The following is a 72,089-nucleotide window of genomic DNA, read 5'->3' as shown; positions in this document are numbered from 1 at the left end:
GGGACCCTCCCAATCAAGGGGTCCCCCCCAGGCTTCACCCGTCCAGGGCTGAAGCACGGGCCTGTCACCGGTGTCCCAGGGCATTGGACGCCGGCCTGATAAGGTAAAATCAGACATTCCTAACATTGCTTTATACAGGTAAACTACAAGTGCCAGCAGGCCTTCCCCGCATGTTGAGACTTGGAGAACCACAAGTCGCAGCATGCGGGGCATTAATGGGCCCACTGGGACTTGTAGTCCACCTGTAATAAGAATGTTAAAATAAAACACACACACACACACAGAAAAGTATAACTTTATTACACACAAGCACACACCTCACTTTTACACCAACATACTTACCAATCCAGGGTCCAGCGCTGGTCTCTCTGCTACAGAGCCAGCTCACCCCGCACTGAAAGCGGGGTGAGGCAGCTTTCTCCTGCACAGATAACAGCCTCTGTAGCGCTGTCCCAGCACTACAGAGGCTGCTAGCGTGGTTGGCCGATGTGTCTCCATGGAGATGCATAGCTCAGCAGCAAATTTCTCAGCAGCAAATTTCATATACATAGGCTTATGAGAACCAGCCCTAACATTTCTGTTAAGCACAACCCGTAAATATATAATTAGGTCTTGTAGACTGATGCTCGGTACACACCAGAATGATTTCAGCTCAATTCCCCAATTTCGCTGCAATTTTGACCAATTGTATGTAAAAAGAGCAGAACTGGGCATGTTTTTAATGCCATGCCGATCTGGTGCGAGTCCCCTCCGGTCATTTAGGAGCTTTGCAGATTTTACCTGCTGCACTAAAGATTTGTCATCTACATTGGATTGTATGTAGACTGTGTGCAGATCATGTGCTCCATGTGCACCAACTCATCCCTTTAATCCGGGACACATATTAATTACACAGGTTCTGTGGCTGGCTTTCACCTGGTTTTAAACTGCCACACCTCAAGACTCCATTTCACCTGGTTTTAATAACCTGTGTAATTAATATGTGTCCCGGATTAAAGGGATTAGTTGGTCACCCTAGCTCCAACAGATCATGCAACAATTGTACGATTGATTGAGGGTCATGGTCGCTCTGGTGTGTACCCTACATTCCTCTTATGTTTATCACAAACCAGATAAGCCTCCCACTCAGGCTTAGCCACATTACAAACCTTTATAGCTGCCAGGGCCAAACATTTCCATGCTAGACCCTATACAATATATCTGCCAGATAATCTGCCAGAAATGAGGACACATGAACCAATGCATCAGTGCAAAAAGGTGCTACATTTCTTAAAATAGGCTCAGCACAGCATATGGCCAGACGAATCTCAACATAAATTTTCCTATTAAACTTGAATTCTATGTTAATTATTCCAATTGTAAAGTGCAACGGAATATGCTGCACTATATAAGAAACTGTAAATAAATAAAATAAATAATAAGTATGGATTTGGCATGCATTAGATGAAGCCAGATGGCTGATCCAATATCCAGTTTTGATAATAATGCCCCATCACAAAAACTATGTATTTGTGCCAGTGTGTCTACAAAATACAGCGTTCACAGACTCCCAATAGGTATACCACAGGTCCTGTATCAGCCTGAACCTATCATGTACCTTCTTGGGCCTCAGGCCTACAGGAAGGATGTAGAAATCTAGCTGCAGTGCTGAAGGAAAAGGGCCACACAGATGCCTGATACTAGTTTCAGCTTCTACCTTGCTTTTAACAATTTAAGGTCATTCCCTAGCTGAATGTAAATCCCTGTGTGCTACCAAATGTAGCAGGCCAGAAATGGGCAAACAGCAACTGTACTTTAAACAATCAAACAGAATTTGAGCTTCATCCTGCATCGGGCACCAGCCCAACCATTTCCAATTTGATGGTGAAAAAAAATCATTATTGAAGCTCAACAGGAGTTTCTCCATTGTCTGATTGGTCTGTATTGGACCCTCTTACAATGTTTGACAGGGTCACCCTTAACACCTATGCTGCAGACGTGATGACACACCACCCCTCACAAAAGTGCGGTTATTAAAATAAGAGAATGTCTTTTTGCTAATGATGTTGTTCCTTTACAATGGTATGGTAGATTATATGCAAAATGACCAATGTTTTATCAGTGCGCATGCACATGTGCAGGCCTGCAGTGCGGGCACCTTCAGAGACTGGGTGCGGCCAGGAAAACGCTGGGGGTCCCCAGTGTCCCCCACACAGACCTGCCTTCTGAGGGTGGGTGGCTGACATCACTGAAAGTCAGCCGGTCGCCCAGTTCTCAGAGCAGGATGCCACAATTCGTCAGCAGAGACTGACTTAGATTTGCGAGCACTGTAGAAATCATTGTTGGTCAGCAACTATGGAATGCTTTTGCAGCCACACCCTAGCCTGCGAATGGAAGCATATGCAAACCATCCATTCTCAGTGCTGCGTGTATATTCGCTGGGCAGTGGGTGGCGTTACAAGGCTCGCTAAGCATCAAACTAATGCTGCTTAGTGAGCCAACTAGAATGACCTCCTGTGGGCGGTGCATCCAGCAGGGCCCACACAAACTGCACCTTTATTTAATGCTCACTTTTCCGGAGTCCCACGCTGAGCGCTGCATCCACAGCAAAAAATTGCAGCCAAAAGGGCCACCATGCATGCACAATAGTAAAAGGGCATGGTGACATGCTTCCGGAGACCGACGTACAATGGCAGAGTCGACTAAACCAAGGTTTCCCTTACTCTGTTAAAGTGTCACTGATGCTACTTTCAGACCGCAAAACTGGCTTTGACCAGGTATTTTCAAACATTTCTAAAAACGGGTCTGCCAGCTAAAACCCCTTTCACACCGCATGTCTTTAAACAGTATTTCAGTGCAGTTTTTGTCCTTAAACGTTATTTCAATGCAGTTTTCGTTCCTTCACAACACTGAACCCGTTTTAACCCATAGAAAAAAGTGGATGAAAAAAACAAGTCTGAAACGGGTAGGACCCTGCTTTATTACCGTTTAGAACCTGTAAATGCACTCTGCACCTTTCAAACTGCACAAATTACGGTTTTAAAACTGGAAAAAAACGGCAAAATAATGGGTAAAAAGTGCGGTCTGAAAGGGGTATTAGTAGAACCATTGGACCTTATAAACATTTTCATGCATTGATTTGATGATGAAAAATTTAAATGCTAATTTAAATTGATTATTTAATAACAATACTGTTACTAATAACAAATGGGCAAGGTCTGTAAAAGTAACTGATGCATTTCTTAAATACATACTCAATAAAAAGCACTTTCCTGATTAGGGCAATTCAATTTCACACTAGGGTAATTACAGTTCCTTTTAAATGCAGTCAGTCCCTGTATTAGGAATATTTGGCAGTCTTTGGTGGTGCTCCGTGCTTTTAAATGATATTATTGTTCACTTAATTTTGGGCATGTAAAGTCTCACCGCTGGAGGGATTCCTGGGGACCTCTGATGCTAACCAGTTGTCATAATAACTCGGAAGGGTAGCAATGCTGATAATGGATGTCCGTTGGAGGAAGATCGATGGACTGAAAATACACACCCATATGGTGTCCTCATTAGGGTGCGGTGGTTTTGGAGTGATACAGCCAAGTGAAGTCAGCAAAAAAAATGAAGCAACCAGTACAAAGGGGGATAATAGCATGTGGGGCAGCCTTGACAAGACCTTTTTACCTTCCATTCCTACTGTTTTTATTGTACTATCTGACTAAATCCATACCCAAGCAGCTGCTCTTAGAAAAGCATCTTCAAAGTTTGATGATGTGATGTTCTTCAGGGTGAATATTTATGAAAGAGCAGTAAACACTAACATACCCCTGATCCCATTGTAATTCTTAATTGCACCTTTTGTAATGCCTCCTGGTTTCTAGGTTTATCCAAACTCTTCTTCAACACATCAGTGAGAGAAAATATCAACATATTTCCCCATTTGAATTGTCCATACAGTAGCTCTCAGATCCAGTGTAACCGCAGTGTTCACATAATCAACAATGTCCGCGTGCACCTCTGCTTCCTCTAGAGTGGCTACTTACACCTTATTTGCTGATTTGTCTGCGCAATTAGTATATCTTCTGACCTGAATAACTGCTGCAGTTGATATGACATTAACAGACATAACAGAACTTTGCACATTTTTACCTACTCCAGAAAGCAACCAGAGTCACCATTACTGCTACTGTTGGCACTGAAATGTCCAATTGATCCTTGCTCCTATCCCAAAGAACAGCACCTAATTTCTGTAGAAGTGGGAGTTCAACTGGAATCTAAAACAATGGCAGACACGTTACAAAGAGGCTCTTAAGAAACAACAGATTGAGGGGTTAATAAGGGAATTGATAATTAGAAGGTGTAGGAGAAGTTAAATGCATTTACAATGTTAAAGAATGGGCAGAAACAGGACAGGTTGGCTCAAAGTATGTAAAAAAACAGAAGATAAGATGGAAAGAAGCAGACAAAGACATATCCAGAGGAGACCCATAACTAAACTCTAACTGCACCAGTTGCTCATTATGCTGCAATCACAGCACCAAAATAACAAGATGCTCCTAATGCCGTCATGCACACAGGAGCAAGCTGAGGGGATATTTAAGGTAAAGGAAAAAAAGGAGTGGAAATCACAGGATACACTACTGACACAGGGAAAACAGCAGGGCTCATAACTGTGTCCATGTGTCATGACTTAAAATGGATGACTCTCTTAATAAGGTGAGAGCTACCACTACTACCCCTGCCTACCTATTTATGTATAAAGGAGCTGCAGGATTATGTTGCTCTGTAGCCCCTGACTCACTGCTAATGTCTGCCATTTCCTGAACATTGTGACTGAATCAATGTTGGGGAAAGCAGAGTGGCCGGACTATCCAGAGAAGTTCCAGAAAGCATTGGCATCCTCTACCACTGGCCTGTGAGGTACCTACGGCAGGTTAAGTGAGAGGAAGTGTGATCCCGGAAAGGTGTTCGAAGGGGGGCAGGGTGCCATGCATGAGAAAGCAGGCAATATAATTAAAATAATGTAAAATAAAGGTTAGTAAATAATAGACAATACATATTGGGGCAGATGTATTAAGCCTTAACAAGAGATAAATTCAAGTGTGATAAGGAGAGATAAACATCCAGCCAATCAGCTCCTTACTGACTTTTTTCAAACATAGCCTGTAACATGGCAGTTAGCAGGTGATTGGCTGGACGTTTATCTCTCCTTATCACACTTGCATTTATCTCTTGTTAAGGCTTAATACATTTGCCCCACAATGAGGTGAATTCAGATTGATACAGATTGTACTTAACAGGAGGATATCCAAAAGGCTGGGAAAACTCAAACAAGGCTACTTATAAATTAAAATTAAAACACAAACTTTTAGGTTACAAAAATAACTGACACAGAATGAATAAAACATTATTAATTCTACATCATCACGGGGCTTTGGCCCTGATCTGGATTTGTAAGCAAACCATATGGTTTATGTACAATTCCAATGGTTGGGGAACTCTCATGAGCAGAACGATTCCTGCGTGATCACTGCCAGTCTTCCCTTAGCATGACTGACATGCAGCGACTGGTTGAGGGACCAGGTGGAGAGAGGGTAAGGCACTAAGGCAGCGATTTTCCACATTTTTCAATTTGCACTCTTAGAAACATTTTAAAATTGCCAAGGCACAAAATCAGTACCTCACTGAAAAAACAAACAGTTTCTCCGAACACTGTCCCCCATGGTAATTCTACACATTGTATTCCAACAAATTTAGTAATCACACTGCCCCCACATTAATGAAACAAGTCAGTAGTAAGTCAGCCCGACAGCAATCACACAAATAAAAAGAGCACTGGCCAGAAACCTGTGTAAATGAGTAAAAAGTTCCCCATAGTGGCGGGAGTACAGTGAGGCAGCAGCACAGACACTGAGCAGCATTGGGCAGGAAGGAGATGCAAAGCACGTAACCTATGAGTCATGACACGTTGAAGGTCACGGGCTAGGCCACAGAAGAGTACTGTTCTGCCCAAGCCTGACAGTGATGTTTGCAGCCAGGCAAGTGTCTCACAATCTCCTTGGTGGCGGCACATCTGGCTATTCGCAGCACACAACCACTGCACTAGGGGAAGGTTAGGTTTAGGGTTAGAGTTAAAATAACAAAAATAAACCATTTGCCAGTATTTTAATGTTGACTTTTGACAATGTCAACCCAAGTCTGTGTCAACCATTTAACTGTTGACATATTGACTTTCAACCATCAGGGGCATATGTAATAGGGTCCGACTTTGGCAGAGGAACGGGATGGCTGACATTTGCCATTTTCTTAAAACATCAGCCATTTACAAGGCAAAACAATTTGTCAAAGCAAGTAATCTCTTGGCTCACCAGATTTATTTGCTATTATTGATGTTATTGTAAACTGGTTTTATCCTCTGTTTAATTGCTTTCATAGCTGGGTGTAGTGATGGCAGAGTACAGTAGCCTGAGTACTGTAGTGCAAACATTAGATTTCCTCTCCTAGGTAAAAATTATGATGAAACATTATTAAAATAAGATAAAGGGGTAGAGAGGGTGTATTTTTGGGTGGATATTTCGATGCAAACCACTTCATGGCTATCTCCTCGAATTGTGTTTCAGCTATTAGCTTGCAGCTGTCAGTGGAAATTTACTAAGATTGAATGGATATGAATGCACCCATTCCTAGTTAAATAAGGCCTAGACCCGGTGCCTGGCAAATTTACATTCAGTCAAATTCGGCTGAATTGAAGTTTTTACGAATGGCAACTTCAGCCAAATTCGTCTGTAGGAATGAATACACCATCGATAGAATTAAGCCGTATATGGCCATAGAGTTCTATCTGATCGGCTAATTTACAATCATTCGTATTGTTGTCTATAAATTCAGCAGTAAAAATCACTGGAAAATAGACCTAATTTTGCAGGCATATTCGACCGAAGCCTGCATGGATCAGTCAGATCCATGCAGGCTTCTCTGAGTAAAAAGAAATAATAAAAAAACAATGTGGGGCATAACCATCCCAGGCTCCTTGAGCCAGTCCTGGTTGCAGAAATGCAGGTTATAAATTAAATGGGTATATGCACGTATGGGTTTTGGAGTCGGCAGATGTTTATTATGTTTTTTATTTTTATTTATTAGTATGTAAGTTTCCTTTTGTTCTAATTATTGTTGCTATTGTTGCCACTAAAAGTACTCATTGATTATCTCTTTGATCTTTATTATTATTCATAATTATTGTTTAGTGATGGTCTCATTGCGGTTCAATTATTCCCATCTATTTTACAATATTACATTTTCATGTGTGTTATTTCAATTTTTTACACTTACTCGTATTATTATCTGATTGCAGGAGTCGCTATGTTATTATTTCTTCACTTTTCTTTGTTCCTTTTACCTTTTCATTTCTTAATTAATGTTAGGATATATTGTTGGAAAATGTTAGAAAATGGTGGATTGTCCTCAACTGTATAGTTTTTTTCATTTCCTTAATTATCTTTGAAATAATCTGTGATTTATGATGTTCAGGATGAAAAAACCCAGTACCAGGCTCTTGGCCTGGTCTTGGTTCCTAAAATTTGGGGGACAAAAGTCTCCTGTATTTTAGAAACCAGCACCGGGCTCAAACAGCCAGCAATGTCATGCCACAGCCAGGGGAAACTTTTTATGTAAGGTCCTCCAGGCAAAACATGAGCAACGTGACTGGTCAGCCCTGGCCAGGTCCCTGGGGGTGTGGCAACCCCTCCAATAAAGGGGTGTCCCCCTCCAGGGAATATCTGGCCTTGGTTGAAGCCCTGGGCTTTCCCCTACACTTCTGGGCTGTGGGTGGCAGGCTGATTTTGAGAAAAGTGTAAAGATAAAATTATTGAAAATAGATATTGTGTTCTTTAGTAGACCAGCAACACACACACCCACATTCTGGGACTTGGAGAACAACAAATAGAGAAAGGATGGGGGGCATTAATGGGCCCACTGGAACTTGTAGTCCTGCAACATAACCAATAACACACACACCTGTAAAAATAAAACTTTAATACATACTACATACTTTCTTACAAACTTACCTATAGGGTTCAACAAAGGCCTGTCCTCTTGTCCAGTAGAATCCACATTGGTGAAGATCATGTCCTCTTCGGTCTAAGTAGTATCCAGGGATCAAAAAAACAAACTGAATACTGTATTCAGCAGACTGAGGGAGCTGCGAGTGTGTTTACACACTTGTGCCTCAAGACCAACCAGTCTCAGAGGTCTACAGACAAATCCTTCGACTCCATGCTTGGTTTGTGCTCTGACATGCACTGTCAAGTGTGGGACCTTATATAGACAGGTTTATGTCTTTCCAAATAATTTCCAATCAACTGAATTTATCACAGTTGGACTCAATTTTAGCTGTAGGAACATCTCAAGGATGACCAGTGGAAGCAGGATGCACCTGAGCTCAATTTAGAACTTCATGGCAAAGGCTGTGAATACTTTTGTACATGTGATTTCTAAAGCTGGGCACACACCTAAAGATGTCCAATCTGTCTGGTGTAAACAAAAATCTGGTAATGTGTGGGAGCAAATGACAATCAACCATTCTCTCCCAAATGCTGGAAAATAGACAAAAATTATTAAAACAAATAGATTTAAACAATATGTCTGACCGACCATTGTCTGTTTTCCAACATTTGGAAGCAAATTTTTGATTCTCATTTGCTCCCCTACATCTCCAGGTTTTTGTTCCCACCATGTAAATAAATCTGTAGTGTGTGGAGATTTAGTCTTTTATTTTGAATAAATTTGCAAAAATCTCCCAAAAACTTTTTCAAGTTGTCATTATGATGTATTGTGTGTCAAATTTTGAGGGAAAAAAAATGTATTCTATTTGTAAAATAACACAATTTTAAAAAAAGTGAAGTGCTGTGAATACTTTCTGGATGCACAGAACACATGGGCCCTTATTCTGATCGGTGCGGCCCGATCAGAATATGCGGCCAGGACCGTGCAGGCGAATCCCCGCCTTCCATACGGATCGCCACCTCCGTCCGTACGCGGATATGTGGCGGTCCGCATGAAAGTGGACGGGGATACGCCTCCTCCATCTTGGGAGCAGCCCCTGCATTCGATGGTCGCCGAACATCGAATGCAGGGCCGCACGCTCCACCAGCTCCCGCCACCCTAGACCACACGGACACTTGTCCGTATGAAATCATGTATGGGGGCGGGCAGCTGACATCCCGCCCCCTACACAAGCGTCACGGCTTCATTACCATGCATACGCCCCGCGTTTGCATGGGAACGCCCATGAAACGCGGGGCGTATGCATAGGGTAATGAGGCTAAGTAGCCCTTCACGCCCCTCTCCGCCCCCTGTGCGGCGTGTAAAGAATACGTACGGCGGAACCGCGTGCACATGCGCAGAGTGACCTCTGCACATGCGCAGTCCAAAACCATCGGCGGTACGACCGCATGCGGAGAAATCCGCACCGATCAGAATAATGGCCATTCTTCTGCATAGTAGCCAGACATGAGTACCTTGCAGCAGATCTGACTGTGTACTCCACATACAGTCTCACATGTACTGTATGTTATGTTACACATACCCTTTACTGACAGTGCATAGTGGAAGAAGAATTGTCAAGGTGACTCATTATAAGCAGGTAAAACTCATGAGTGAATCATTCTACTAATTGTCCTAGTGTCAAAGAGACCACTGATGTAATAAAATCTCTGCATCAGCTTCCAGTAGAATCATTTACTCTACTGTAATTATTCCTAAAGCTTCTTATGGAACACAGTTGCAAATAATGCTCCTTTTTATTCAATTCTAAAGCATCTTGATAAAAATTAATATTTTTCATTTAGCTATTTAGACAGCACAAATTGTGGTACTCAATATAACTGGTAACTCACATCATTGCACAATATTTGGTTCATTCGCAAAGGCAAATTCCTTCTCAAACAGACAAACCATGTGCATTGCAGGTGGGGCAGATGTAACTTGTGCCAAAGGTACCATTGGCACACACTAGGTACAGGAGCCCTGATGTTATGCACTGTGGCCTTCTAATCTGGACAAAATTTCCAACAGTTATTTTTGGGAATCTCATGTCAATTAAAGTTTTGTGCAAAATTAGTGGTTTTTACAACCCACATCCGCTGCTCAGGTGCCGTGAGGTTTTACAGGTGAGAGTTCATATGCCTAGCTATAGTTATAAATAAATACATAATTTGGCTATACTGTTTATACATTACTCAACCATAAATTTGAAAATGAGCTTTTTTCAGTATTTTCACATCATCCTGCGAAGTGCGGAGTGTGTGGGAAGAAGTTATAAGTCCACCATAATAAATATTTGCAGCCAGTCTATATTAAGGCCCATACACACTTGACGATTTTCACCTAAAAATCGGTCAAAACAGGCGTTTTGACCGATTTTCAGCTGAAAATCGATTAGTGTGTATGGGACAGCGACCCCCGACTAGCGATGATGCGCGCTCCCGCATCACCGCTAGGAAGGTCTTTCATCTGCTGGTTTTACCAGCAGATCCAGCGATGATGGATGGTTTTCCATCCATCATCGCTGTGTGTGTACGCTGCAGGGCTGAAAGTGATTAACCACTTTCAGCCCGGCGGTACGCCCCGCCGCCCTCCCCCGCCCCCTCGCCCCCTCGCCTGTCATACTCACCCTCCTGGACTTGTCCTCGCTGCCCCGCTCACTCGTCCGGCTGGCTGCTGCGGCGGCTGGCTGGTGAAGAGCCCTGCTCCCCCGCCTGTCTCACCCTGCCTGCTGCCGCGCTGGTCCGCCCCGCCCCGCTCCGCTCCACTCCACTGTTCACCCGTGATATGTCCATACGGGTCTGTCTATGCTCTGCCGCCCGGTCCCGGCCGCCCACAGGTGCATGCAGCTGATGCACCCCCCTGCATCCTGCTCCACACGGAGCAGCACTGGCCACCAATGTTTTCTCTTTTAAGCCAATAATATATACATTGCTGGCATGTGCCAGCAATGTATATGTTAGGCACAACTGGGCACCAATGACATTTATAAGCCAGTAATATATAGATTGCTGGCACATGCCAGCAATCTATATATTACTGGCACCACTGGGCACCAATGACAATTGTAAGCCAGTAATATATAGATTGCTGGCACATGCCAGCAATCTATATATTACTGGCACCACTGGGCACCAATGACAATTGTAAGCCAGTAATATATAGATTGCTGGCACATGCCAGCAATCTATATGTTACTGGCACCACTGGGCTCCAATGACAATTGCAAGCCAGTAATATATAGATTGCAGGCACATGCCAGAAATCTATATTACTGGCACCACTGGGCACCAATGACAATTGTAAGCCAGTAATATATAGATTGCTGGCACATGCCAGCAATCTATATATTACTGGCACCACTGGGCACCAATGACAATCGTAAGCCAGTAATATATACATTGCTGGCACATGCCAGCAATGTATATATTACTGGCATTACTGCCCACTATGAGTTAAATTGAGCCATAACTAGGCAGAACTGCGTTCTGTCAGTCCATTTTGGAGGTGGAACGTCCGCTCACTTTGCCCCACTGTCTGTCCCTGCCTGCATCGTTAAAGGAGACAGCCGGCAGAGTGGTGGTAAACCCGGCTGTCTCAGAGCAGGTCCAACCATCCGCTGTGCAGCTATTTGGAGTGACACGCCTGCTTGCAACTCGCGAGCCACCGTCGCCTGATTGGCTGCGAGTCGCGGACAGATGGACCTGCTCTGAGACAGTCGGATTTCCCCACCGCTCTGCCCGGCGGTCTCCTTTACTGATGCAGGCAGGGACAGACAGCGGGGCAAGGTGAGCATAAAGGATGCAGTGCACATAGCATGTTACCCCTGGCACCGTGCATGAAAACCCTAGCAATGAGCATGTAGGTAAACGACACTTATGTGGCATTATATGTAATGGGCATTACGGTGTGTGTCATAATGTGTAATGGGCATTACGGTATGTGGTATATGTGTAATAGGCATTATGGAGTGCATAGTCCCCTGTCCCACAAAGCCGTGCCTTACATTTTCTGCAGGCCAGCAATGTATATTTTACCGCCGCCACTGCACCCCCAATGTATATTTTGAATGGATTTCTCCCTACGTGCACAGCTGCAAATTAAATTTTGCCATGCACATGGGTGGCATTTTGCCCGGTCAGGGTGGAGCAGGTGTATTTTATCTGAACGCTGGGCTCCGAATATATGCAGCCCAGCAATCAGTTCTAAATCATACACCAATAACAGCAGGAATGCACTGAATAAAATGGCCGCTGCTCCCATCCTTGTAATTCAAACCCCGCCCATTATGTAAATCACCTTTTATATGAAAGATGTTCAGCAAAGACTTTCGCCTCCTGAAAATCTCTTGCTCTTTGGGGAAACTAGCTCAGTGTGTACGCACTATTTTGGTAAAAGATATATCTTTCAGAGATTTTGGCAAAGTCTTTTGAAATGAAAATCTTCTAGTGTGTATGGGCCTTAAGTCATATGGAAAGAAGGCAATGCTGCTTCTGCCACAGAATGGATGCTTGGATGGAAGCAGAGATTGAAACTCTACAGAGAACTGACATTCCTGGGATAAATTCAACAATGAGCATCTGTGTAATGTTCATTATACAACACAAGCGATATTACAGTACTTTCATCATAAGAGACAATTCATGGAACAAACATTACTGCTGTGAAGACATATAGAAGTATATTACAAAACACACACACACACACACACACACACACACACACACAAACAAACAAACAAACCATAGCCCCATCTAACCCCTCCAAAAAACCTATTGTAAACCAAATGCAGAAAAAAGTAATGACTAGACTATTATTTACTGCATTGTTACTTACCGTAGGAACAATGTAATGCCAGGAAGAAATCAGAAATGTGACCCGGACATCATGTTAAGTGTATATTTTCGGAACTATGGATACACAATGGGGGTAATTCAGACCAGATCGCAGAATTTGCAGTGGCCAACGTTCAGGTAGACCTCAGAGTGAAATTCACCTTGTGAATTAATGTGGTCATTGTGCAAAGAGATGTCTATGGCTGGAAATCTATTCGCAGCCATGCAAATAACTTCGAAACCATTCCTAATATGCTCACGTCCAATGGTTTGAACTTGTGCATGGCTTGACACCTCTTTTCTTTAATATTTGGGTTTCTGTTGCACATATCTTTAAATTGGAGTATAAAAAAAATTAACTCCAGAATATTTACAGACACAGAAAAGATACCTTTAGACAGAGCCGACTGTACCATTAGGCAGCTTTAGGCAGCTAGAACCACAATGAATAAAAACTCAATCAAATATAACAATAATTTCATTTATGTATAAAAATATATTTCATTTAATATTAGCACTTTAACATAAAACACATAAACAACAATAAATAGTGTTAAAAAAGAGACATTTTATCTCACTCTCAGGATGTATATGGGTGATCAGTCCAATTGAAGGTAAGTGCTCTATACCAAAATAACTGCAAATATCACAGTTGTGATAGGTTATGTATTGATGGGGAGGTAATCCCAGGTCCTCACTAGTCGCACGGATTCCACTCTGGTACCGCTGGAGGAGTCTGTGGATGGATACTAGTGGTAGCCCAAAGGTCCTCTCTGTTGTTGCGGGGCCCCCAATGGCCGCTTGGATACTTGGATATCCAATATAAGAATATCCCTTTTTGATAACTGGATGTAACTCTATGTGCCTGGGGGTATCCGATGAGTAATCTCAATGGGGGGGCGACAGTGGGTCCTATGGGGGTCACCCCAGGAATACACAGTCCTCTAACAGGTGGCTATGGTTGTTTGGAGCTCACATGGAGGTAGCCTGCTGGGTGTCCTGATGTTGGACCACACTTGGTCTTGCGAATGGTTGCCCTGGCAGGTAGCAGTGAAAATGAAAAATAGCAGTAGTGAGCGTCTCTTAGTCCAATCCTGGAGGCTAGCACTAATGCATTTCGCCACTGGATGTGGCTTTTTCAAAGGTGATTCTGGTGGTATATATACCCATGTCAATAAACAGCTGATTGGTGTTCAATCAATACAATCAATAAAAATAAACATAATATTAAAATATAAATGGCATATAGGAGACAAACGTATATATAAAATGGTGTAGTATTTTAATATTCGGTACTTGTTTCCTAGCATGGTGCCCTGATTTTCTACGTACGCTAATGTAGTGATATCGCATCGCATGCCGCTATATAGTGACATGCGATGCTTGCAATGCGATTTCAGTCACTCCCGTTCCCGCTCACTGTCTCCCGCTCTCTGGCTCACTGGTAATCCTGCCCCCTGTCACATCCTCACAGAAATCACTCTGAGGTGATTTTGTGAGAGGAGAGGACGTGCATTTGTGAGCTAGTGATATACTCCTGGAATTTTGGTTATTTCGACTGGTGATTTGCCTATTTCGGCTGAAATGGCATCTGCGCTGAATCTGTTTTCTTTGCCATTGACGATGGTTGAGGCAATAGAATTCTTTCATCGTCATCATCTTTAGCCGGTGGCGGCGAATTGTGCCAATGGGCATACTATGCAGCTGAGCATCAAGGAAGGTATGTGGCGGTGCTATGTGAAGGCTTGTCGGCTAAAGACAAGCCTTCGAGCAGCACTTTTTCCCCCCGGTTGCCGCTTTCCCTTCCTCACATTGGTGAGGTTTATCTACTCCTGGGCTCAGGAGATGACCTCGGTGGAGTACTGCTAGCAGCAGCTGGCTATGTCAAAGAAGAGTACAGTACTCTACAACAAGTAGATTCGGGAGGCCTGCCTGATGGATCTACTGGTGCAGCCGCAGAGCCGTATCGGTGGCCCAGAACGGATAGTGAAGGTTGACAAGACCTTATTCGTCAGTAGGCAATTGAACATAGGCTGCATGTTACCCCAGCAGTGGGTATTTGGGGGAATCTGCCGGGAAACAGGGCAGTGTTTCCTGACGAAGGTGGCCACCCGTGATGCCACCACATTAATGTCGGCCATCATCGACAATGTGCAGGGACTGTTGGAGGGCGTACAGCACACAGCAGCTGCAATTGGCTGGATACGACCACGCCCAGGTCAACCACCGGTACAATTTTATAGACCCATCAACCGGGGTCCATACGCAAAACATCGAGAGGATGTGGGGTGTGTGTAAATGTCGCAATAAACGTCATCGGGGAACCACCAGGCACATGTTACATCTTACCTGGAGGAATTCTTGTGGCAAAACTTTGGGAGGGGATGACCCTTTCACCCGTAACCTCCACGCCTTGACACTGTTACCAAAGGACAATTAAATTATTTGATTATGAGGACATCTTATTAATTAATCTTTCATGTTTTTAATGATTTGTTTGTATTACGTGTTATTTAATTGATTCTTACTTATTTAACTACTGTATTTGCTGGCGTATAAGACTACTTTTCCACCCTGAAAAACATGCCTCCAAGCGGGAGGGTCGTCTTATACGCCGGGTGCACTTATATAACAAACTCTATATTTTGAGTGGAAATGTTGGGTGGTTGTCTTATATGCCCAGTCGTCTTATACGCCGGCAAATACGGTAAATTATTCTTCTTATTCAAGACATGTCGTCCTTACTGTGTCAGTTGCATGATTTTGCAGGGGTGAATGTGTTCATAATCCACCCCGAAGCGTGGCGAGTGCAGTGAGCCCCGTGAGGTGCGGCAGAACGCGTCCTCCGACCTTTTCATACCCCCACTATCCACGTCGGCATGGAGTTGATTTTATATAGTGTGGGAGCGCAGCGAGCCACCAAGCCTGAAGTGTGGCGAGAGCAGCGTGCCCCGCAGGGGGGCGCAGAATACATGTAAAGTAATCCGCGTCCCCTCGCGGGGCACGCTGCGCTCGCCGCGCTTCGAGCTTGGTGGCTTGCTGCGCTCGCCACACTATATGCTCCTGAATACCAATCGACACGGAAAATATACCTTTATCTAAGTTCATAGGCCAAAGAATAAGCCCCCATACATCTACTAAAAGAAGGCAGGACTTTATCCCTGGCCAGCATCACGTATGTGCACTGCGGCCCATATGAATGCACAGTTCATTGATAATCGGCCGCTGTGCAAAGTTACAGGTTTCAGGTCTGAATTGGACCCACTTTATGGAGGAAAATTGATGGAGGATTTGATTTGCACATTTATTGATTACTCACTCTTTACTGAAGGAACCTATATAGTATATATTTGCTTTACATCCTATTACTTAGTACCTGTTATTGTTTCTGTCATACGTGTTTTAATATGTTCATATTAATAACATTATAACAATAATATGTTTATTAATATTCACAATCAATGTCAAGCGGAATAATTTCAAAATTAATTCATAAATATATTTGGTGTTTTTGTTTTCTTTTCTTTTTAGTTACTATTTTTTATTTTTTACAGTTAAATTTGGTTATTCATAAATCTTCTGTATGACTGCAATATGTGTTATACAAGAACTGCTCTTTAATTGAAAGGAGATACTGCAGTAATATGTATATGTAAATTATTATAATGTGCTCTTGGATATTTGACTTTGTAATAAATCAACAGTTCAGTTCAGGATATTAAAACATATGTTCTTTTGTGAATATAGCACAGTGATACAACACATGAAAATTGTGAAGGAGCAATTCTGAAATACAAGTTAAAAGAACAGCTTTAAGTCACTTTGAAAATAGCATTTTCTATTCAGTTTTCCTTCTATATCGTTGATGTGTCAGAGCCGTTCTGCATGGAAGCCAAGGCATAATTATAATCTTTTCATGTGTCATAACACATCTCTAATTGGCATGAGTTCCCTCAAACAGGCTTTTTTTTCACACACAGATTTTCAGAACCAGAAAAGGGATGTAGTCAGGCGCCCATACAGACAGTTTTGGCAAAGAGCGAGAAAATTGCCTGGGCAAGGGCCAACCAAACACCCACTGAGACACTTAAAAGCTTGCCGCCTGCTTATTCCCTTCTTCTAAATTGACAATATGACACTGGATTAAGTGCTACTAATTTAATAAAACTCATCTCATCAACGTGTAGCTCTATGTGAAAGAACGAATGATCAGCCTCAGGGTAACTATGTATCAAAGTCCACTAGATTTCAAGCATCTAACTGATCAAAATCCCATTGTGCAGAGATTTCTAGGTCTAGAAACCTAATCATATAAGAGGAAGGAAATATGCTGAGATGTGTCTGTCCCGGAGAGTGCATGATTAGCTCCTGAAAAGAATCTGCACTGTTACTGTTGATACAGTCTGGTAATGTGCAATGTATCCCACACTATGGAAATTCACCCTTATTAAAATAGAAATAAGATGAATGCAGTAAAATTCTGTGAATTTAGCAGAGTCCACATGAATAAATGTATTGTGTAATGACTGTGATGATAGAGTGCATGACGATTTTACATTTATAAAATGTTATAATTTGATCATAAAACCAAATATCTTTGTATAAGATCTAAATCCCATGTTATATGAATTCTTGCTGATCTTCTACTGGCTGGGAGTGTGTAAATACAGCTGTTATTTAGCATTCTTAGGATCCAATGTAATGAGATATAACCCATACTTACCCACCTCTTCTGTCTCCTCACCGGGACTCTCAACAATTCTTTGGGGGAGGTGAGGACCTGATGTCATCAAGCCCCGCCCCATTACAATAAATACCGCAATTCATGGTTCTAGGGAAAGAGTTAAAATTACACTATTTGTGTAATTTTAGAGCCACCCCTCCTCTAGGAGTTGCAAATGCTGTATTTTGCAGGTGGAAGAGGAAGTTGAGGGGATTCTAGGGGCATGTGGGAGGATTTCCATCCTTTTCAGGGGGCTGGGAGGGGGACAAACATTCGGAAGCCTCCCGTCCATTCTGTGAGAGTATAAAAGTATGCATAACCCCTGTAGCAATCGCTATAGGGATATGTCCTGCTTTCTGCATTTAACAAGCAGCAGTAAAATATGTAGCGTTGATTAGCCAAATTCTCAGGCAAATTAATTTGGATGTGGACCTTTCTCAAGATTTCTCATCTTGAGAAAGGTCCACTGACTGAAACGCGTTGATGCTACTGGAGAGGAGTGAACAGCCATAACCCTTCGGATGTATGTATTGGACTTTCTGTTTTTAATATATTGTTTTTTTTTAAAAAACAACTGTTCATTTTTTAAATGGGAATTGTCTTAAATTTTTGAGGCCCTGGATAGGGCATTTGTATTTTTGTGGACTATCTGGATTAAAAGCTTTGTTTAAAACTTATTTTAAAAATATTGACTGGATCACAAGTTCTTCCCCCGGGACGGCTAGTAAAGAAATCGTTATAAGCTTTCTGCTGCCGTGACAAGCGGTGAGTTAGGTGCGCCATTATTCCTGACCTACCCTACTTTTATATTAAGGTCAAAAGAACATTTACACATTTGGCATATCTTTTCCTTACATGTAATCTCGATGAGGGGAACCAATCTGAGAGGGTTTTAGGGTCCCATTCTTGTAAAGAAACCTTGATGAGTGGACCACCCGACACACAAGTGTGAGTTGGGGTACGCCCAGAAATTTGAATTGTTTACTATAGTGCAATAACTATTAAGTGGTGAGTGAGGTATATTGTAATTTTTTGCAAAAACCTCCACCCCACTAATCTTAAAATCTTCACCTTCTGACATTTAGGGGAAGATTTAATAGGATGAAAGATTCAGAAAGTGAGAGATTTGGTAAGAAATCTCCAGTTTTTTTAAAGCGGCAATCATTTACACTGCAAAACCAGTGTGATTTTGCAGTGTAAATGATTGCTGCTTTAAAAAAACTGGAGATTTCTTACCAAATCTCTCACTTTCTGAATCTCTCATCCTATTAAATCTCACCCATGGTGTATTAATCTTTTGCCGAGAACACCCGGAAAACGGAATCAGAGTGAGATACTCGACAAACGGGGGACACTTAAAGAAACCTTTCTGAGTTTGAACAATACAAGAACTACCGTGAGTTGGGATACGCCCACATTCTAAAGATACCTTGATGTATTTATCACATGCACGCCTTTGGTGAGTGAGGTACGCTGTTTTAGCTCCTCAGAAATCAAACTAAACTTTGAACACCACGAATCTACACATTTTGTATTATTTTTCCTTTTTTTGAGCCTACCTTAGAAGTCACGGTCACAACCCATATCAAAGAGAGAGACACCACTGAACACAGCCAAAATTCAAAAAGATACCTTTATGAGCTTCATACCAGCTTACCCAAACGTGAGTTTGGTACGCATAATCCATCCCACTCCATTTCAGAGCACTTATAGTTTTTCACTATATGGACTAAATATAATAATTACACACACACTAAAATAAGTTCTTTATTTGCTTTATTTCATTGAGCACGGACACTTATCTTGACTTGAAATCGGACATCAGCACCAGACCCCAACATCATCAAAAAGACTGTGTCAGAAAGGAGGGCTATAACCCTAACAAACCTTTGAGTATGTTTAAAAGCTCCATTTTTCGTCCTTTCCAATCTACATATCAAGCTAAGTAAGTATCTGTATGTGTGGACTCTGTATGAAATAAAGTTAAATTTTTCTGGTGTGTTTGTGTGTTTATTTGCCTATGGGTTCTGCTGTGGAACTAAGAGTCCCAGCAAGCCCAATAATGGGCTGCATGCTGGGACTTGTGGTTCTCCAAGTCCCAGCATGCGGCCCAGGCTTGCTGGGACTCATAGTTCCACAGCAGAACCCAATAGGTTTATCTTTCTTTTACACTAACAGCAGCCCGGTGCCCACAGTGCCCACAGTCGAGGGCAGCATAAACAACTGTCAGCCCGGGCAGGGTAACTCTGGAGGGGGGACACCTTCATTTGGGGATTCCCATTTCCCCAAAGTTCCGGCTCAGGTTGACCAGTCAGTGGGTTAATGCTTTGGCCTAGGGGACTTGTATAAAAAGTCTCTCCCTGGCTGTGGCATTACCCTGCTGGCTGGTTGGGTCTGGTGCTGGTTGCTGAAATACATTTTGTCCCCGTATTTTCCCTTCCCTTTTTGGTGCAGGTTGCAGAAATTCAGGGGCACCCCTACGTCTTTTGCCCCTTGAATTTCTAGAACTAGGATTGGCTCTTTGAGCCCGATGCTGGTTGAGGCCATGGGGGGTAACTATACAGTGGAAAGGTTTTGTAGTTACTAGAAAATTGAAAGTGTTACCCCTAAGCTCATGCCAAATGGTAAACGCTACATTGTCTGAGCCCTAGGCAAAACATTCAATAATACTTGAGGACCTAGATCACCTGCATCCTCAACTAGAGCAAACAGTGTCTCTCCTGTTATATCCAAGATTTCAATAGATTTAATAAAAAAAAAAAAAATCACCTCCAGGTACAGTATATTAATTAATGTCTCTACTCCACAGTAATAAACCTTATCTCCTAATGCAGTGGTTCCCAGCTTCGGTCCTCAAATACCCCCAACAGTGCACGTTTTCCAGGTCACCCAGCAGGTGCACGGGTGTACTCATTATGAACCGATACATTTTAAGAGATGCACAGGTAAAGCTAACTATGTTACCTTTCCTAATGATTTGGTGACAATTTTGTGTCTCTTTGGAGTTTAACAAATTCTCTCTGGCTAATTTACCAACAAAATAAAATAAAAAAAATGTCCACGGGACACCTAGAGCCAGACTGAGTGGTGCACCTGTATGAAATGGGTCCCAAGTCTCCGTGACATGACAAGTCCCTCTCAAAATAAAGCAGGCTTCACTTTAGATTAAGTATTAATTAAGAAGAGCCTGGTTTAGTTTAATTATTCTGTCCTTTCGATAATTGCTGATTAAGATATCTGCCTCAAATATAAAACCTTACCTATTTTTTCACTGTACAGATCATTAACATAACAATGTAAGTATATTTTTATAGTATATATTACAATTATAAGACTTTAAAAGCCAAGTGTTTTACACATTATTTATCTAGTATGCTTAGTGTTTTATGTCTGTATTTAGGGGGTGATTCAGGTTGGTTTGCAAAAGCAACAAATGGACAAAACCACACGCACTGCAGGTGGGGCAGATGTAACATGTGCAGAGAGAGTTAGATTTGGATGAGTTATTTTGTTTCTGTGGAGAGTAAATACTGGCTGCTTTATTTTTAGATTGCAATTTAGATTTCAGTTCAACCACACCCCATCCCAATCGACCTCTCTCTGCACATGTTACATCTGCCCCACCTGTAGTGCACATGGTTTTGCCCATTAGAGAGAGTTTTTGATTTTGCAAGCCAATCTGAATTAGGGCCTTCTTTTCTATATTTTTGCTCCTTTTTCTTTTTACAACATTGGTGTTTTTCTTCTTATTTTGCTTATGCACTTGACTCTTACCATCATCAAAGTGATAAACTGTATTGTATTACTGCACAATTAAGCAACTTAATCCACCAGTTATATCACTGGTGGAGCCTCACCAGTTGTTAGATTGACTGGGTCTTACCATGGATAGCTTCCCCAGGTAAGCTCCTATACTGTATAACAGTAAAGAGATAAGATAGTCCCCCAAGGCTTTGTTCTTGGTCCTCTCATTTTCTCTATAAGACCAGACCTACAATAATGGGTGACATGAAGTACATGTACTCACTAGGGTAACTTTGGGCACAATAGTATTTCCCAAAGGAAAATTCACTGTCTTTTTCACAGAGATGAAACACATGGGATGTAGAATAGTTGACTTCTCGGAAGAAGTCTCTTTGTCAGTGGCACTAAATGAACAGAATAATGTCATGGCTTTAACAGAGAAATTTCCCCATGCAATAAATGCCACCATTCATGTGAAGCACATTTGAATGCCAACAACTTTGCAGTACTGCAAAATCCTACAAGTTGATGGCTAATAGGAGAAGGCAAAGAGCTTTTAAGCGAAGGCAGAAGCCCGAAGTAATGTAGCCAAGAAGTTAGATTTCCCGGGAGATTACTAAAACTTCACATACAAACTTGTCATAAGCTGCTCTATTCTGGGAGAAGATCAAAATGATTTTGGGGTATTGTAGACTACAACAAATTTATAATATAGAACCACGAATGCTGACTAAGCACTGAGTGAGCATAAACCCCTGATGGTTCCCCAGGTTACGCTGGAAGGTCAGCTGATATGCTAATAGGATGGGCACAAGGCCTATCAGAGCTGTGGGAGGAGTATAGACAGGGAAGAAAAGGATCATACTCACAGGAAGTCTTCCTCTGTCTGAAAAAGCGTGCTGCAGGATCAGGCAAGGCTGCTCTGCAGCAAGAAATTTCCGTTTGTCTTTCAAGCCTTTTTCTTCCTTCCCTAATACCACTCTGTCTCTCCTTTCTTCTCTTCATAGATCTGTCCCCTTTTCTTTACCTGTCCCTCTCTGTCAGATATGGCCTATAGGCCGCGCAGAGCGATCCGCCCGCCCTCCCGCCTTGCTGAAGCAGAGGCGGATTGGGAGGCGGCGGGGCCTAGTGGCGCGGTCCCTGGTGGTTCCAGTGGGGACCGGAGGGGATCGCGGCGCGGTCCTGCGGCTCCTGTGCCGCCCGCGCGTCATGGCGCGATGGTCGCGGCGCCGGCTGATGACGCGGCCGGGCGCCGGACCTCGCGTAGTGCGGGCAGAGGCCGCGGCGTGCGCGGCGGTGCTCGCGGCAGCCAAGGGGGGTCGGGCAGGGGTAGCGCCCGTCCAGCAAACACCCGTGCGAGCGGGCTAGGCCCCCGCACGTCGGACAGCAACGCCAGGCCTGGATCGCGGCCTTCCGCCCGATCCAGCGCCCGAGGCGCTGTAGTACGGGCCGCGCAGGTTGACCCCCAGCAATCACAGGGCGCCCATAGGCGCAGACAGGTTACCTGCGCCAGAGGCGCTGGGAGACAAGCCACACAGGTAACCCCTCTGCAATCACAGGGCGCCCATAGGCGCGGACAGGTTACCCGCGCCAGAGGCGCTGGGATACAGGCCACACAGGTCACCCCTCTGCAATCACAGGGCGCCAATAGGCGCAGTCAGGCTACTCGCCCCTCATCCATCCCCATCCTGACATCTAGATTGCCACAGAGGGGCCTCCCATCGGGAGTAACCACCCCCACCCCCAGCAGGTTGGGTAGGGGCCGCGGGAGGGCCAGTGGCCCTCATCCAGTCCCATCCTGGCTTCCAGGCTGACCCAGGGGGGTCTCCCCTCCGGAGCCCCCTCTCCCACCTTAATAGACCGGGTAGAGGCCGTGGGCGAGCCAGGGGAGGAGGTCAGGGGCCGAATAGGGTCCAGATGGTGCCAGCAGCCCCCGCTGACACCCCTAGGGGCCTGAGCATACTGCTGTGCAAAATCTTCTGCTGGGATCTGGGTAGGTGTTCCGCAGCAGCCATGTTATTCAGCTCTCATGCGGCGCATAGGAGGCAGTGCATGATTGCTGCCACAGGGGGCACTGCTGAGCTCAGACATGGTCTAGACTCTGCGGATCTACTGGTGACTCATGAGTCATGTAAATAGTTCAGTAGTTTAGTCAGTTCCCTTCCTACAGATCCAAAAACTAATCTCTGACTCATACAGCCATAATGAGACTGTACAGTGCCTCTGGGCGGCCATGTGTGGTACTGCCTTGCTCAGGCACATGTATGGAGCTGAACCATAGTATGCACTGCCATGCTGCCTTCATATTAGGGCACGAGCTACACTCCCAATCATGTATAGGATGTTATATACTGTAGCTCTGTTTACTCCACAGGACAAAGAGGGATAGGTATGAACCTTCATAATACATAAAGTGGAGCAGTTTCCCCTAGCAACCGATCGGCTTAGGTCACATTTAAGCTGTGGAAGATAAATGACAGACACTGACTGGATATTTTGCAAGCTTTACTTTATCTCTCTCTAAAGTCAGTTACATTGGGGAAAAGGGACATGTTAAATACTGTATTTTAAAAGCAAAAATAGTGACAGTATATTACTCTGCATTTGGGTATTTTAATTGCATATTATGGAAGTTAAAATAATAACCAAAAGGGGATAAGTTTGGCAGAGCTAAACAAAGAATAGGCCCCTATAGTGCGCTTTCGCACTGCCAAAACGCTCCACAAGCTTTATTTAAGGCGGTATTCAAGACAGGTCTGAGCCTTGACATTGCAGTAGATGGCCCCTTTGAATGCCATTTGAATACCATTCACATCAATCAACCCGTTTGATCCCCTCAACACGTTTCAGGGCAGTAGGTAGGGGACGGGTCTGTAGTCTGATGTTTGTTTCTGCTAAATACCGTTTCGAGCCACTCTCACTGCATAACAATGGCCCTAAAACGTGTAGGACCGTTTTGGAATATTGGTGATCTTTCACTGGTAAATCAACTCTGCACTTTCTGTTTGCCTTAAACGTGTTTAAATTGTGAAACAACGGCAATATTCCGTTCAGTGCAGTGTGAAGGGGGTATAAGGGTGCTGTATAAATTACTGCTTCTAAAATAGGTTAATAAATCAGATTATTCCCATCTGATCATCCTAACAAGAATATTACTCCTCCAATGAGCTAGTATAAAAAATCCCTGCTCTACGGGTAATAAGTTAGTCTGGTTCATCTAGTTCTAATCACTCCTCTCAGTCTCTGATGGTATAGTGAGCCGGACGGACTGCCGTAGGTAGGCTCGAGTGGAGGTCGTCCCGAATATAGAACTAAGCGCCTAAGTCTACATCAAATACTGGGAAAGCTTATTAACTCGAGTGGGACCCTCACTTGAGTATAAGCCGAGACGGGCCTTTTTCGGCATATAAAAATGTTATCGAAAAGTGAGCTTATACTCGAGTATATATATATGGTAGTCTTCTGAGCTAATCTTTTGGGTGAACTAGACCGTTATGAATTAGTCACAAAAATTAACTAGATTTCCCATCACTAAGGGGTAGGCCGCGGCAATGGCGCCAGGACCTCCTGGCAGCCCGGGGGGTTGGGCAGAGCTAGTGCCCATGACGCAACTACCCGGGGGGGCGACAGGGCCGCCGGGATGATGCCACTGCCCAGTCCCCGACATTGGGGAGGTACAGCATCTTGGCGCGATGGTTAACGCCATGAGGCAGGCTTCGACTCCCATAGGGGGCACCACCATATTATATAGTGAGGCCGTTAGAGGCAGGGGGCGGGGTACTCCTGCCACGATCACTGCACGCCCCTCTGGCATTCCCGGCAGTACAGATGGTGTAATGGTTAGCATCACTGCCTCACAGCACCGATGGCTTTGGTTTGGTTCCCACCATGGCTCCAACTGTGAGATGTTTGTATATTCCCCCTTTAGACTGGCCTGCGGGGTGACGTGTGACAGGGATGTAGGGCTGGTAGTGCAGGCTACTGGGGACGGCCACCCCCCCCCCCTTCCCCTATTGTGGGACCCCAGTCACTCCTGTCCATCCCCGGGGACATGCCTCCTGCAGGACCGGCCAGGCGACGATGGCTGCGGAGGACCAGGCTGGTCCCTCAGGGCAGCGCTAAAAGGGGGTCTCGGGTAGTTCCCGAAAATACTTCCCCTCTGTTGGGCTGGCGCGGTGTAGGGCCCCTGCCACCTACTGCCTGTAAGAGGGTACAGCAGTTTATGGCCCTTCTGAATTCCTTCATGGACCGCAGGTCTGGGTTTTCCCCTACTGGGGCTCTGCCAGCTCCCAACCCTGTTATTTTGCCTGCCCTGATGAGCTGCCTGGGGTTACAGCCTCTTCACGGGTGGCGCCCGTAATTGTGTCCCCAACATGTGCAGTGGCACAGGAGCTCAGGCCGTTTGCCACTTAGGCCTCACAGGGCGGGCCAGCTCCTCCTCCGGTGGTTGTTCCTGGAACTCGGCTGTTGGGACCCCTGGCATGTCCACAGAGGTGAGCCTCATGCCGGAGGCAGGCACTTCAGGTGATTAGCATGGAATGTAGGGGCTAGCCATGAGGGCTATCATGCCCGGGACACTGTGGTGCCATCAGGAGGGATGGCACGAGTGGGAACAGTTTAGGCTGTCTGCCCCTCATGCAGGTAAGACACCTGGTGCGGCTATGGTGGCCGTTGTCTGGAGTTGGTACTCCTTGGGGCGTTGTTGCCCAGTACGCAGGATGCTGGCAGGGGTGCCTTTTTTTTTTGTCTTGGCATGGTAGGGCGGACCCGTCCCGGTCCTTTCGGGTGCCCAGTGCGTTGCGTGGATGACTGCGCGCCTCGCCGGCACTCCCAGACTGCAGGCGACCAAATGATTTGACATTGCTCCCAGCCTTGCTGGGTGCCCTGAGGGACATTTTTGCTGGCCTGACTATGAGGTCCTGCTGTTCCGAATGGCGTATGCAACGGCGTATCATGGTGCCTTCAGGTTTGGGGAGCTGGTGGCGCCATCAAAGCGAATGCCCTCACCACTGACCGTGGATGACCTGGTGGCCCATGTGGATTCGGTGCTATGTCACCTGCGACGATCTAAGACGGACCAGGCTGGTAGGGGGCGGTGGCTGTCCTTGCTCCCGTGCACGGTGGAAAGGGCGTGCCCTGTGACGTTGGTCTCGGCCTTCGCCCAGGTGCGCCCGGACCTTCCAGGCGCATGGCTGATGCACGAGGATGGGTCACCGCTCACCAAATACCAATTTTGTCACGTCTTGGGACGGGCGCTGGAGGCCACGGGTCTCGATCCTAAGGAATTTGGGTCTCATTCCTTTAGGATTGGGGCTGCTACCTCGGCGGCTGCGGGGGGCCGCTCCGACGCAGAGATTCAATCTCTGGGTCGATGGCGCTCGGCAGCATTCCGGAGGTACATTCGGCCAGCTTTCTCTGTCACTTTTCACCATGGTCGACTGGACGCATAAGCGCTCGTCAACTTACAGTGGGGGCCTTGAGGTGTGTTTTCACATCCGTCTGGGGGCACAATTCGGCTATAATTACAATCTGGCATGGCGTACCTGTTAGTTTACTCCAGACGGTGTGTTTTGTGCCTCAAGAGCTGGTCGGCCACGGTTTTTTCTCATTCCTCTCTCTAACAAGCGTGGTGAATGCGTGGTATGCAAGCTTGTCGACAGCCTTCTAACCTCTTTATAAATATTTCAGGTCGACAGGACGTTAAGTCCATTTGGATGATTGGACATTCCTTTGTCTATTGGGCTTCCAGGGCAAACATAGTATCTGATGTACGCGTGTTTGGTCGAGCTGGGGAGGTTAGGTGGCTGTGTGAGAGAGGTATGCTATGGAAAGGGCTGCAGGCTGGGCTGATTCGAGCCCTGAGAAATGTTGGGGTCCCGAGAGTCATCATATTCCACCTGGGTGGCAATGACTTAGGGCGGGTGACCGCTCTCGAGCTACGCTCAGTGATTGTGCGGGACCTCTATTTTATTTCTTTGTATTTGCCTGCATGTAAGTTGGTGTGGTCCTCCATTATATCGAGGATAGTGTGGAGGAATGCGATGTCCTGCCCCCGCCTGGAGCGTTCACGGAAGACGGTGTACGCTGCAGTTGAGAAGTATCTGCTGACCAATGGCGGGGGTGTTATTCGCCATGACGCCATCAGCTTTCAGCGGAGTGCGCTGTATAGGAGCGATGGTGTTCATCTGAGCCCGGAGGGCGTGGCTCTGTTTTTGGGCGATGTCTTTAGTTGGTTAGATACACAGTGCTGGGCGTTTTCCTACTTGGTGGCGGTGCTGCGGCTTAGGGCCTAGCTTTGGCGGTAAAGAACGGTCATCCTTGTAAGTTTATGGTGAGATGGAAAGGTGTGGACCTGGGGATACCTGATGGGGAGTTTAAGAACCACGAATGCTGACTAAGCACTGAGTGAGCATAAACCCCTGATGGTTCCCCAGGTTACGCTGGAAGGTCAGCTGATATGCTAATAGGATGGGCACAAGGCCTATCAGAGCTGTGGGAGGAGTATAGACAGGGAAGAAAAGGATCATACTCACAGGAAGTCTTCCTCTGTCTGAAAAAGCCCCGCCCACCCTTCCCTATTTCTTTTCTCTCCGGCGGCGGTAAAGAACGGTCATCCTTGTAAGATCTTCATGTGTGTGTGTAGATAGTGGGGTGTCGCTCTCTCCTGACATCGATGGTCATCGGCCATGCTCCCGCCCGGGGTGGTGGTCACCACTAGCACGAGTGGATGACCGGGGAGAGCGATCACCGGCGATGGTGTGTATGGTAACATCTTTAACCCCACTTTCCTATAATGACCGTTCTTTGGTGCCGCCACCATTATATATATATAGTTAGTTTAATTGTCAAAATAAATTGACATTCATTTTGAAACGCCAGCACTTGTGTCTGTGTCTTTTTTATTATATAAGTTAGTGTTAAGGTTTAGGTTAAGTTTATGGTGAGATGGAAAGGTGTGGACCTGGGGATACCTGATGGGGAGTTTAAGATCCCAGAAGTAATTATTTATACATTTTTGGAACATGGCTACATAAACTGAATGACAATTTGTCTCAAGCCTTAATCCTTATTAACTTGTATACTCCCTGGAAATCTAATATAGGGATGTCTGTGACCCTTTTTTTTTTTGGTCAAAGATTTTATAATATTGGTTATTATCAATACTTGAACATAATGACATTTATTCCCAGATAATTAATGCAGGGTCTGAGACACCAGCGATGTATTTGATTAAATTTAGCCCAGTTCCTGCTGGTGACTTTGAGTCTCTGATGAAGCAATTGTGGTGCTACATTTCAGTGTCCATGTCGACTGTGTCGACATTCGGGGACAAAAAAAGTGAATAACTCCATGTCAACCTTTCCCATGTCGACCTAATGCCCATGTCAACCGAATGATCCTGTCGACCTAACCCATGTCGACATTCAATCATGTCAGCCTTCCTGCATGTTGACATTCAGTCACGTCAACATTCATGTCGACCTAGTGGTGTGAACCTAATGCTTGTCGACCTAGTTCATGTCTATCCAATGATCCATGCCCCTGCAGGCTTGTTCTGGTAAAGTAATCTGCAGCTGGTGACTGAATGAAGGGAATATGAATTCTGCATAAACAAGGATGCGTTGTGCAGGAGGGATTGCCTTGTGATCAGAGAACTGAGGAGACCTGAGAGACTGTAATGTTACTTCATGGCTGAAAGGGCAAGAAGAACACAGAGGGAGATCTCTGAGTGAAGATTTTAAACCTGACCATGTATTTCAATGTCCTATGGGAAACTGAGCCACTAGACACAGGTGCACTAACATTCCAGAATGAATTTGTGTAACAGACTGCAACTAACACTGGGTACTCTTAGGTGGGGTACACATCAGAATGATAGCATGGCTGATGTAGTTATATCACACGGCCATACATACTGCCCATACATACAGTGCGATATCTTGTACGACCTTGTGATATAGCTGTACATCTCGCATCCGCCTGTATTCTGTCATCTGCTGGGACGGCCCATCTGACGTGCAGCACAACAGACGATGCAAGTGAAAGCACAATTGAGTGCACACACTGTGCTATATTGACATTCTGTACATTCTGCACACATACTGTATGTGCATGTGTACTTCAAAATGCTATATACAGTAGGACTGTGACAATACAGTACAAGTGCCCATAATGTAGTTTACCACCACCCCCCACCGCCTCACACACACATAGAAACATAGAATTTGACGGCAGATAAGAACCACTTGGCCCATCTAGTCTGCCCCTTTTTTTAAACATGTTACCTCAAACCATATTTGATCCTTATTTTTTTGTAAGGATATCAATATGCTTATCCCAAGCATGTTTAAATTGTACTACTGTATTTGCGTCTACCACCTCTGTTGGGAGGCTATTCCACTTATCTACTACTCTTTCTGTGAAAAAAATCTTCCTCACATTTCCCCTGAATCTTCCTCCCTCTAGTTTCAGTGCATGTCCTCGTGTTCTGTTGCTCCTCTTCCTGTGAAGAATGTCTCCCACCTGTACCTTGTTAAAGCCCTTGATATATTTGAAAGTTTCTATCATGTCCCCCCTTTCCCTTATCTGCTCTTAAGTATACATATTAAGATCTTTTAGTCTTTTCTGGTACGTTTTGTGATGTAGGCCATGCACCATTTTAGTTGCTCTTCTTTGTACAGAGAACTGAACACAATACTCTAGGTGAGGTCGTACCAATGACCTATACAGTGGCATTATTACTTCTTTCTTTCTACTGCTGATACCTCTCCCTATGCAACCAAGCATCTGACTTGCCTTCTTCATTGCTTTGTTACATTGCCTACCTGCTTTTAAGTCCCCTGAAATAGTGACACCAAGATCCCTCTCTTCCTCAGTAGTTTCCATTATAGTGCCATTTATACTATATTGAGTCTTTGGATTTCTGAGACCCAAGTGCATGATTTTGCATTTTTTGGCATTAAACTGTAGTTGCCATTCTCTTGACCAGTTCTCTAATCTGCCTAGATCCTCAATCATTTGTTTTACCCATCCTGGTGTGTCTACCCTGTTGCATACCTTTGTGTCATCTGCAAAAAGGCACATTTTACCCTCAATTCCATTTGCAATATCACCAATAAAGATATTAAAAAGCACCGGTCCAAGTACAGATCCCTGGGGTACTCCACTTGTAACCTTTCCCTCCTTTGACTGTACTCCGTTTACTACAACTCTCACCACTTGTTATGTGACTTAAAACTATAGTTTTTTTATTTTCACCTTCAGTTCTTATAGAACCGTAATTATGTTTTAAAGCTGCTGCGTTACCACCTCAATGCTGAAGTTTACTCACCTGCTCCTTGGTCCTGGGTGTGGTGGAAGATGCAGCTGTTATTTCTATGGCCCCATGATTCATCTCACAGCTTGAAAGACGAGGAAGTAATGTGTCACTTGGAGAACCCCTTTAGAAGCTTCAGTCATTGGGATTGATTCTACTCAACTTTCTTCTCTCCTGCAGCCATTTAAAAGCAATGAACTTAAAGGCTTTGCCAGTTCTATATTACAGAATGTGAGGCGTCCAGGAAAACATGCTGTGTGTGGCAGCCCTTTGTGCAGATGAGTGGAGTATAGCAATTAGATAATACCGTCTGAATTAAGTCACAGGAACAAGAAAATAGCTGGGCAATCTTTATTACATCCATCACAAAATGGCCATTTCAATGGGTTTGTTTTAAATTGATATTTGCACAAAAAAAAGAAATTGTTTTACAATATAAAGTGATTGTACACAGCAACTTACTGTGCATGTAATGTAGTAAGGGGCCGATTCAGTCCTGTTCGCACTGGTCCGAATTTGGACTCCGCATCAAGTAGCTTTGGCAATATTTTCATTCGCCGGGGCAGGGGACGTTGCAGGGTGGACACCCAGCATTTCATAGGCATGCCCACAAAAACAGTGGGCACTCCCATAGAAATGCTGTGCGGGCCCCAGGGAACGCAGGTTTCCCCTCGGGGCAGGAGGATGACATCACATGATGTCAGCACCTGGCCCCAATTCGGACATCAACATGCAGCAAAAAAGTAAGTCCTGGGCTACTCTCCTGCTGCAAACAGAGGAAGAGTCATCTGATGGTGAGCAACCACCAAATGATTTTTCCTTTGTGCACTCGCTTGTAAGCATACACGTCTGCTCACCAGCATAGTGAGTGGATTCGGACAGAAGGGGTTCCCCGGTGCGGTGTTTGAATCATACTAGGTCTGCCAGGGAGAGAGCTATGAACATAGCCTCCCCTCTGTGATAGTCTAGAACTGCCTAGAGCTGGGGGCGGGGCTGCACTCTGTCCAAAAATACTGTAAAAAAAAGAAGTAGCTACAGCTCTTCCTCACTAAAGGAGAGTGGCATAATGCAGTGTCAAGTGACTTATTGAGGAAGTTCCCCAGCACCCAACTAGGAAAAGCCAACATAAGGCCTAAGGCCTTGATCGCAGGGCAAATTTGTTCTCAAAATGGGAAAAACCATGCTGTGCTGTAGGTGAGGCAGAGAGAGTTAGATTTAGGTAGGTGTATTCAAACTGAAATCTAAATTGCAGTATAAAAAAAAAATTGATTATTTACTGTACACACACACACACACACACACACACATACACATATGCAGCGATTTCCACTTGGCAGTCTCGATACAGTAAGCAAATATGCTGGATGCCCTCCCAGGAAAATGTAGCAAGGAGTAGAGGGGCAGCACTTATGGTCTTATAATAATTTAATAACGTTTCACTTTTATTAAAAAACCATTGTCAGGAAAAAATAAATATATATATATATATATATATATATATACATATATATATATAAGTGTGATGTTGTCAGACTGCGTGCAGGTATGTGCCCGTTACCTGGTGTTCCTGTTCTCCTTTTCGGCACTGCTTGGCTGCGACCTGCCTGCTTCACTCTGCAATTCAGAGGGTGGAGGGACAAAGGCACCCAGGGAAGACAATACCCCAAAACAACCACACAGAATGGTCACCACACGTGAGGACGGTGATCAAAATAAATTATTCAGCTGCTGAAAGATTCACGGATCACCGCTATGAAAGATGTTAAACAATGCAATGACAATAACACTGGAATGCAATAATTGGAAAAGAGATAAAGACAATTCTCCCTTATGATATTGTGTGCGATGGGGTCACTGTGTCACCATAGGCTGCACTTCGCACAATACATTGCAATAAATGCAATACACTGTTCTCAACAATCAATTCAAGGAAAACAAAAGAATAATAATGTTCTATAAAGAGGATATCGTGCGCGATGGGGCCACCTGTACCTCCTGTAGGCCGCAATTCGCACTGTATACTGCGTCACCAATATCACTATGCAATTAGGACTACAGTGCAAATAATTCCAACCAGCAATCAAAAGGACTTGTAATAACATTTAAATGAATGACAGTAGTATGCAGCAGATTATACCTTTCATCAATAGCCATAAGTGTCCAGATACAAAAGAATAAGTCCCTGAACTGCGCAGTTCTGCTGTAGCACAAGGTACCTGTTTGGGCCTAGGTGCACCGTAATTGAAATAGCAACTGCTAAAGAGATTTGTATTCCAAGGCAATGGTATTCTGAACTTTGGCAGAATGCCAACACTGAATGCAGCTCAGTGAAAAGGGACTTTGCTGAAGAAAAGGCCTGGGTCCAGGGCCTGGCTAGTCAAAGGCACTTTACTGAGGGGATTCTATGTCCTGTCCAAGACAATGAATGATGGGAGTAAAGGCAGTCACTCAGGATGTGGATTGCGCCTCACTCTGAGATAGCGCCGGTGCTGGGCTGTGTCAGTAGGATTTGTAGGTTAGGTAAATTGGAGGACAGTGTCAGTGTGTAGTGGCGGCGTGTCTGCGATGAGGTAACACTGCCTCGTGGTACCCCGCTGATGGAGCTGGCGGGTCTCTCTCTCTCTCTCCTGGTTGGCTCTCTGCTCTGCCTGTGCTGCCTCTCTCCAGTACGCCCTGCGCATTCACTCTGCTCCGGTCCTCTCTCTCCTCTCCAGCGGCTTTGCTGGGGGTCTCTCTCTGCAGCGCCCTGCGCACTGCTTACTCCTCACTCTCCCTGGGTGCACACTGCAGACTTCCTTCCTGGCTCCTCTCACTGCACACAGCACACATGTTACACTCAAATCTGCCCAGCAACAGGCAGGTCTCCAACTTCCTGCTTATCCAAGCACCTTGCTGGGTCCTATAGTCCCTCCTGTCCTCCTTGCTGCTGCGGGGTGGTTGCCTAGAAACCCCCCAAAATCCTGTGTGTTTTTAGGCAGCCCTGGCCACCAATGATTCTGTGGCACAAAAAGGGGGTACCCCAATTCTGGGATGCCACATATATATATATATATATATATATATATATATATATACATACATGCAATTAACAGTAGCAGAGCTATGACATACAGTACCACCATTTTGATATGGGAATCACAGACTGTTGCCAGCCTCAGGTCAACAATATTGCTCCTGGCCTACTGTCATCTGTGCTCGCTTCTGTGAACCTCACTGTCCGTGCCTTCTTCAGGTTCCTGCTCTCCTTACCAGGCACTATCATTCCCAGTTGCCTGGCAGCTATTTCTGCTGCTGATTTAAAGTAATTGAGAGAATTAAAAGTGATGGTAGTAAGCGAGGGAAGCAGGGAGTGAGCAGTGCAGGTGGTGATAGGACCAGGGGTCCTGCATGGAGAGGATAAGAGGTGACTTGTGTAAGCAGTGAAAGCTTGGAGTGAGCAGTGCAAGTGTTGAGAAGAACAGGGGGTCAGAGAGGAATGAAGTGGGTGGGACATGCAGGGTCTGAGTGGTGGAAGCACAGAGGGCAAGATGTACTAATCCTTGAAAAGTGATAAAATGGAGTGATAAGCTACCAACCGTTCAGCTCCTACCTGTCATTTTTTAAACACAGCCTATGACATGGCAGTTATGAGCTGATTGGCTGGTGGTTTATCATTCTCCATTTTATCACTTTTCAAGCTTAGTACATCTGATCCAGAGTGAGATAGGCAGTGGGTGAGGGATAACCAAGGGTACAGTGAGTGAGAGGACTAAGTGGTCAGACAGAGATTGAACAAGTGACTTACAGGGGCTGAGGAGCAGGTGCATTGGGGCAGATGTACGAAGCAGCTTTAAGTGCAAAAATGCACTTAACGCTGGTTAACTGGGGGGGGATTACGTTTATGCTAATGTATTACTAGCACACCTAACGTGCACTAGTGACCGCCCGCCGAGTTACGCTCAGCGGGGCTGTCCCTGCAATCCCCCCAGGGATTAACGGCCGGGCGATGTATTAACAGCCTTCAAGGCGTTAATTCGACCCGGCCGCTTCGCCAGCTCAGGGCTAGCGTTGTCCTATCCCCCACTGTGGGGACAATGCTAGCCCTGCTTCTGGCTCTGGCTGCGCAGGAGATCTTGCGGTTTTTACGAGATCTTGCGCATGCCCATTAGAGCCGGACAGGGGGGGAAGCGCACTGAGCATGCGCGGGATGCCGGGGGAGCCGATAAGGAGAGCCGTTAATGCTGGGCATAACGGCTCTCCTCATCGGCTTGGGGGGGGGGGGGGGTTTAATACATTAGCAAATAGCGGGTGCCTGCTTCTCCTCGTTATGCAGGAGAAGCGGGACCCGTTATTTGATAAGCGCTAAGGGGGGGGGGGGGGTTAGTACATCTGCCCCATTATGCCTGATGAAGTGATAGAGTCGAAGGTGTTGAAGTGCGTTGAAGTGCCAGCCAATTAGCTCCTAACTGGGTCTGAACAATGACAGTAAGGTGCTGACTGGCTGCTGCATTATCACCTTCCACTTTATCACTTCACCGGGCTAAATACATATGCCCCTGAGTGGTGAAAGCATAGAGTGAGTAATACAGTGGTTGAGATGGAAGCAGTCCCTGAGAGTGTAGCAGCGAATGAGAGAGAGAGAGAGAGAGAAAGAGAGATGGAAGGAGTAAGAGGTGCAAAGGAAAATAAATATAAAAGAGAGAGGACCATGTGAGGAGGGACAAAAGAGAGTATAGGTGGAGTGATGACATTATAATGTGCCTATTCACAAGTACATAAACCATAGACGTCACATACATAGTACAGTTTCCAGATCGTGGACTGTTGGTTGGTAAAAGTAAAAACATATTATGAATTCATTTGTGAGTGGGACAATGAGTTTATGACTGCCTAGGGGCCACCACAGGGTTTGACCTCACCATTGTGCCAATGCAATTATGCAAACATTGGGGCATGCAATAAAATGGAATTTGTTCTGCAGAGACTGTTTTGCAGTTTTTCAGATGACCATTAGTGACCACCAACACAAGATCATTTTATGAATAAACATTCTTAACCAGCTTCCAATTGCTTTAAATATATGTAGCAGGTTTTACATCCAAAATGCCACTTTATCTTGTATCTCTACCTAATGTAACAGTGGTTTGAAAATCCCTAACCTGAAGCTCCCATGTGCCAGATCGTTGAAACTAAACATGTTGTAATCCATAATTGTGCAGGATTTATTTAATTTAGTGTTTTATTTATAGTTGGATGGGGAATGTAATGTCTTTCTAGTGCTCTGCACTAAGATCTGTCAATTTTTATTGTGGATTTTCATTGAGTTCTACTAGCTCAGAAGCAAGATCATTAAGAAGAATGCTTTATCTCCAGTCTCTTGTCAGGACACGCTGTAAATAGAGATGAACTGAAGAAGTCTGACTCTCTATTCCACATGCCTAATTCTCTTATGTTATCACGTACCAGTGTGAAATTCACTGCAGGAGCTAGATATACCTTACTGTATCTCTACTTTCACAATCCAATCCGCAAATGAATCTCATCTTCATAACTGTATATCAGAATTGTCATCAGACTCGTGTGGGAGTCACATGACATGATTCACAGTGATTTGCATCATCCTGATTCTGCCACAATCTGCACAATGCAGCCAATCATGCCATTGTATAGCCATACCACAGTTCATAGCACTACAGCCCATCTGGACCTTCCCCTCCTGGTCAGCTCAGGTAAATAGATCTACAAGTACAGTGCATGGTCTCAAAGGCCGCATTAAATGGCCAGATCTGGAAAGTAAAAATGTACTTTCAGAAGTTTGACATAAAGAACAAATGTCTTCTTAAGCAACAGCAACAAATCTAAGACACTTGTGTCTACATTTAATAAAACAGCTGCACAATGCTACACTTCTACTTTCATAGGTAATTCTAAGTATTGTCATTTTATTTTTCAAGCCATAGTCTTATTGATTTGGAAGTCATTTGAAACAAAAGATCTATACTAAAATGTACGATATAACATAACAATAATTTGAATGTAGTTGATAATGTGTGCCACTGTCAGGCTCATGGCCGGCACTACCCACTTAGCAGAGGATGCAGAGCAGGGAGTCATCGGGCAGGCAAGTGCAATCTATGTCACAATCAGGGATGCTTCTAGGCAATATGGCTCTCAGTGTGAACTGTAAAGAAAGCAACCCCCCCCCCCCCCCCCCCGGATATTTTCAAAATGTTACATAGGAAGAAATATTTGCCATAATGAAAGAGGGCCTGCCTCACTACAAGGGCAAGACTACCTTACAGTTTTACACCCTACACCCCCAGACAGTGGCCCCCGCAGGAAACAAAATACACACAGTGTATGCTGTAATATACAATGTATAGAGGCACATCGCAGTATACCCTGCTCCTCTGCATGCAAGGTGAATGAGACCAGGAGTCGCTTCATGATAGAGAGCTACCACTAGGGGAAGGAGAGTTTGGTACTGATAGGAGAAGTAGAGAGGCTGATAAAACATAGTAAGGAAAATGGCTGAAATGGTAAGAAGAGAGGCTGGGAAGACACAGAATGAAGACAGGATGGCAAAGATAGGGAAAGGAGAGATTATTTTAGGCAGGGGTAGGACAGAGAGGCTAACATAGACAGGGTAAGGAGAAATGTTGGTAGAGAAGGAAGGAAGGAAGAAAGAAAGAAAGAAAGAAAGAAAGAAAGAAAGAAAGAAAGAAAGAAAGAGTATAAAGAGGAATAGAAGGTCAGAGATAACATTACAGAAAAGCAAGCAGAGCACTGGACAGTGGGGTGACGAGAGATAATGTGTGTGCATGCACAGTCCATTAATTGAGTGAAACCAGCAACAGACAGCAGGGGTTTGGGGGTGTAACCCTGGTTGGGTTGCAATACATTCTTTCATGTGCATTCAGCTGCATTAACTTTAGAGCAGCTTTTTTCATTTATTCTTTGAGGAGCAGGGAATGAGATGTTTGGGATTAGATGCTTTGTACCAAATCAAAAGAATAAAAAGTGTCACTCTATCTGTAATAGACCCCCGCTGTGTCGCTGCTGTGATGTCCTGCCGCGATCAGTTGCTGACAGAGCCTCTCCATGGGGCTGTGTGTTAATGGTGTTCCATGAACTGGGCCTTCTGCCCAGTGGGACCACAACTGTGTTGCCAAACATTAGGTTACTGGTATCTGTCTAATTCTGATCAGTCCGGTTTTCAGTACCTCAATACTCAACACTACCAGTGTGAGCGTTGTAACTCAGAGTCTTGCATGAGTTTACAAAAGTCCAGGGAACAACTTTGTATTTTTGCAGCAGCCTCTGGTTCCAGCTCAGAGGTACATAAGATAATCAGCCTCTGGCTCCTGCCCAGAGATCAGCTAACCAGCCTCCCTTCCCAGCAGGGAATTCATCTAATCAGTCTCTGGTCCTAGCCTTAACATTCTGGGCCTAATTCAGACCCCATTGGATTTGGCCTCGTTTCTGATGGTGGAGGTCTGTGAATGTGCAAAAATGCACATGTGCATTTGATAGTGCCACTGGCAGTGCCGACCTGTAACACTCAAGTGCATGCTCTTCCACTCTCTTTACACTCTTTCTTCTTCTTAATTGGGCAGCGGCGACATCCCCCTTTTTACAGCCATCATCCCCACATTACACTCAGCGACTGGTGGCAACTGACATCTCGCCAGCCGCGAGCTTGGTTCCCCTGGTTACAGCATGCGCTTCACTGACAGGAAGTCAGCGAGCGTGATGCGTTCCACAGGCCAGGGGACAGCAGCACCGGGCGATGACGTCAGACACCGTGCTGTTGCGGTGACATGCACGAGAGGCTGATTTACTGAATTTGGCGCTACTTTTAGGTGTTTAAACCCGGTACCCGGCGGTGAGTATGCAGGTCACTGACGGCTGTAGCAGATTGACCTAGTACCTGTGTTATCCCGTTTTTTCCTTGGAGACCAGTTCTATGTTGACTATTTCCTTGACAAAGATCCCGGCTGGAATCGAAACGTTGGAGCTTATCTTTTGATCTTACAGCAAACCCTTGGTATATTTACTAGGCGCACTAGGCGCACTGAGGTGTGACCTTAAGGGCACCCCACGCGTTGACATTGTTGTGTGCGAGTGCAGGTTCACAGACATATATATATATATATACTGTATATATAAATTGTTGGAATGCGGTCACTAGGTCTACATGTATTAGGGCGACAGTTATTAGGATGACCACTTTAAGTGGACACATGAAACAGGTCAACATGCGTTAAGCTGACATGGTCATTAGGTTGACACAAGCATAAGGTCAACTTTGAAAAGAACATAATATTGTGCCAATCATGGCGAGGCATGGTGCCCGAAGCATGGCATGCAAATCCATGCAAGGAAACACGTACCCTTATATACTGAACATATACTAAAGTCAAAACTCATGCTGACCTTTTTCATGTTGACCTCTTCCATGTTGAACTTATGTTTGCGTCAACCTAATGACCATGTCAACCTAATTCATGTCTAACTATTTCCCATTATAAGGAGGGGTACCTGTGGAGTCCTAAACTCTAGCTGGGGGGCCATCTTCTGGCACACTACGCATTCTTGACAAAACGTCTTGACTGTGGCATAGATGCCTGGCTCCTGCAGCAATGGGATGTCACGGCCCAGGATCAGTGGGTAAGGTGGTCGGGAAGTCACCGCTACTACCACCTTTAATGGGCAGGGGTAAGAGTACACATGTGGGCACTCCTCAACATCACTGTGAATGCACAACACCCTGACAGGAGGAAGGACCTTGCCAACTCCTGGAGGAGCCATATTGGTAGAGACATTGGCAAGTTCACTGCTAATGTCCTCTGGCATCCATATTTCCCAACCTTCCAGCTGTACCAGGACACAGAACAAGGTGGACTCTGCTTGGGGTATATTTCCAGCAGCGATGCTTAGCATTGGCCGAGCCACTTTCTTTGCTCTGAAATCCATCATCTCTCCCTGTCTTGGGCAGTATCGCTGGACATGACCAGGCTCACCGCATTCGGAGCACACAGTGGGAGGCGGGGCCTTCAGCTAAACCACTGGAACCCGAGTTCTGTGCTTTAGTACTGGCACAAATCCTGTCGTGGCTTTACTTAATTTCCCCAGGGTCAGGTGCCACTCAATTACCACTGTCAACTCCTCTAAAGTCTGGGGGTCAGCCTGAAGGGCCCACTGCTGCACTGTGTGGTCTAGCACCCTCATAGCCTGGTCCATTGTGACTATTATGATGGGCTAGTTTGGCCAGTTGTATCCTCAGAGGCTCAGATGCATCTAGACACCAGTGATGAAATTATTGGGCTTTCCTGGGGTCCATCACCCCTACCTTGCTGAGTATAGCCTTCTTAAGGTCAGGGTAGGAGCCACAGTCATGTCTACATAGGCTCTCTGTGCCTCACCTGTTAAACAGGGTGCAAGCCTGTCAGACCAGATGCGTGGATGTGCACTCAAATGTTCAAAGGAATGCCTCAATGTTGTCAGATGTGGTGAGCTTTGGTAGCCTCTCCTGTTCCTGTCCACCTTTTCTCAGCTCTTTTAACTCCTCTTGCAGCAGCTGAATCTGAGCTTGCTGTCTTTCTGCCTGAGTTTTCTGCCCCTCATGCAATATCTGAATATGGGCTTGCTGCCTCTGAATCTGGGTTTGCTTCCCCATGTTGTGACAAGGAATTACACTGGGTATAGATAACGTCTTTATTTTGTAGGAGTTAAACAGCATACCAGGTTAACAGCTTGACAAACAAGGTTACAGCATCACTGGGTTTTCCACAGATTTCACAGTCAGTGTCCACTCCGAAGCACCTAACGTCATATTACATTATAAGCCTATCACCCAGCTGCTTTTCAGCATTGGGAGTAATGACCTTCGGCCTTGACACAGCAACAGGTGCTGCCAATCAGCCAAACCATGTGGAAATATGCTGTCCCTTCCACAATTTAAACATTGGCAAATAGAACTCACCCAAACAAATAGCACTAAATGTATCCAACTGTATAGAGCTGATTTGTGTCCCATTACATGGGCCACATTTAACATGACCAAAACATCTGGATCTAACTTTTAGGTGTGTTTAGCTCATAGACAATGGTCCTTATTCAGATCAGATCGCAGTACAAATTTGTTCTCAAAATGGGCAAAACCATCTGCACTGCACGTGGGGCAGATGTAACAAGTGCAGAGAGAGTTATATTTGGGTGGTGTGTGTTGAAACTGATATTTAAATTGTAGTGTTAAAATAATGCAGTCAGTATTTACCCTGCACAGAAACAAAATAACTCACACAAATCTAACTCTCTCTAAACGTGTTACATTTGCCCCACCTGCAGTGCACATGGTTTCGCCTTTTTGAGAACAAATTTGTATTGCGATCAGATCTGAATAAGGGCCTATGTCTAGTTAGACAGTCAATAGGTCAACACCAAAAGTGAGACATGCATTAGTTAGATAGGAACAAAAGTAACGACACAAGTAAAATGTTGACATTAAAAAATCAGTATACAGTATGTACATCAACGCCATTTTAGTGTACCCTGTCCCCTTGCATGGGTCGCTGCGCTCACTGTGCCTTGGGCATGGTTTCTTGCTGCACTCTGCACACTATTTTGTTCTCCCTATATGCCCACTGGGATGGTAAAAAATGAACAAGTCAGTTTAAATGTCTAACTAATGCATGTCTAACTATGGTGTCAGCATATAAACTGTCTGACATTGTCTGGAGCCCCTAACTCACACACTATTACATTAGTCGACTTTGTGAAATGCCCAAATTGTGGATCCAAAACCGGCTGCCATTACATCCCGGGATATATCTCTGAATGGAAGATGCTCTGTGCACATGTAGGTTTACACTTTTGTAAAGGTACCAGAATGAATGTATTTGTTTAAGCAATGTGTACCATGCACTTGGAGTTATACTTGCACTAATACACAATAATGAAAAAAAAAAATGGTTGATGAATGCTTTTTTGCGCATTCCCACTGTTACAGCAATGTCTTTAGAAGTTTGCTAGCAATTAAAATATAAGTCTTCACTTTTTTTTATCTCTCAAGTTGGTCTGACCCTGCCAACAAAACAAGAGGCCATAAATCTTAGTCAAGCAATCACAGCTTGGAGCAGCTAAGCAGTCCTGACGTCCCCATTCCTTCAGAGAAAAAAACAAATTCCTAATTTCTTGTAATGTGAGCTCTCTAGAGTATGGCTATGTCAACGTATTAGACTTTTTACTTGGTTGTATTGATTCTGGTCTACACCAATGTGGTCCATAATGCTGCTTAATGTTATTGATGAGCCATCAGTCATGTAAGGAAGCATGGAGTCCGTAGAGTTCCCTGAACCGCAGAAACATTTTGGAAAAAAGCGATAAAGAAAAAGAAGGGCGGAGGTAAACCAAAATGGCTCATTTCGGACGGTGGAACAATATATAAAAAGCAGTAGGCTAAATGATATGAATGGGCTGATATTTTTAAAGCTCTTTGTTCATTAAATAGTTATGAATAGAGGACTTAGTCATGGGATGTCAGCAATAAACTTGCAATGACTGAGATCTCGGTACTCTGACCTGGAAACACCTCTGCATTAAACCATTTACTTGGAATGATTTGTTACAGAGAAGCTCACCTGATAATAACACTATACCTACTGCATTATACCATATGTACCACTATATAAAAATCATTAACTTTTTGCATTCCACTTAAGGGATAGCTGTCCATCAATATGCAACTTACTTGACCTCATTACTTTATTTTTTTTAGGAAGTGCTTTTTTTTGTGTTAAAATAAGCCTTTGTGCATTATGCATTGCACATAGAGGATTTCACAAGGGAATCCTGCACACCAACTATAAAGGACCATTTTACAGCTTTATTTGATTTTAAATACAAATACTACAAAATGGCAGCATTTATACATTCCCAAAATGCATATTAATAATTAGTTGGGCATATTAACTATTAAAATAAATTTGTGAAAAACATCTAACCTTAAATAAACTAAAAATTATATTATGTATGCTTACAGCATACAGTTTTGGAATACACTGCCATTTTGACCCTCTGTGAATGGGTATGGGTCATTAGCTCGACCCATAATAGGTCAACATACATTGGCTCAACCATTCGACCTTAACCAACCATTGAAGGTCGACATAGCTTAGGTTGACATATGAAATAGGTAGATGTGGCTAAGGTCATCAGGGTAGGAAGGTCCACACAAGCATTAGGTGAACAATGGCAAGGTCGACATACAAAGGGTCGACATGTGCACAGCTCTCTGCCCAGCTGTCAGTACTTTATAGATAGGCAGTATGTCTAATGGGTGGTCCGGTGCACCCCCGGACCACCCCTTAGATTTGCCTATGGTGACAGCAACCTTTTAGCCTCTGAGGGCCAGAGGCATAGCTAGGGTTGCGCCGGCAGAGCTCGTGCTCCGGGCGCCAAAGGTTTGCAGGGCACCCACCCCCCGCTGTGTCCTGTGCGCCATCATATGTAGAGTGCTGGCCATGGAGAGCTTGCATTGACTCTGCTGCTGCTTACTCTGGACCGGACATCGCCCGTCCACCCGCCTGTCAGTTGCGCACCTCTGACCTCGGCTCTGGGGGGGGGGGGGTTGAGGAGGAGCTGCCGATAGAATAGAATAAAAGGGAATACCTCCTCCAGGTAACAGTGGGCTGTTGGCTGCACTTGGTGGGCTGCACTGAGGGGTTCAGCCATTAAACTGCAATATGTGTGTGTGTGTGTGTGGGGGGGGGGGGTTCAGTGACATGAGCTTTCTCTGGGTGCCCTAGCTGCACCTTACACCACTGCTGAGGGCAGTGTCCAATTCTGGAAGTTAGCTCAAACAAAAGCTAATTTGTTGAGTGGTATATTTATATGAAAAGTATACCTAATAAAATCTCGCACTTTTCCCCAAAAGCAATTAATTTTATAACATGACCAGTCATTATGAATACATGTAGCTGTACAATGTTTACATTTCGTACACGTGTCCGATCTTTGTGCCTGAGATATACACATATGCTTGGTGAACCTTTTTCAGGTGAACTACCTGTAAAGAGGCTTAGTGTAGAGTCACATTTTAGTAAATTTTCCCCATAGTGTAGTGTGTAAACTTTATTCTGAACTATTTCTAGATTAATATGAAGCCATTTGGAGAGGTGCAAAATTTGCCACTCTCTGATGGTAGATGTTGGGCTCATTGGAGCATTTCTGTTGAGGAACATGAATGTGCCCGGTTTTGCATCCAAGTGCAAACATTTTTTTTTAAAATATGAATGACCTTTTAATTGAGATTCAATGGTATTGAAGTACATGGGGCTAGTTTCCTGTGTAGTGTAGATTATAAAAGCCTTTCCCCCCAAAAAAAATCACATCTTCAAATGTCATGACAGCAAAGTGGCTGCCACCACACAATCCTTCACAGAGTTATTTACAGTATCCCATATTTTACTGTATCCCATATTTTTTTTGTATATCAGTCACAAAAAACAAGTTGTATATGGACTTAGGCAGTGGTGTATCTATAGATGCAAGGTGTGCTCATGTGCACGGGACTTTGGTACAGTGCTAGTCTCTAGTGACCCTAATGCTCAGAGAGGGGGATCAGACCGAGATTGCACACAGGTCTCCTTATATCTTAAGATGCCCCCGAGGCAAGCCTGAGAATCTGACTTGTATGCTAAGCCAATGACTTGCGCTAAATTCCAATGGTGGGGACACTGCACATGTGCATAATGGGTCCTCTGTCCTCACACTTAGATCCATCTAAGATTGACAGGCTCAGTGTAATTGGTGGCGGGGAGGGGCTGGCGATTGGGTATGTGCCTCAAAAAGGAGGTGTGTCACCTATATTTTATGGAAGTCTGGAAGTCAGTGTCTGGCTGCATACCTGAGACATAAACCTGAGTAACTGGAAGGTTACTCAGAGAAGTATTGGAAGCAGGCAGAAGACATCTATTTATACCAGGTAGAACAAAAATAAGTGGTGGATTGCACTCAATTGATTATGAATATTGCATTACTGTATTACAGATATATAAAAAGAAAATAAATAGAAAATAAAATAAAAATCAGGTGGTCAGGTGTGTAAATTGAACAGGAATTAATTTAATATGCAGTACTATGCCTTACAATACAAAACATGTAGCTGGCCTTTTGGATCCATCTGGGTGACTATTGATCTGACTGTTACATTTTAAATAATTTTTATTATATATATTTTTAGTGCTACATGTTTTGTATTGTAAGGCATAGTACTGCATATTAAATTAATTCCTGTTCAATTTACACACCTGACCACCTGATTTTTATTTTATTTTCTATTTATTTTCTTTTTATATATCTGTAATACAGTAATGCAATATTCAGAATCAATTGAGCGCAATCCACCACTTATTTTTGTTCTATATTGTATTGGGGCTGACTCCCCCTTTTTCTAGATTGCTGCTATAGCCAAGCACACTCACACCAAAGCGCCTTAGGTAGATATATATATATATTTATATACATCTCTTCTCCTATTTATACCAGGTGTCTCCTGCTACATTAGCAAACTAAGTGTATGGTATTGTACAGCATTGGCGGATTTGAGGGGGGGGGGAGAGAATGGGGCGGTCGCCCCCCCCTAGAAGAAAAGTCTCGATCTGCAAGCAAGCCCTGGTTCCCGGCAGTGCAGACCCCCTTGCGGCCCGCAGCGCTCTGCTTGCCCGCACGCTCTGTAATGGACAGCAGGCAGAGCAGCAGCGCTGCATCTGATACCCCGGGGACTCCCCTAACCTCGGCTCCCCTCACCACTGCTCCCCCTCGGAGGGGTGGACAGTCGGCAGCTGCCTGTCCGGAAGGGGCCGCGGTGACCTGGTCACCAGCCAGACCAGCGGTGACGAGAGGCAGGAGATCGTTGGCGGGCGGCCAGGCACAGGGAGGTGGCAGGGTGGGAGCGGGGCTGTAGCCACGGCGGCCAGTACGAGCAGCGGCGGCAGCATCATGCGGACGAGGGCAGGAGCACAAGGCAGCAAACGGGCCACGATCTCTGGCGGCGGACGCCAGGGGGAGGGGCAGTGCAATATAGATAGATAGATCTATCTATATCTATATCTATATATCAGGAATGGGAAGGGGAGGAGTCAGGAAGAGGGAGGAGTCAGGACTGGAGGGGGAGGGTCAAGAGTAAATCGCCCCCCCTAGAAGAAAAGTCTGGATCCGCCCCTGTTGTACAGCTGCTTCCCTGTGGCAGGGAAATATCACACAGCTCAGGCCCTCTGTGATGTACTCTACCAACCTTATTGTGTTCATGTGGAGAGAAAATGTATGTACTCTGGAGTTTACTCAGCATGCAAAGTTATATGACAACTTCAGTAAAAAATGAAACCACTGAATAGGTTAATGATAACACATGGCATTACAGACATAATCAATACATCACAAAAGATATTGCAAATTATAATTGATTTGTCTGCTTGGGAAGGATGCAAGGCTGAGCAGGCCCTGGAGACGGGAATTTGCAAAGTCTCATTTAGATTATATAGAACAGAATTTACTATTAAAATAGCAGTTAACATAAACATAAATTGAGCAACAACTCCCAAATACAGTACTCCTGAAAATCAGGCCCCCCCTCCCGACCCCCCACAAGTCTCCTGCATTTAGTGGAGCCCCCGCATCAGCACTCGCAAATCGTGTCATTTAGTACCACCCCCTTACCGAAGAGCCGTGACTCATGACATTTAATGATGGCAAGCCCCACCGCCACCTCCCGGAAATTTGCAGAGGAGACACTTAAGGTATGCAAGTATGGATACCCTGTCTTGCCAATGGATGAGTTATGGCTGGAGCATAGCTCCACCCCGACAACCATAAAGCCCTGCCCCCACATTCTGATTGGCCCACAGGCCAGTCAGTCAAAGGCTGTATTGTAAAACAACAATCGGTGGTCATCCATCACATAGTTTGTCACTACCGATTGCTGAATTCAGTATCACCATTGATGGCAACCATCGATGCCGACTGCACCGATGGCCATCCCTACCCCTCCCTCCTCCCTGATCATACTTACCAATACCCTGGATTTTTATTGGAGCTCCCGGAGGGTTACCTGGGCTCCCTGCTTCTATGACCTCCAGTGCTGTTAAATCAGATGCTGCTTTGCAGCATCACTTTACTGCACCAGAAGTCCCAGGAGCAGCAGTGAGTCCCGATGACTGGAAGCCCTCACAGGGTCACAGATCCCGGTCCCTAGGTAGGTGAACAGATGTTTGCACTGGTCTGCTCCCTGCCCAGCTTTCTGTGCCTAAGTCGAGAGAAAGCTGTGCAGGGGAATGGGATCCACAGTGAGCCCAGTGATTATGCCAGTTGAAACAAAATTGTCATAATTGTCACAGGGCTCGGGAGGTGATTTAGCTTTATTCGCTGAATGACGAAAATAGCTATTTGGCAGATTACCAATTACAAATTGGGACAGTTGGGAGGTATGAAACTGTATAAGCACACTGTGTGTTCCTGCGTTGGAACAAAAAAATAGTTTGCATTATCTTTTTTGTGTTTGTAAATCTGCTGGTGGTTCACAAATAAAAATATCAGCGCAAAAATGTATTATATATATATATATATATATATATATATATAGGCAGGTGTGGTGCGGCACTCTCGGCATAATAAGACACACGAAGTCAGCTTGTGGTCAACGTTTCAATTTTATAGGCAAAATTGTCATCCTGATGACAATTTTGCCTATAAAATTGAAACGTTGACCACAAGCTGACTTCGTGTGTCTTATTATGCCGAGAGTGCCGCACCACACCTGCCCATATCTCTACCTGTGAGGGCACCGGCTCAAGTTACAAACCTGTCTCTGGGAGTGCCGATTCTTGGACAAGTATATATATATATATATATATATATATATATATATATATATATATATTTTTTTTTTTTTATATATATTTTATATATATATATATATATATATATATAAATTGCTCAGTGATAATTGTTATAATGATAATTGATGAAGTACTTCAAGAAAAATGCAGAAAATTGGATAAGGAATTAACATATGTTTCAACATCTGTGGCAATGATTTACATAGTGTATTTACTGCTGTGTTCTATACAAAGCCTGCCATGATTGCTAAAGTACTGTCATTGTGATGCCAATGCTTACATAATGATAGAAAAGCAAATCTCAGCAGGACCTGACATATTGTAGTTAATTTTTTAGTATACTTTAAATGTATGCAAACACAAATGTATCCAATGTTTTCAATTCCAGATTAATGACAGTTATCAGTGTTCTAGAGCCATCTGGGTCATTGTTGTTATATTAATTTCTGATATTAGAAGCGTCTGTTCTACTTGCTGTGTTTGACACCATCGCTGGTATATGATTGCTGAGCTGTGATAACGTCAGCACACCTTCCTTTCACCAGATGTCCTCATGAATCCTAAGCAGTTATTGAAATACAGTAAAACACTGTGAAATGACTGGCTCTGAAGATTAAGATACAGTATATTATCTAGATAATTCACTTATAAGTAATAGATCTGACACTTAGCCATTTCAGTGCCATCACTGCCATGACATGAGATCTTTCTCTGGTCTCAGTAACCAAATTAGGGACTACTGTAAATAACATTACAAGACAAGCAATTCCAAAACCAGATACTGTATTGGATTTTGGCAAGTGAAACAAGCAACAGCTCTGCTTATCAGACACAAATGAAAGACCACAGCATTATCTCTTTTTGAAAATACTCACAATAATATTTATGGTACTTATGTATTATCTGGGCTGCCGATTTTTTGATTGTATGCCTTAACTTAAGGCATACAATCAGTGCGATGCGATATCGCATCGCATCGCATGCGACCATATCGCATCGCTTCGGGCTCGGTGGCTCGCTACGCTTGCCACAGGTTTATATCCAACTCCATGCCCACTTGGATAGTAGGGGTATGAAAAAGACCCCTTTTCCCATTGAATTCCATGTTAAAATGGACTCCATTTTAACATTGAATCCTATGGAAAAATCGGGTCCATCGCATCGCATCGCATCGCATGCGATATGGTTGTATGCGATGCGATGCGATGGACCCGATTTCAAAATTGGCAGCCCAGATACTACATAAGTACCATATTTATATATACAGAACAATTATTTTATGTACTTCAGTCATACCTTTAGCCATTCTAGTTTACCGAACCTGCTCGAATGAGTCAGATCCATGCAGTGCTTCTATTTGAAAAGTGTAAGAAAGTGTTAAAATGAAAGAAACAAATGGCATGGGGTCCCTTATCATTAGCATGACCAGCACTGGGCTCTTAGGCCAATCCTGAATCCAAAAATGGAGGACTAAAGAAGTAGGGGTCCCCAGTATTTTTAAAACCAACAGCGGGCTCCACTAGTTAGTAAGATAATGCCAGAGCTGGGGTACACTTTTATATAGGTCCGTGTGGCCATGACATTACCCCCTAACTAGTCAGCCCAGACCATGTTCCCAATATAGTGATCCCCCTCTAGGGCATCCGAGGACCAGGGCTGAATCCTGGGGCTATTCTCGGGACCCCTGGTCAGTGGGTGCCAGGTTGATAGTCCACGAAGTGCAAGTTTGGCTGTGGATCTAATAATCCCAGAAAGTCTCCCCTGCATGCTGGAAACCTATATAAAAGTGTCCCCTGGCTGTGGCATTATATTACTAACTGATGCTGGTTTCAAAAATATAGGGGACCCCTACTTGTTTTGTCCTCTTTATTTTTGGAACCAGGACCAGTCCAATACCCTGGTGCTGGTTTTTTAAATACAGGAGAACCTCATCCAATTTTCCAAGAATTTCTGTAACCAGCAGCATCTCACAGAGCCCAGAATAGGTTATGCTTGTAAGAATAGATTCCAAGTATTTTTTTTTTCTTTTACCACTTTCTTTAACAAATACAAATGAAATCACCATTGGAAAATACCAATCCTGATAATTCGACAGCTTTATAAATAAGCTGAATTCTCTGACACAAAATACCCCCAGGCCAGCTCGTAAATATCAACAGAAACAAACTCTTTCTAAGATTGCCCCCAGCCTTCCATTGTCTATATTCACAGGAGTCAGGGGGCAGGCTTAAGAGTGTGTTATGTCTTATGCTGATTCCCAGGTGCCGCTTATTTTCTGATGAGTACTTCAATGCCAATTCCCAGGGGAACAATCAAAACTTATATTACATACATGAGGGGGGATGCAGCACAGTCCAAAATTAAAATGGGGCTGCCACACCCACTGCCACCATCTGCCATTCCAAATTGACAGTTGGTGTTTTTCCCTTATTTGCAGATGCAGGGAAGGAGGGACTGAGAGGTGCAGAGGTGATGGGGATGGAGAGGTGCAGGAAGGAGGGACTGAGAGGTGCAGAGGTTATGGGGATGGAGAGGTGCAGGAAGGAGGGACTTTCTAAATTGATATCACATTACCTTAGACTTCTTAAGAAGGAAGCCTAAAGACTTTTGTCTTCCATTGTAAAGCGCAACGGAATCTGCTGCACTATATAAGAAACTGCAAATAAATAAATAAATATAGGCCTTTTGGTTCCGAGGGTTGGGCATTCAAAGGATCCCTCAGAGCTTCAGCAAGGGGGACCTGAAGATTTTATTTTCCTTTTATTGTGCCTTCTGGTTCTGAGGGGATGAGTCGTAACAGGGCCCTGGCTCTTGGAGAGGATCCATAGCCCCATGCTCCCAGCGCAGTTTGTGCATTGCACCGTGTGTTTTTAGAAACATACTGTACCTCAGGCTTAAAACAAAATACTGTCTCTGCAAACTACAATCTGAGAACCCTCCATACAAAACCCCACTATTATTCCTTATTCAAAGAGTTAAAGAAGAAAATGAAAACAATGGTTTGCAGCATGGGATAATAAATGATCCTTTTTGAGACAAAAAAAAACCTGTTTTCACATTTTATGAATAATATTGATCAGCCTGAAGTTAAAATATGCTATAAATTAAAACATTTTTTTCTCACCACAGTTACAGAGAGTATGAGGTGGAAACACACTTAAATGTTCAATATTTATGGCTGTCTTGTTTAAGACTAAAATGTACCTTTATATGCTGAACTTTCATAATGGACTTATTCAGTGCAAATGTATCTCTTATTCTTTATATCATCAGACTTTTCTGTCTCTTAAACACTCTACTCCATTTATTACAGGTAAATTTGTCTTTGATCTATGAACTGAAGTCTGAAACTGATATACTGGGCTGAGGCAGAATTGCACACAAGTCTGTTTTGTGCATAGGTTTGTTTAGCACTTAAACAGCAGCCGCTGCAGACCCTACCGTATGGTGCAAAAGGGGATCGCTAAGCACATATACAGTATACTGTAGAATACATGTTATCAATGGTGGCTCCAGAGGATGGAGCTGCAGCACCATTCAAAAGTCAAATAAGGGAAAAAGTAGAATACCCCTCCTGCCCTCTCTCCCATGCTACAGTAGCTGCCATGGCTGGGCCCCTGTCTCCTTTCGGGATGCGGTCATTTGGTCTACTGCATTATGGTCGACAGTCATTAGGTCGAATCCATTAGGTCGACAGGCTAAAAGGTCGACATGACTCTAGGTCGACATGGGAAAAGGTCGACATGATTCTAGTTCGAAAGGTCATTAGTTCGACAGGTCATTAGTTCGACAAGGTCATTAGTTCGACATTGTCTATGTCGACATTCACAAGGTCGACATGGAGTTTTTCACTGTTTTTTGAGCCAACATGTGCCGACAGGCGGTATTTCATGCCCTACCATCCACTAGGGCGTGGTGGGAGAATAAATTAGTGTAATAGCGAGCGCAGCGAGCGATGCGAGGGGATGCAGTGCACTTTAAACTGTGTCCATGTCGACTGTGTTGACATTCAGGTAAAAAAACAGTGAAAAACCCCATATCGACCTTGTGAATGTCGACATAGACAATGTCGAACTAATGACCTTGTCGAACTAATGACCTGTCGAACTAATGACCTTTCGACCTAGAATCATGTCGACCTTTTCCCATGTCGACCTAGAGTCATGTCGACCTTTTAGCATGTCGACCTAATGGATTCGACCTAATGACTTTCGACCATAATGCAATAGACCAAATGATCCCAACCCCTCCTTTCCTGCAGCCTGAGCACCATTTGGTTACAGGACAGTCAGCAGCTTTCCATATGGAATAAGTCAGCCGTCACAGTCTGTGCAGGCTTAACAGCACCAGCAGCTGTGATGGCTGCCACTTGGGGGAACAGTACCACATGATGGATGTCACTTGGGGGAACAGTACCACGTGATGGCTGTCACTTGGGGGAACAGTACCACGGATCTGTTAAAGATCTGATTTGTTGCAGCTTGCAGGGGGGCTCTTTTTAGAGAGGAGAGCCCTGGGGTACTGACCCTCAGAGCCACCCCTTTTAATCCAGTTCTGGGTGCAATGCTTGGGTCACTCCTTTCTCCCCATGGTTGAGCAAAACTTCCCCCAGGGGAATGGATTCTTCGGTTCTCCCCAAAAGGAACTGGGGGGTATATTTAATAAAGCTTCTAAAAATGAAAAGAGGTGATGTTGCCCATTGCAACCAGATTGTGTCTATAATTTTCTAGGATGCAATAGAGAAATGATACTCTGAATCTGATTGGTTGCTACAGGCAACATCTCCTCTTTTCATTTTTAGAAGCTTTAGTAAATGTACCCCTAGGAAAAAAACAGAAAAAGGTGAATTAAATGTAAAAAGGGCAAACAGCGTGAAAATAATAAATAAGATTTGCCTAAGCCAAAAGTGCAAAGGCAAAATGGAGCAGCCTGAAAATAAAATTCTGTACTAGTGCAAAGGTAGCTCCCACTAGTGTATGCTCAGGCACACATGGCTCAGGAGGAACCAGGGGCACATAGCACATCGGACTTCAAGCTGTTGGCCTCCTGCCCAGATGATCAAGTGAAGAACCATTGCCTACTTTAAGCCCACCAGCTAACATGGGCAGCTACACTTGATTTTAGCCAAAGGGCCAAGAAGCAATACAGTCACAACATAAACGATTGGTGTTTGATGAGGGAATCATTTTAGCATTAATAATATTGAATTGTTCTGGTTTTCCTATAGATTATAAGTTTGCGAGCAGGGCCCTCCTACATTTATGGCGGTTTGTTTCTACCCAGTTTTTGTAATCACTGTTGTTTCCGATTGTAAAGTGCAACGGAATATGCTGCGCTATATAAGAAACTGTAAATAAATAAATACATTTACTGTAAACTACACTACTGAGTGTAAGGAACATGATTTATGACTGCCCTTTGAGTTCTGGACAATAAACTGGGAGTAGAAAACTCACCTAAGGTGACTGTATTTGGACATAACAAGCCCAGCAGTAGTGTAGAACTTATCCCAGGCTTGCCCGAATTAGGAGGCATAAGTAGCAAGGCTTGTTTGAATACAGTATGTGTGAGAAACAGGGGAGAGAAGTATTTGGTTTTTTTTTATACAACAGATGATATGGTGCTTGGAACAGCATCCTCTTGTCAGTAGCACTGCTACAGAATCACCCAGAGTCCAATGAATACTCTTGCAGGAACCTTGCAGCCTTTGAAGTTTTCCAGAGTGTCCTGTGAAGCACGACGTCATGAAGTCACAGGGCAGCCTTGAGTCCTGTTCTTGCCCTTTTTTCACGTGTCATGTATGATGAGCAGTCAATGTTAAGAATGGGGTCACACTTTTAAACTCTGGTCTTTCCATTTGTAAAATCTTCTGAAAAAGGTCCTTGAGCCCATATATTAGTATAGGCACTTTTTCAATAGGGCATTAGCTTGCCACCCTGACTAGAGTTTATAATTGAGTTGTTTTTCATACATGACAGGCTTCTTAATAGTCATAATTAATATAAATAGAAATAATTAAATAGAAATATTTATCTTTTCCTTATCAGTCTAACGGCAACATATACATAAATGGCTACAGCAATTTTGATTTCACTGGCACAAATACTTCTACTTGCATAAAACACAAGCAATAGAACTTCAGAGCTATCTGAAATTCATATGTTTTTATTCAGAAATACTTTCTGCACTTTGATTCATTATGCTGTTAAAAAATCATTTTGTCTTCTGAACATTTTCACCTTTTTTGGCACCAAAATCAGAATAAATGATACACTTAAACATCCCAGTACTTCAGTACCTCTGTATGTAGTATAAATCTAAACAACAGCAGCAATCTTGAAAGTAAAAGCAGGAACGGCCATCTTATTTACTTCCCTGGTGTCATCTGCAAGAGTACATCTTTTCATGCTTTTATTTTTCCACATATAAATCAGTCTTCGCAAAAAGTTTACCACATAGTAAATTTTAGAAGAAAGGTCTTAGTTGTTTCAAGCGACTACGTTTTAGCAAATAATACAGTGATTTATCCATAGATTTGCACTGGAGTCGATTTTATTTTCAGCTAAGCTGCCATCCCTTCCTACAAACTCCCTTCAGATGGCTTCCAACCATTAAAAGTATTTACAGAACAGCTTAAACAGCAGATGTCTTTTTACTGTTAGGGGTTTGGATTAAATTGTGATGTAAACCCCAATAGAAAGATTACACTCATTAAAAAGAATCTCTCACCCAGCAAACTTGGACTTCTTTCAAATCCTGCTCCGTTTCCTTTGTTTGGTCATGGCAGATAGGTTTTTATTTACTCCTGCCATACAAAACACAACTGCTGCTTAGTAATAGTAATCATTTCCAACAGTGAGCAGGAGTCTTGTCATTTACAGTATGTTCTGCATTTCTGGCATGAAAATCATATTATCTGAAAGTTTCCAAAGCCAATATTGACACATTTTCCTCAGTCATTCATTCTGTCTTGAGGGAAAATAGATTTGTATTATCATTAATTAGGAATGTGCGAGTTCGGATTGGGGGAATCTAGACCTGTCCGGGAATTACCGGCCAGACTCGGAGTGCGGGTATCCGCAGGGGTGTAACTAGAGCCTTGTGGGCCCCATAGCAAAATCTTAAAAGGGCCCCCCATCTATTGTCACACACAGAGAGATAGAGAGAGCCAAGATGGGGGAGAAAGTGTCAGAGAGAGAGAGAGTCAGGGAGACAAATAATAAGTAAATATAGATAGTGATAGTGCCAGTAAAGAAGACTAATGCAAGGGAGGGAAACAGAGAGAGGAGGGGGAAGAGCACGCACTACCTGGCTACAGCACAGACACAGATCTCTGATGGGGCGAACACTTCACAGCATTAGGCCCTGTCCCCTAAAACACGCAAATCACCTCACTGCTAAGAGATCTGGCAAAGCTGGGGCAAACTTTGACAGTGTGAGAGGTCCACTACATCGTCCAACACTGTGGCACAGTGACACACACATATTCCAGGGTCACACTGACACAAACACATGCTGTATATGGACCAGGGGGCACACTTACACACAAGTTGTACAGGCACACTGATATACACAAACACATATGCATACTGGATATTGTACAGGGACCACATGTGCATACACATACGCTTTTTGTACATGGATATGGGGCACACAGAGTACATTACATGGACATGGGGCGCACACATAAACAACCCCCCCATACCTGCAGGTGTCCCCAGAAGACCGGTGTTTACATTAGTCAGGGGGGATAGGAGTGCTGCATGAAATCTGGCTGGTGGTGGGACTCGGTACATAGAAGGTCCTCTCCCTGATCTCCCTCCAACAGCCCTGGGCAGCAACAGTGGGTCCTCTCTCCCTCCTCTACAGAGCAGCTTGGAAGGTAGCAGTGCATCCTCCTCTCTCCCCCTGTCACAGAGCAGGTCCTTCTTTCTCCCTGCTGCCAGCACGGAGCGGCTCCCTACAGCAGCAGGTCTTCTTTTGCTTTCCCCCCAGAGCTGCTCCTGGCAGCAGCAGTGATCTTCACCGCCGCCACAGATCGGCTCCTGGCAGCAGCAGCGGGTCCTCTTTCCCCCTCCCTCCACCAGCACCTTCCGGTCAGCCACTCCAACTCATTCCTTTCATCCGATGTACGCTGGCCCGAACCCGAGGCTGCACTATGTTTTTAAATAATATAATTTTAAAGGATGAAGGGGATAGCCTGATGAATCTTGGGTCCCCCCAAGCCACTGGGCGGCCCCATAGCAGCTGCATCCCTTGCACGCTCTGTAGTTATGCCACTGTGTCTCCAGACCTCACGAGATCCCACCATCGGATCTCGCGACATGCGGACCCTTTAAAGGGGCAGGCAGCCAGATGCCATCTTCACTCTAGGAGAGTAAAGAGGCAGCATGTGTCCTGCTGCTGTCCATAAGTCCAGTCCAGTGGCACTGACTTTAAAGTCCATTGGTACTGTGCATAAATCCAGCAATACTGCCGTTAAAGTCCAGTGATATTGCTGCATAAGTCCAGTCTAGTGGCATTGACATTAAAGTAAATTGGTACTGCTGCATAAATCCAGTAATACTGCCATTAAAGTCCATTGATACTGCTGCATAAGTCCAGTCCAGTGATATTGCTGCATAAAGTAATTCAAGTCCAGTGGCACTGACGTGAAAGTCCATTGGTACTGCTGCATAAGTACAGTAATATTGCCGTTAAAGTCCAGTGATATTGCTGCATAAGTTCAGTCCAGTGGCACTAACATTAAAGTCCATTGGTAGTTTGTACTGCTGCATAAGTCCAGTAATACACCCGTTAAAGTCCAGTGATACTGCTGTATAGGCCAGTCCAGTTGTAGTGCTGTATAGGCCAGTCCAGTGATACTGCTTTATAAATCCAGTCCTGTGGGAGAAGATTGCTGCTGTAAATTTTAAATTGCGTTACTGACAAGTGACGACACACTGGAGTGTTATCCAGGCACTGTGGGAGAAGGGTGCTGCTGTCCTGGGGTGCTGTATCAGATATTAAATTGCAATTAAGAGTAGACACACTGGAGTAAAGCAAAGGTAGTTTGTGCAAGGCCCAACTGAAACATTGCATTTTTTCCTGCCAATATAATACATGATTGTAAGCTTGCCTCTATATTGGTCTGTTACTATTACTATCCAGTTTGTTTTATCACTGTTGTTCCAATTGTAATGCGCAAAGGAATATGCTGCACTATATAAGAAACTTTAAACTAATAAATGGACTGTCTAACATGCCTACTTGGATACTGTCACTGAAGAAATAGGTACTTGTTTAGTTCCACGGCGGCAGAATGGCCGAGCGCTACTTCCAGGTTCGGCGCTCAGCAAACTTTGTAAAATAAACTAAATAAACTCCATGTCCAACGTAGATAGTTCATACCCCCACTATCCACGTTGGCATGGAGTTGATTATTGATGTCTGATTTGATTATTGGTGTCTGATTCCCCTGGCAGGGCGAGCACAGCGAGCCCTGCCAGGGGAATCAGACACGCGGCCATGCTGCCGCCGTGAAACTAAACAAGTACCAAGAAATAAATATAATCTTCCACCATTCTTTTAATGTAGACAGCATCATATGCAGTGAGAGTAGACATGTCCGTCATTGTAGAGGGTGTGTTTTGAAAATGTAGTTTTCTCCGGAAGTTGCCAGAGAAATGAAAGAAGGAAATGTTGCCATGTCACGTTCCGTTGAGATGGCAATTTACTCACCAACAGCTCTTTGCACCTTTGCAGATTTGTGTCCATCAGAAACAAAGATATGGGTAACTGGGATTAAGTACAGGGGCCAAAACACAGTGATCTGGACCACCCTTTTTGGGCTAATTCTCCTGCATGCCCCTGTCATTTTATGGAATAAAATTATCCTCCGCTATCAAATAAATTGTGTCAGAAAAACACGGGACTTTTTGGAATTTGCAATTATTTTTCTCGCAAAATAAATTATCCCTACAATGAATGTGTGTGCGTAAAATAATACATGTGGTAAGGGAATATGGATAAAATGCTCCATTTTGTCCTGTCCACGTGTTGGTGGTTAAGTGGACAGTGGGATAAATGGTCTACTTTATGGTCTACTACCATCATTTTTTATTAGTTGGTCTACTTTATGGTCTACTACCACCATTTTTTTTTTATTTTATTCTTTATCCTGATTCACCACCACCTTTTCGTTCATGTCATTCTATTTTCTTCTTTTTTTTACATAAATGTCAAACCAGATGTTAAGTCCATATGTCATGCTTGTATATTGAAATAATGTTTACAATTGTAGATACTTTTGCTCTCCTGATGAAGTCGATTTATACGAAACGCGTTGGTATTTGTACTGTTTTGCTGTAAACATCAATGTCTGCTTATTGGAGATGAAATAAACTTTTAACTTTGAGGAAAATTTGTTGAATTCCAATTGAAGGAACACATATGGACTATAAAATAAGTCAAAGGCGCTGAACCACTATTGGGAAGTGTTGTTGTTTCTTGTTACCCAGCCCTCAAGGAGCATTGTGGTATAACAGCCGTCAGCCAATTACTTTGCTAAGAGTTTAATTTGTGATACTGTTAAGCACGTCTTGGAGTATTGGGTTATATATATATATATATATATATAGACAGTTGGGTTCTCAGGTTGGCACTCTGGTTAAAGATAAAACTGTTCCGGTGCCAGGCACATAATGTGGTTAATAGAAAGCACTTACCCCCTCGCAGAAAGGATTGGAGCCGGCACACGGTAGTAGGTGAAGAAAAAAAGGGTTTATTGCAATTACATCATTGCACAAAGAGACAGCTGCCGACCTGACAGCCGTTTCAACTGCATGTGAGCACCTCTGATGAAAACTGCTCACATGCAGTTGAAACGGCTGTCAGGTCGGCAGCTGTCTCTTTGTGCAATGATGTAATTGCAATAAACCCTTTTTTTCTTCACCTACTACCGTGTGCCGGCTCCAATCCTTTCTGCGAGGGGGTAAGTGCTTTCTATATATATATATATATATATATATATATATATATATATATATATATATATATATATATATACTAATGCTTCTAAAATTAAAAAGAGCTGATGTTGAACATAGCAACCAGTCAGATTCTGTCTATCATATAATGCAATACAGAAATGATAGTCAGATTTTGATTGCTTACATCACTTCTTTTCATTTTTAGAAGTATTAGCAAATTTAGAGAAAGGGGAACATTCAGTGATCGCCATTAAATGTAAGACAGAAATATTGGTAACTTCCTATTATGTGCTGCTGGTACACTTCACTATTACAGCTGGCCATTGTTATTATCATTCATAAGTACAACTGCATGGGGTACAGCTGCTTCTATGCTTGCAGCTTGTGGGTGCCACATTCCCTAAGGCAGTGGGAATGTGGCACGCACAACCCAGTCCAACCTTTTTGTGGGCGTAAGCAGCTTGAGACAAAATAAACCACCTGAAGAGCTTTTAAAATAAAATAAAAAAAGAAACTGCATAATGATCGAAAAATGCCCAACATATTGTACCGCACACCGCAATGACCCAGACACAATATACCACACACTGTAATGTCCAATATGCCGCATACATACATCCCAACACTGGAGGCAGAGGAGAAGGGACATCTGTGCATGCCGAAGGCCGAAATTAGGGAGCATGACCTACTATCGTGGTACTCCTGCAAGGACACATCTCCCATTTTTCCACTATGGGGGCATGTCCAGCGCTCTGAGAGCTGCTGGCCATGCCCCTAGCCTCTCGGAGTAGATGCAGTGCCAGATAAACAATGCCCCCAGTACCACTCCTGTGGTACTTTGTGCGCGCCCCTAAAAATGGGTGTAACCACATGGGACGCGGCCAATGAAAATGGGGGTGTGATACACATATGCACCTAATAGTGCAGTGCTAGATATACATATGCCCCCAATAGTGCAAGAAACAGGTATGCCCCACAGTGCTAGGTATGCCCCCACAGTGCCAGAAACACGTATGCCCCACAGTGCCAGGTATGCCCCCACAGTGTCAGATACACATATGCTCCCACGGTACCAGGTATGGCCCCACAGTGCCAGGTATGCTCCACAGTGCCAGGTATGCCCCCCAATAGTGCCAGATACACATATGCTCCCACAGTGCTAGGTATACCCCCCAGTGCCAAAAACAGGAATGCCCCACAGTGCCAGGTATGCCCCCATGTTGCTCGATTCCCCTGAGACACCCTGAGCGAGATTTTTTGAAGCCACACACCATGATGCCCATTATACATATACCACATACTGTGATGCCCACTATACATATGCCACACACCGTGATGCCCACTATTCATAAGGCACACACTTTGATGCCCACTATGCATATGCCACACACTGTGATGCCCAGTACACATAAACCACACACTGTGATGTCCATTACACATAAGCCACACACGGTGATGCCCATTACACATATGCCACACACTATGATGCCCATTACACATATGCCACACCGTGATGCCCATTACATATTATGTCACATAAGTGCCTCTTTCCTACATGCTCATTGCCAGGGGTTACGTGCTCGATGCCAGGATTTACGTGCTCGATGCCAAGGGGGTTTCATGCTTGTTACCAAGGGGGAATAGATGCTTGTTGCCAATGGGTAATGAATTGCTCATTGCCAAGGGAGAGGTGAATTGCTCATTGCCAAGGGGGAGTGAATTGCTCCAACATCCACACACAATGTAAAGCTGTGACAGCCGAGCACTGGGCTGCCCGGGTGTATGCTGAAAGCAGGGCCGCCATGTGTGTTGTTGACTGGTGCACGTGGCACTTGGGGACCACAAATATCTAGTTTTGCCTAAAACTCGGCTACAGAGATTTTGATTAATATTGTCAGTATTTCGGTACCCACGATCATGTGCATATAGGTCATTTCATTAAGGTTGTAAATCCATCAAGGATGTATTGTTTTATCACTTTATGACCTTTCACTTATTTGATATAACACTACTTTGTATATAATTTGATTTGTTTTTACTGAAAACAGGTATTTGCCATTATAATATTTCTACATTAGGACCTATTTCAGCATTTAGAGAATTCGCAGTTGAGCCAATTATTGAATGACTGCGTGCGCAGGGTTTGCATTGTGTATGTGCATATGCATATTGCAAATAAATACCCGTAAGCATAGTAGTCGCAGAGCAGTCACAGATTGATTGGCATGAAGCATGGTTGCAGGACAGAAAACAGAGATTTGTAGTAAACGGAGTACAGTCAAAGGAGGGAAAGGTTACAAGTGGGGTACCCCAGGGATCTGTACTTGGACCGGTGCTTTTTAATATCTTTATTGGTGATATTGCAAATGGAATTGAGGGTAAAATGTGCCTTTTTGCAGATGACACAAAGGTATGCAACAGGGTAGACACACCAGGAGGGGGAAAACAAATGATTGAGGATTTAGGTAGATTAGAGGAATGGGCAAGAGCATGGCAACTACAGTTTAATGCCAAAAAATGCAAAATCATGCACTTGGGTCTCAGAAATCCAAAGACTCAATATAGTATAAATGGCACTATAATGGAAACTACTGAGGAAGAGAGGGATCTAGGTGTCACTATTTCAGGCAACTTAAAGGCAGATAAGCAATGTAACAAAGCAATGAGGAAGGCAAGTCAGATGCTTGGTTGCATAGGGAGAGGTATCAGCAGTAGAAAGAAAGAAGTAATAATGCCACTGTATAGGTCATTGGTACGACCTCATCTAGAGTTCTGTGTTCACAAAATCTACCAGGAAAGACTTTAGAGCAGAGAAGGGAAAGGGGGGACATGATAGAAACTTTCAAATATATCAAGGGTTATAACCAGGTACAGGTGGGAGACATTCTTCACAGGAAGAGGAGCAGCAGAACACGAGGACATGCACTGAAACTAGAGGGAGGGAGATTCAGGGGAAATCTGAGGAAGAATTACTTGACAGAAAGAGTAGTAGATAAGTGGAATAGCGTCCCATCAGAGGTGGTAGAGGCAAATACAGTAGAACAATTTAAACATGCTTGGGATAGGCATATTGATATCCTTACAAAAAATAAGGATCAAATATGGTTTAAGGTAACATGTTTAAAAAAGGGGCAGACTAGATGGGCCAAGTGGTTCTTATCTGCCGTCAAATTCTATGTTTCTATGTTTCTATGAAGCCAGCATTTAGAGGCAGGAGCATGGTGTTTGCTATTTCTGTTTGTGAAAACATTCGCGTGCCCAGGCATTTTTTAGGTGGGTGACCACTTCCAGCCTAGTTCTTTAGCAGATTAGTGAAAGCTCTAGACGAAAGCTGGCCATACATTTACAGATTGATTGTTAGATCTTGCTGGTTGTAACAAAATCCTGGTAATGGATGAGAGCAAATGACAGTTGACGATTTGCTTTGAAATGCTGGAAAACTGCCAAACTGCCATTCAGATATTGCCAGGTTTTTGTTCCAACCAGCCCAATATGACAATCAGATGGAAAACGGTTTGATGTTTCTGTTTTTGTGAATGGAGCTGCAAATGTATTGCTATTTGCATTGCATTTGCAATTATGCATATTGTTTATTCTTTCTTTCTGGGTGACAACTTTTTGATTGCAGGCAACTGCTTTCTCTATAATTAGCCATCCATGTTGAAATAGGCCCTACTGTAAGTATGTTACTGGTAAGTGTTTTGTAGATTGGACAGGCAAGATAGTGAGATAGAATTTGAGGGCAGATTAGAACCCCTCAGCCCATCTAGGCTGCACATGTACACACATACTTATGCATTAAGGTTACTCAGTCTCAGGTGCCAGTTAACCTACAGTATCACTGTATTTTTTGATTGTGAGAGAAAACCAGAGTACTAAGAGAAAACCCACTCAAGCACAGGGAGAATATGCAAACTCCCTACAGTTAGGGCAGTGATGTGAATTGAAGCCATGACCTCAGTGCTGTAAGGCAGTAATGCTAACCATCTGAGATCATATACTGACCATCCCTTTGGTAGTTAGCTCTTTTATGTACTACTCAAACTGGGTACAAGTTATTCTAATTATATCATTAGTCATATGATTTATGGCTCAATACATCAGTGGTTTAACTATTTTTTCTTATAATTACAGGCAAAACTGTCTAAATTTCAGAAAACTAGTAACATACAGAGTATAATCTGGCAGCATGCTGGAGTCCCAGGAGTTCATCAGAGTCATTGCAGAGTTCCTCCTTGTGGAAGACAATCCTGATTGATCTATACAAGGGCTGATTAGCTGACACTGTATTACAGAGGACAAACAACAGTGAGTGAAACCGTATATAATGTAATTCATTCATTAGGGTCAATTCAATTCTCCGCAAGCGTCTCTTGGGTGCGAGCCACACTTTGCAGAAGTCCGCACAAAAGTGCACACAGTCCAATATTTTCTGTGAGCTTCCTACCTGTGAAGGTGCCATGTGCTACTGTTCTATGTGAGCAGTAGGTGTCAGACCTGTGAGACATTTGCCAGATAGGTAGGCCAATCCCAGGATCGCGATCGGTGGGATCCTGAGATTTCTGCCTTAAATTGCCAGGGCTTGGATTGGAGCTTCCAATTCTGGGATTAGTCAGCCCATGCACAATCTAACTTTTTCAATGCAGAGCAGTGCTGAGCATCCACAGTTCATAGTTCAGACACTGCCCGACTACTTCTGTCCCTGACACTGCACAACATGATGTGATGTCAGAGGTCACGTTGCGCAATATGACTGCTATACTGCGCCCACTCACCGTGTCACTCTGGGCCACTGCACCGCACCCGGCAGTCAGACTGCACACGGCAGCCACGCCGCTCCAATCCAAAAAGGACCTTATGCTGCCTGTCACCACCAGACATCCCCCATGTAAGTGACACTGCGGTCCATCCTGGAATCCGATTGAGCATTTTTCAATCCCGAATCACAGGATTGAAAAAATGCACCAGGATTAGCATCCCTACTCGCAGGCTCTTTTGCTAGATAGAGGGTCTGGCCCAGGGTTATGGTATATATAGGGCATGATTCATACCCGTTCAGGCAGGCTGTAAATTTGCATCCTGACCAATAATGGAACACCCATACATGTGCCTAGTACGCTGGGCGCATGTGCGAGCCATCCACCCAAAGGCAGTGAGCGAAGGCTAGCTTTTGCTTGCTGCTCAGAGGGTGATTGACACCTTGTGGGCATTTGGGGTGTGCCGCCAGTATTCCCCAGAAAATGCAGGTGTTCCCCGGAAATCGGGAGGGAAGGCCGATGATGCCATCAGCGACCTCCTTTTCCCCACGGCCTTTGAAGCGCCAAGCGAGCCCTGGCTCACTCAGCACTGTGAGCAGGGGACAATCATTCGATGGTGAAGTAGTATGGGGGTCGTGCATTCTGTGGGCGTCGGCTACCTGCTCACTGGGCTCCGAGCACTCACAGCCCAATGAGCAGGTCTGAATGGGGCCCATAGAGTCAACAATCAATAGGTCGACACCAAAAGGTTTCCACACCCTAACTACAAGACTTTTAGTGCCACACGCATTAGGTGCTCTATTCACACATGATTATATTAGGGACTTTGCGTTACTGGCTATTGCTGGTTATACTATCTCAGACACGGAACGTTGTTGGTGTAGACCTGTGTATATAAGTCATATGCATCAACTAAAGTGTGTGCTATAGTAAAGGCTGGCCAAGAATTGACATTTCCCTAGTCATTATTAGAGTGATATAGAAAGAGGAAGGTACTAATTTAACCAATGTCAATGAAAAAGTCAAGCAAAAAAAGTGCAGAAAAGTTTATGGATAATCTGGAGTACATGTCATTGGAAAGAAGAGGAGAGTAAAATGCAGATGAGTGTATAAAGCACTGACCACTCACCACGCTCTGGTACATGCACAATATTCTGCTGCCTCCTACTCTCCCTTTTACTGCATGCATGACCACTTGTCATTGTAGCTTTTGCTATGTGGAGGTAAGGAGTGCCATTGAGACCTATTGATTTGTCATATCTGTTTCATGGGGAAAAGCCAGTACTTGAATCTGATATGCTTTTAATTCATTAAACAAGATAGTGCAAAATGTCGTTATTATGGAAAAGTGACCTAAAAAAAGCCCAGGGAAACATGACACAGTCTTTTATGAAGGACACTTGACACTAGAATGTCACTACGAGATGGAAGAAATATGTCTGATGACTTTTAAATAGATGAAATATATCCAAATCCTGGGGACTTTCAGTCTGCCCATTATATATACATTCCAGGCACGCACACTTAAATATTTTAAATACAAGGAATACCTACAGTAGCCACAATGCTTGATTCAAACAATGCTACACCAACCGCTGCATGATGTCATTTACTGTAACATTACACTTAGGGGGTAATTCAGATCTGATCGCATTCCTGTGAACTCACAGCAGCCAGCAATCAGTTAAGTCGCTACTATGCTCCAGTGAAATCCCACCTTGGAATTAATGTGCTTGCTGGGCTAATGGATGTGTGCGGGTGCGAATATGTCCGAAATCCTTGTAACAGGCTCTCTATCTAATGATATTTACATAGGGCACAAGTCCTTTCACGTAGCCTGAGACTTACTAGGCTTTGCAATGAAAAACAGGCACATCCGGGCTGAAGCTGACATCACAAACGCTCCCCTAAGACGGCTTGGCATACCTGCATTTTTTCCCGACAAAGTTTTTTTCTTTTCACTCAAAAAATTGGATGGTTTATACCCCCACACGCCCACTCCCTGTCAATCACCTTGTGAATGGCCAGCAAACAGAACTAGTTGCAGAAATTCATCGCGGGACAGCCTTGCACGCTGTGACCTGTATATATTGTATATATTGATAATTTCCCTGCTGAGCAATTATCGATAATAATCACACAGCGGTCTGAATCGGCCCTTAGTGTGTATAGTCTTTATATGACTACAGAATAATCACGTGGAACATAATTGGTTTCGCACAGCCTGATAAGCATACATAATTAGCATACATAATTACCTACTAATGAGTAGAACGCCCATTACTTAAGTAAAGACTAGAAAAAAGGTTTTCTATTGAGTAAGAGGGAAATAATAAACCAAACCCAAAGTTGTCATACTGTACATGTATTTTAAACATTGAAGTAGCCTTGGAGTTTCCATTACCATGAACACGGTATTTCTCTCATTTGCCACCACATACATTTTACAGGAGAGATTTGGTTCTATGTAAGGGCTGTGAAGTGCCACCGTACCAGTCAGGCAAAGGCAATTTGCAGCCAGTAATATTGCTAAATTCTCTGTGTACTTTACAGAGGTCTGCAGGAAAATTAGTGATGTTGGAGTCTCTATTCTACCATGGTCTGTGCAGCTGAATATCAAGACAGAATTTTAATACCGTCTTTAAAGTGAAATTAGTAGTACAGATGCTGTTTGTAATTTCAGCACCTAAAGTATTCAGCATATTATAGAAAACTGCATTTCTAGGTGCATTTCAATGAATGTAATAAAAAGATTCAAATACACAAAAAGGACACATGAAGGCATTGGCGGATTGCCCATTGAAGTTGCCATGTTTCTTCCTGGGAGGCTGTCCATCCGTATGGCCACTTTATCCCTGGCCAGGCTCCTTACATTTAAATTGAAAAAAACTCAAAAGGAGCCGGGCAGGGGGAAGCGGTGCCTCAGGGGATCAGAGTCTCTTTCCGAATAAAGACAGAGACCCTGCATCCCTCCAATGATGGCCACTGCCTGGTTGGGGACAAATGCTAGAAGTGCTTCTGCACTCTAGTGTCTGACAGGGGAGTGCAGGGCACCCAGCGCTCCTCAGAAATGTGGATTCTGTGAGTGCTGGCAAGCAGTGCGCACCCCCCCCCCCCATGCAACAAGCACTTAACTCCCCCTGGGCAAAGAGCATGGAACACCTCCTGGGCAATGATCGTGTTACTCCCCCTGGGCAATGATCATATAACTCCCTCTGGTAACCAGCATGAAATCCCCCATTGCAAAGAGCGGGTAATCTCCATTGATCAATGAACGTATAAATCCCCTGGTAATGACCATGTAATATCCCAGACAATGAGCATTTAATCCCCCACCCCCTGTGGCAATGAGCATAAAACCTCTGGCAAGGAGCATGTAATCCCCAGCATTAAACCCATGGCAACAAGCATTTAAATCTGGCAATGAGCATGTAACTCCTGGCAATGTGTGATATAATATGTAATAGGCATTATGGTGTGTGGCATAATATGTAATATGCATTACTGTGTGTGGCATAATATGTAATAGGCATTAAAGTGTGTTGTATAATATGTAATAGGCATTACGGTGTGCGGCATAATGTGTAATGGGCACTGCCGTTTGTGTCTAGGCTCATTATGGTGTGTGTAATCCTGGTGCAGTCTGTCTAAGGGGCTCTACCTGGCGCAGTGTTTGATGTAATGTGAATTTGTATTAAAATCTGGCAACGCCCCTTCCCCACGCCCTATATTTTTGCCTACATATAGCCAGAATTGCACAGTGTTAAGGTGGCTTGCGGTACCAATGTGTGGCCCCTGTGCAGCACAGTCTATTTCTACTATATCGCAGGAGGGCCATGCTGCACAATGCAGCATGGCCCCAGCTCCTCCTACCCACCGGCCGATGCTTTAGCCTTGCCAGTACCCAATGTCTTTAGGTATAGTGATGTAGTAATCCCACCTATTTTTATGCTGGCCCTGCCCATTGTTGATTTGGTGCCACCCACCAAGTCCAGAAATTCTACAGGGCCACATTTAGGCCCTTATTCTGGTTGATTAGAAAGGCTGCAAATTTCACAGCCTTGCAAGTCCACCAACTGCCGTCTGCACAGCCGCCTCCACCCCCTCCCACCACAGATTTGGCTCACCCCAGCAATTATACTGCACAGATGGCAGCAGTGGCATGGGGCGGGGTGAGGCACAGCCTTTTCTGGCATACTAGCGTATATGCCGGCGTTTTGAAATGATAAAGTATGTCAAAAATACAAAGAACATATTAAAAAAATCTTATTTTTTTTATTGTAATCATTTATAGTCAAAACTCTGGAGTAAAAAGTCTATGGCAGGTGAGGCAGTGCCATACCTGGCTACCTTTTTTGCACATCTCTTATTAAAACTCTGCAAATCTCCAGCAGTGTATACTGCTGCACATGTGTATAATGCCGGCATGTACCCCATGGCTCATATAGTGTGCATATCTTGCTCTGGTACTTGCCAGGGACTCTTGAGCCATTTACCTTACTGCACGTCCCTGGATGATAGCACCGCTGACCTGATACTGCACACATGGCGGCACACATGGAATTTTACGGCACACATGGTGACACTCCTGCAGTAAAAAGTAAAAAACTTTTTTTATTCTTTTAATAAAAAGATTGCAAGCACCCCTGGATTAATATGCCGACTTAGCAGCACCCCATGAATTATATGGCACACTTGGCTCACCCCTGGAATGATACTGTAACCCTGGACTAATACGGCACACTTAACAGCCCTTGCAGTAAAAATTAACCCCTTCACTGTTTACACTGGCATTCGCAGAGTTGTACTCTGGTCGTTAATAGTTTCCCGCTTAGTAGTTCCCCCTTAGTGATGTACCCTTTTGTTTTCCCCATCAGTAGTTGTCCCCCTTAAGCAGCCCCCATTAAGTTAGGCAGCCTGTTAGTTCCCCCCATTAGATTGTCCCCATTAGTTTGCCACCCCCTCTGCAGCCCCCATCACTTTCCCCTCTGCAGACAGCACAGACACATCCCTGTTGTCTGAATCTCACATGCAAACTGAAGATGGCGCCGGAAGCCAGGATTTATATAGAATCCAGGTCTCAGGAGAATCCAACAGCAGGAAGATGACGTTCAGCCTAGTTTTCGGCTCGGAAAAATGTTGGGATGGAAGCGAACAATTCAGATGCGCCTCGGATCAGGTAAGTTCTCTAGGATCCGAAAGTTCATCCCTACGTTTACATATGCACCCTTATGTATTTAAGACATACAAAGAGCAATGTTTAGTGGACAAGGTTATTGGATGAGTTGACCATGAAAGTAGGTTGGATAGTGAAGATACATTTCTCTTGAATTTGAGTAGGTATGGGATCAATATAAAAATCTGAATCTACTTACTGTCTCTGCAGTCTTTAAACCTTAATGAATGCTTATGTTAATCATACACAATAATTACTAAAGATTTTTGATAAAGTTGCATTTAGATCTTTGATATAAAGAGTCTTTTACATATATGTGCAGCAGTTGTTTTGATAATTGTCCATTCAGGATCCATTTATTCAGCAAAGACACTTCAGAACACAGACAAGAGCAGGTATAACACTTACAAACATATGTTATAGTGCCAGACAAATCTGTAATCAAATAGTGATCTTCAAATGACATTTGTACGTGAATCATAAACCAGCTGCAAAAATACATCTGACATTTCCACAGAGAATAGATTATTTTACAATCAAAAGTGCAGGGCCAGTAATCAGAAGACTGCTAGAGGGGAAGAGATTTGTGTTTGTAATATTGAATTATCTTTCACTGGAGTTGAATATTATCTTTTGAACTGGTTCTGAAGAATTCATTATTTTTTTATACATTGCTTTCCTTTGCTCTGTCATGACATGTACTTAAATTCCCCAGAATCTTTGAATTTCCCTGTGTTTATTGGAACATTTTATTTAAAGTAAAACAGATTTATCATGCCAAGTCTACATGGTTACAATGTAATACAAATCCCAGTTTATGGACTATAGCTATATAACGGGTGTAAATGCAAAAGAGTGCGATAAGCTGGAGGTGTGGGAGTTTCTCTGAAAATGTCCTTATTTTTAAGGCGGTTGGCTTTACCTTGTAAATGATTGTCATTTTAAAAATAAAGGCATTCTCAGACAAACTCTGCACCTCTGGCTTCTTGCACTCTATTATATTTATCTCTTGGTTTCTGCCAACCACACCCCTCAGCCAGCCCAAATACAGTATAATGCCCATCCACCTGCCACAGACACATTTGGCTACAGCATTGTCCTAAGCCTTCAGGTAATCAGGGCATTATCTCTGTAAAGCGCTGCGTAATCTGTGTGCGCTATATAAGAAACTGTTAATAAATAAATAATAAATATGGGGGAGATGAATAAATAGAGCAAGTCTGGTACAGAGTAGACAAAAGTTTATGTTTGTCTATTTTGTGTACCATACAGTACAATAAAAATATACATTTCACAATATATAAAATTAGCTGAAACTGTTTTGCCAGTCTTCAATGGGGAATGCAATCCATGCCAAATTTTCTGACAGTTGGAGAATCTACACTTTTCAACGATTTTTGGTTGAATTTACATTCAAGCTATTCACAGCAAGTGAAGATTTCTTGACTGTTGGAAAAACCGGCACAGTTGGGAAGCACATGGATTGGCAAATAACTTGCCGATCCACGTGTTTTAGTCAAAACCGGGGCTGTTTTCGATATTTCCAACAATGCAGATTCAGAAAAGCCAGACGAAAATGGGCGCATTGAAGAGGTACTGTATGTGGACAACATTGAAAACCACACAAAGAATTAAAACAGTCCTATGATCATGTAAATTTATAAAATCATCATGGAAGAGCAAATCATAGTAGAAAGTTATATAGTACAATCAGTTTAAGTCAAAAAAAGTTAATGATATCTTTCCTAATTTTTGCATACAATTTTAATATATTGTCAGGTAATTAAATTGTGGAATATAACATGAAGGGAATAATTTACCAAAATGTGGTTTTATAAAATTTACTCTTGGAAGAGTGTTTGCGGTTAAGAAAATAGAACATTTAGTAAATAAAGTTGCATGTTTTTAAATCACACTGTTCTAAAACATCCACCTGATCCTGAGTAATGTCAAATGCAGATGAGATAAGTCAAGCCACATATGTTTGAGCAGTCTGGCCATTCAGAACGACATAGTAATAATGAGTGACACAAGTGTGCATCATGAGACAATAAGTGTTGCCCTTTGATATAATTATATATTAATACTGCCCAATAAATATATAACTATAAATAAATGCTGCCTCCATAAAATAATGAAATAATCCATTTGGCCCTCACAAGATAAAATTGTAATACAGGTCGAGTATCCCGTATCCGAATATCCGTTATCCGAATTATTCCGAAAACCAGACATTCCAGAAAGTGAAATTTTTTTTTTTTTGCTAAAAACTCACTGGGGACATTTGTAACAGCATCACTGGGGACATGATATGTAACTGGCACTATATATGTACAAGACAATGATTGCTTGGCATTTAAATTCAGTGCTGAGATAGTACACACATCTTGTTTCACGTTTTGAAACCTTGTTTTTTGAACAAATAAAATATATTTGTGTGTATTTTATGTGGTAATAAAATATATTTGTGTGTATATTATGTGTTTATACAACATAAATGCAAGATACTTCAAAATACATCATTGAAATATTAAAATATTCCGAAATACGGAATAATCCGTTATCCAAAATTCTCCTGGTCCCGAGCATTTTGGATAAGGGATACTCAACCTGTAATTGAAGTCCCTTAAAACAAATAATTAATTTATCTTCTTAATCAATAAAGAATGAACAACCTCATTATTAATATGTCTGTTGTGCCTCATGTTCTGAGTGACAATGTAACTACAAGCAGAATGAGCTAGCTGGTCATTTTTCTGTGGTTTAACCTAGACTACATACAGTTTAGGTGTAAACTGCCACCAATGTTGGATCCAGGGAGGGGTCATTAGGGTGCCTCTGATTGCCACACATGATTCAGCCTGCAACCCACAGCATATTCTAAATAATAAATGTGGTAAATACCCTGTTTTCTCTACTGTACTAAGCCCTAAAGCCTTGTGCATGCTTAGAAGGACTCCTGGTTCATAAACCCAGGAGTCCAGGAACTGGCACTATTCACTACGGCTAGCTCTTAAAAGAAGAGTTGGCCTTTGTGATACTACTTGCTTTTGTTAGCGGATTGTACCACACAAGGGGGCAGATGTATTAACAAGCGATAAATGCAAGGGTGATAAGGAGATATAAACATCCAGCCAATCACCTGCTAACTGCCATGTTACTGGTAATAACTAAAAATTCTCATTTTAAAATCTATCATGTTAATAAGTTGTTAAAATATAAATATTATATGGTAAATAAAACTTAACCAAAAGTGCTTTTTCTTCATGTTACTGTAATGTGTATCTTGTATTTTACACCAGTACATGGGATGCTCTTAGCCAGGTAACATTGGAATTCATTAATCATGAACATGAAGGATAAGAATAATATCAGGGATAACGGTTTGCTGAACTAAATTAAGGGACAGATGTACTTAAACTTGGAGAGAGATAACATGGAGAGAAATACAGTACCAACCAGTTTCTCTAAATTTTCAAACATATTGCAAGAAGCACCAAGCTTCAAAAAAGGTAAAATGAGGAGTGATAAACAGCCAGCATATCAGCTCCTAACTGCCATATCACAGAGTGTAAAGGTGGCCATACATCAGAAAGATATTGTACCCAATCATACAATCTCAATTGATTGTAAGATGGATTGTATGCAGATTGTGTGCACATCTTGTGTACACAATCATAC

The sequence above is a fragment of the Crinia signifera genome, chromosome 1 (assembly GCF_055691185.1).
Source record: "Crinia signifera chromosome 1, ASM5569118v1, whole genome shotgun sequence".
NCBI lineage: Eukaryota > Metazoa > Chordata > Amphibia > Anura > Myobatrachidae > Crinia > Crinia signifera.
The sequence above is the reverse complement of the archived record's forward strand: the minus strand, read 5'-3'. Positions refer to the sequence as shown.